At 34.9% G+C, this 72,089-nt stretch overlaps 4 protein-coding genes across 4 annotated transcripts; 1 reads left to right on the forward strand and 3 right to left on the reverse strand.

Annotated features, from left to right (window-relative positions):
• The first annotated feature begins 22,270 nt into the window (after positions 1-22,270).
• On the forward strand, positions 22,271-28,127 carry LOC104902608 (protein IWS1 homolog 1). The gene is made up of 11 exons (XM_010690438.4): positions 22,271-22,430; positions 22,556-23,078; positions 24,089-24,205; positions 24,426-24,646; positions 24,747-24,876; positions 24,964-25,026; positions 25,117-25,194; positions 26,522-26,610; positions 26,727-26,783; positions 26,903-27,056; positions 27,576-28,127. The coding sequence occupies exons 1-11, from the start codon at positions 22,414-22,416 to the stop codon at positions 27,672-27,674; spliced, it is 1,548 nt and encodes a 515-aa protein (XP_010688740.2). The 5' UTR covers positions 22,271-22,413; the 3' UTR covers positions 27,675-28,127.
• Positions 28,128-29,467: 1,340 nt separating this feature from the next.
• On the reverse strand, positions 29,468-32,683 carry LOC104902609 (hypothetical protein). The gene is made up of 3 exons (XM_010690439.4): positions 32,500-32,683; positions 30,160-30,883; positions 29,468-30,014 (listed from the first exon to the last, which is right to left on the reverse strand). The coding sequence occupies exons 2-3, from the start codon at positions 30,717-30,719 to the stop codon at positions 29,597-29,599; spliced, it is 978 nt and encodes a 325-aa protein (XP_010688741.2). The 5' UTR covers positions 30,720-30,883; positions 32,500-32,683; the 3' UTR covers positions 29,468-29,596.
• A 1,265-nt stretch (positions 32,684-33,948) lies between these two features.
• LOC104902610 (delta(24)-sterol reductase) lies at positions 33,949-39,346 on the reverse strand. Its single transcript, XM_010690440.3, has 3 exons — positions 39,201-39,346; positions 35,004-36,276; positions 33,949-34,661 (listed from the first exon to the last, which is right to left on the reverse strand). Exons 2-3 carry the CDS (start codon positions 36,249-36,251, stop codon positions 34,212-34,214), a joined length of 1,698 nt encoding a protein of 565 aa, XP_010688742.1. The 5' UTR covers positions 36,252-36,276; positions 39,201-39,346; the 3' UTR covers positions 33,949-34,211.
• Positions 39,347-48,973: 9,627 nt separating this feature from the next.
• LOC104902611 (tricalbin-3) lies at positions 48,974-59,237 on the reverse strand. Its single transcript, XM_010690443.4, has 9 exons — positions 58,907-59,237; positions 57,867-58,752; positions 56,642-56,883; positions 56,202-56,220; positions 54,546-54,751; positions 54,157-54,365; positions 51,491-51,941; positions 51,286-51,415; positions 48,974-49,269 (listed from the first exon to the last, which is right to left on the reverse strand). The coding sequence occupies exons 2-8, from the start codon at positions 58,727-58,729 to the stop codon at positions 51,327-51,329; spliced, it is 2,079 nt and encodes a 692-aa protein (XP_010688745.1). The 5' UTR covers positions 58,730-58,752; positions 58,907-59,237; the 3' UTR covers positions 48,974-49,269; positions 51,286-51,326.
• Positions 59,238-72,089: the final 12,852 nt, after the last annotated feature.

Below are 72,089 nucleotides of genomic sequence, written 5' to 3' on the forward strand. Positions count from 1 at the left end.
CAAGTCTTCGTCGTTCACCTCCCAAGCACTCACAACGTCGTCGTCGTCTTCACCTCTCACCGACGACGTCTCCTTCAAACCCTCTCACCAGCGTCGTCTTCGTCGTCATTCACCAACCGTCGGTCGTCTGTCGTCGTTCGTGGTCGTCGGTCCTCTTGCGGTTGTTCGTGGGAGATCCTCTCGCGGTCGTCAACGTTCGTCTTTTGTCAACGTCGTTATTTTTTTAGAATTTTCTTCTTTTTTTTCGTTTTTATTTTCATTGTTTTTTCGTTTCTTTAAGTTTGGTTTGTAGTTTCACTTTAGTTTCAAGATCTGTTCACTTCTGTCGACGTCGTTTTTTGTTTTAGAATTTTCTTTTATTTTTTTGTTTTTATTTTCATTGTTTTTTCGTTTCTTAAGTGTGGTTTGTAATTAGATTTTTTATTTATTTACAGTTTTTTATTTTTTAGTATTAGTTGTTCTTATTAGTCATTTACAGGTAATTGTTTTTTTAGTTTTGCTTTTCTATTTACATTTTATTCTTTTTTAATATTGATGTAATTAGATTTTACATCTTTATATATTAATAAATATTTTATCTTCAGTTTATGTGCAAATTTAATGGATAGTGAATATGTTAACTGTTTGGTTTTAATATTTCAACTTTAATTGGCAAATGCAAAAAAAAAAAAAAAAAAAAAAAAATTGTACCAGGCCATATTGCTGCGGTTTGGCCAGAAAACCACAGCAATATACTGGATTTTTTCTGATATAAAATGATAATATTGTTGCGGTTTTGTGCTAGAAACAGCAGCAATATATTGAGATATTGCTGCGGTTTAAAACCGCAGCAATATTATTAATACCTATTGCTGCGCCCTTAATTGCTGCGCTCCCAAAACGACAGCAATAGGGCACTTTTTAACCGCAGCAAGTAGCATTTATTCTACTAGTGCAGTTTTCCTTCGGTGGTGCCCTGTTGCTTCTGCGTGAATGCGTGAATGCGATTCTGTTTCTTTGTTTTTTTTTAGAACAGAAAAGTAAATCGACTATTTGGTTAGGTCGGTTCAGGTTTTGGGTTTTGTGTTTTTGACATGTTCGGCAAAACTAGTTGTTGTTAACTTGTTATTTGTTATGTTATGAACACAATAGTGTTTTAGTCTTTAGCGGTTGAAGTAGTGACGATAAGATTGGTAATTGTAATTTGGGACCATGGAATCAATAATTATTAAAAAGGATTAAATGGCTGACTAGAAATATATAGTATACAGCTTTTTTATTCTTGTGTAAAGTATCACCTTCTGTGTTAATGTAGGTCCTTTTATTGGGTTAAAGAAATTGTTAGAGGTTAGTGATCAGAGTAGTTGTTTAAGGGATAAGTGTTTAGTACAACAAGTGGACAAAATTGGCAAAATTTATGTAGCTATGGTGCGTGCATAGTTCTACTGTTCCATAATTCTTACAACACTGGCATTTTCACAGTCTTCAATACGCTATCTCTATTGTAAAAATTATGATACGTTGTATATATTTTGAAGCTATACATTGAAATAAATCTCACAAAATCTCAAGTGACTTTTATTTTCCCTATATAATGACGAAAATTTGTGGTCAAATTAAAGTTTATAAACTTTGACATTAAATTACAATTGTTGCATGTATTATTGAACGAAGCAAGCATTTATTTAATGAAACTAACTACAACAATTCGATTAAATAATTTAATGTATGAATTCGATGTTGACTAAAAGAAAGGATCTATACACATGAAACTATACAACTCTTTAAATAACTATAGGCATATCTTCAACGGGAACTCTGATTGAACGATCCGTCAATTGAATCACTCTCTTTGTAAGTTTAATCTCCAAATTGAGCTTCTTTGCTATTGAGAATGACATAATGCTAACATTGCTCCCAGTTATTTAGTTCTACCTTGGGTTCTAAATCTCCAATCTTCATTGGTACCCAGTTTGTCAAAATTTTTGGGGGCTTGTGTAATAGCCTGATTTTTTTAAGCTAAGATTACTTCGATAAATAGAGTTTATTAGCATTTTAATTAGTACGTAATCTGTAATTTGTTTTTTAGAAATCACATTTTATGATTAACTCTTATGTGAACTATCTGCAATATGAATGTTGTGTGTTATTAGATGAAAAGTAATATAATATGAGTGATGTGATAACTGAAAAGTTATTTGTAGATTACGTCGGGAATGTTGAGTATCGTTCTGGAGTTTGGAGGTTTGGGGTTATTATCAGTATTGCACTTTGGTTACTTTGGAGATTAAGATTAAGGGCTAATTAAGCCAAAATACTTTCATTAAGGTACAATATATATTATGGAACTCAAAATCATTCTATTATGGATTATAACTTTAACAACATATCTATACTAATATATTAAAAAGTGTTCCTCGGCATGGAACTATGCCACGTGGTGCTATATCTTAGTGTGTTTACTTTATATAAACACGCATATAATAAAAATAGAAAATGCATCTTATAAATTTTGATCCCATAACCTCACGATTATACACTAAAGCTTTAACCACCAAACCAAGTAATATTTGGCATTATATTTATGAAGTAAAATGTTAATAAATGAAAATTATAATTACCTGGACATGCCTAAAAACTAGTTATTACTCCCTCCGTTTCCTAAAGATCTTCACACTTACTGTTCCTACAGATACCAAGGAAAATCAAGTTGTGTGGGGGCATGATGTGAGTAAAGTAGGAGAGAGAAAGGGGTTAAAATAAATAAACAAATAAAAAGGGGTTAAAGTAGGAGAGAGAAAGGGAGTAAAATTGAATTAATAATGTAATGGTGGACCATATGATAGTGACATGAGAGGGTAAATAGGGAAATTTGTTTTGCCAAATAAGGAATAAAGCAAAAGAGGAAAGATCTTTTGGAAACACCCTTAAACGGAAAGAGGGAAGATCTTTAGGAAACGGAGGGAGTAAATAGTAGTTCATGTTCACCAACTAAAGCCCGTTTAATAGTAGTCGTAAAGGACCTCTGTAACGCTTGGGACGGCCTTGAATAATGGATAGATTTCTACCAACCGATCAACTCCGAGTAGTCGAACCTTACCTTATCTGTGAGTTGAGGATTGCGTGGGAATTGGTTACAATTAATTCTTTGTGAGTGGAACCAATTGAATGTCTTATGGACAATTCAAAGGGTTAGAGATATGAGGCTCAGATTTCGATGTTATAAATTTACCCACTTAACAAAAATCGCAAACGTTCCCTCCTTCGTGTATTGTTTATGCAAATTGAAAAAGCTAAACATGATTGCAATGTGGTTGTAAGGATTAATGAATACTTAAGGAGGGTGTTTTAGCAAATGAAACATTGTCAGAGTCGGAGTTGCAAATCGATAGTTGGGTCGATTATAGACATAGCTACGATGCTGATTGATAAGCACATTTGAAGAGGAAACATGAACTTGACATGGAATTATAGGGAGGTTGCTGAGGACATACTCTTCTATGCTAAGAAGAACATACTTGTTCACCGCTTTAGATGCGCTTTTGGTTTGATCGTAGACCAGCCAAACTCATCCAACATTTTAATTGTTATGCACGAAGATGCTCCTCCTACCACTTCTGAGTCCGACGACGACTATGATAGTGCTTTCCACTTTTCTGCTTCTGACTCCTCCAAATGCGATGATTAAAGTTTGTCTTTTTATGCCATATTGCTTATCTTGTTAATGAAACCTTGTAGTCTTGGGTTAGTCGATTAAATGCAGATTTCTTTATGTTGATTCTATGATTTTGTATGGTGTAATATGGAGATGTACGGTACAGACCCGTGGAGAACATTTTTAGTTGAGAAACTGTTTGTATCCTGATTTTCTTGTGGTCATGGTCCATATTGATATGTACGCATACTGCTTTGTTGTTGAAACTTCTTATTTGTCTACATAAAGCAAAAAAAAAAAATCCAGAGTAAGCCTCCTTTTCAATTTTATTTTAATTTTTTATTTTATTTTCTTGTTTTGTTGAATAAATTAGTATCTCTTTCTGAGATTTCTGGTATGGGGTTTTTAGTCTCTATTGTGGAGATCTCCTTCTCCCTTATGGGAGTTGTGAGTGTGGTTTTTTCATTTGTAGGTATGAGAAATTGTTCTCATTGGTTGAAATTCAAGACTCAACATGAAAGTATTGGAATCTCAAATGTGGTTAACATGGCTCGATCAAGAATGCTCTTCCTAACTATGTCAGAATGATAGACTTCCTCATCAATAGCTGTTTGATTCAGCAAATACAATGGGGTTGCATTGTATTGCTCGATCTGGTTCATTATAGTTTATTCGAAGACAAATTTGATTTAACATTATTTAATTGTATCTTGTTTTTCTTTAATATCTATTGTAGATGTCGTTTGGCCTTCAATTAATGAAATTTCTCTTTAAAAAAAAATCCATAGTACATGCTTAAATATCACTCCTTCCATAGTATAATAGTTATGTACACTAATTTGGTTTGGCTGTAAAAAGTTTTCAACATTCCAGAACAAAACGTTTTCAAACATGATACTCATCTCATAATTAAATATCATATTTAACATGTTCGCACACAGGCATAAATCATGTAAAACTCAATCATTATAAAGATCATATATGAACTCACAAAGTTCCTATACATGATACTACATAACTTTTCCTTCCTAAAATCATGATACTACATACATCAAACCACACATAGGTATGTACATACCTTGTGTAGACAAATTGATAGACCACCTTTAACACTTTAAAAATCGCCTACAGAGTAATCTCCGCCTAAAACAACTAATTGAATTTATAATCAATACTCCAAATAAATTCCAAAAACTTTAAAATATTTTAATTCCCCTTTAAAAATATTTAAAAATTGTTTTTATCATTAAAATCTCAATTACTCATATTTTCTAGCATAGTACTACTATACTAGTCATTAAAATCCATAAAACTCCATTAATAACAACCTTTCTAAAATTCAAGCAACTAATAAATTATTAAAACTCCCTTTAAACATACTTAAATTTGTTTAAATCTATAAGTTAAATCAATTTCATAGTTTATAATATGCTACTATGATTTTCCAATCTTTAACACCGTAAAAATTCATGTTTTGATAACTAAAAATCCAATTTAAATATAATAATCAAATCTGAATTTTTATTCTCTCAATACATAATTTATATAATCATAGATTTATCATTCAAACAGTAGTTTAAAGCTTCTAATCATAATTAGTACTAAAACAAAAAATAAAAACATAATCTTTAATCAAAACTTGAGGAGAAAGAAAAGAATTAACCCAACACAACAAAGAGAACAAGGAAGGAGAGGGCATCGGCGAGGACAGTAGCAGTGGCAGCACCGTCTGGTCGGCGACGGTGGTGGTTGTGGTGGTGTGGTGAAGTTTTTTGGTGGAGAAGGAAATGTTTCTTGAAGAAGAATAAAGAAGAACAAAGAAAATAACGTTGGAGGGGAGGGAGTGATTCCGCCAGTTTTGGTGAGTGTGAGGAGAGAGAAAGTTTTTGTGTGGATAAAATTTGGGTTCAAGGTATTTATATGTATATTTTTCTTTTTGGCTTAGGAAAAGACAATTGGATTTCAATAGAGTTTAATGATGAATAGGATTGATGATTTAAAACTCCTAATATCAATAGAAATCTTTATCCTGGTCCACTTAAAATTTGGATTCCTCAAGCCCATTTAAACTTCTTTTTCAAATCCAAATAGTATTTCAAATATTTTTCAAAGCATGCCTTAACAAAATATTTTAACTTCCTTAAATTCTTAAAATAATAATTCCTTTGACTTTCAAAATAGTCAACCTTTTTACATAAATAAGTCATTTAAATTAAATTATGTTTAAATATAAATATATATATACTAAAATACATTTATAAAATCCATAAATTTACGGAGGATTACAACAGAACAAATCCAAATAGGAAAATAGAAATATGCGTCAATATAAGACTGAGTACGAAAAGTACTAACTAAGTAACAAATTTGTTAGTTCGTAGCAATTTACTTTTTCGAAATTCCATCACCAATAATTCAAGAATAACTTTTTAAGAATAAACTTTTTCTAACACTTTAATAATAATTTAAGAATAACCTTTGAGAACAAACTCTTTCCAAATAACTTGGATTAAAAATAATCTTGAAAACAATTTTTTTTCTTATCTCTCCTTCCTTTTCCTAAGTACTCCCTATGTTTCCTAAAGATCTTCCATCTTTTCGTTTAAGTGCGTTTTCAAAAGATTTTCCCTCTTTTACTTTATTCCTTATTTGGAATTTATTTTCCCCTTTTTACCTTTCATGTCCCTATCATATGGTCCACCATTACATTATTAATTCAATTTACTCTCTATAATCTCTCCTATTTTAACCCCTTTTTATTTGTTTATTTATCTTAGCCCCCTTTCTCTCTCCAACTTTACCCACCCCACATTCCACACCCCACACAAACGGATCCTCCTTGGTATCTGTAGGAACAATAACAAGGAAGATCTTTAGGTAACAGAGTGCGTATGCACAACCCCCAAGCTAGTCATCCCATCACGTATCTATAACAAGAGGTATCAATAATTGCCAACAAGTGGTGACGCTAAGAAGTTAATCAAGCGGTAAATAATAATAATATGACTTGTAAGTCATGAATAAAACCTTCTTGATGTAAATCAAACGGTAATAATAATAATAATAATAATAATAATAATAATAATATAATAATAATAATAATAATAAATAATAATAATTAATAATAATAATTAATAATAATAATAATAATAATAATAATAATAATAATAATAATAATGAGAAGAAGAAGAAGAAGAAGAAGAAGACGACTTGTAAGTCATGAATAAACCTCCTTTTCTCATAAACAACTTTTTGAACATTCAATGTTCCTAAAAACCAACCAACATTTCCTTGTAAAAGTAATTTAATTTTCCAAAGAGGATAACAAAACTTTTATATAAAAATGATTTATAAAATAATTCCTCCTTTTCACATCCAATAGTGAATAATAAAATATTATAACCATTTTAAACCAAAATTTCCAAATTCATTCAACCATTAAATCAATAAACAACTTAATCACATAAAACCACATTTCAAAAGATCTAGCTACATAACGTACCTTGATCTTGCACAAAGAGTATATTAGTATTTTCACCTATTTTTATGCTTGAACTTTCTTCTAACCAACCAATAAATAACTTATCACATGAACTTAATCATGAATTTAAACATGAATAACTTATCATGAGCATAATATTTTTGAGTAAGGAATATGAAAATCTCTTAAACCAACGAAATTTGAAACTTGAATAAGAAATATAAACTAGAATAGATAAAAAGAAAAGGAAGAGAGTATGGATTCTTCAAAGTTTTTGTGTGGAAAAGATGGCTTAAGGTATGGGGCATTTATAGGAGCAGAATAGCTAGTACTTAATTTATGAAATTAAATATATAGTTTGTAACCTTCAACATAATTAGGAGATTAAACCAAGATTTGTAACCTCCATCATAAATTTGAAAGTTTTAAGAAACAAACCCCCTCCTCATTTACTATAGAATCCCGTCCAAAAAAAAATGGCTAAATTTTTTTCTAAAACTTATTTAATAAAATATTGACTAAGATTTAAAACCAAAAGCTTAATAAATCCAATTTTGGCGCCATCTCCTACAAAATAAATTAAAACGAGTGTAGTTACTAAAATAACATTTGCTTAAAATATTTATTTTAGAAAATAAATATTTTAATTACTTAATAAATACTCAAAAATATGATTTTCCAATTTTTTTAAATTCTTCTTCAATGAGTTTTATTTCTTAATATGTTCGTCAAAATAGATGATTTATGAAATATGATTATGACTTACTACACATTTTTGTTCATTTCGTTCTTTTGATCCAAAGATTTTGTTCCTTATTTTTAAAAAAAAAGATATGATAAAAATTTGAAATGTCAAGGGATTCGCTGACTTGAAAAGGAAATAAAACGTCATGTTGAAGCATTGAGGGAATTTGATAGATTTGTACCAATCGATGAACTCTGACATGTTGAACCTTTTTTGACCCGTGAGTTGAGGACTGCTTGTGAATTGGTTGCCATAAGTGCAACTCTTTGTTAGTGCACCACTTGAATGTCTTATAGACAATTTAAAGGGTTAGAGCTATGACGGTCACGATTCGTTGTTACAAATTTTCTCCACTTAAACAAACATCGTAAACGCTTCCTCATTCATGTCTTGTCTATGCAAATTCAAAAAGCTAAACATGATTGCAATGCGGTTTATTAAGGGTTGATGATGAGTACTTAAAGAGGGTGTATTCCAATTTGATTAAGGTAGAGGATGAGACATTTTCGGAGTTGCAAATTGACAGTTGGGTCGATTATAATATAGGGATGTGCTAATTGATAAGCACGACTAGAGAGGTAATAACATGATCTTGACATGAGATTCTATGGAGGTGGCTGTGTAATCCCCCACATTTTTAAAGGATTTTCATAAATATATTAAGTTATTTATGTAATTATATTAAATCCAAATGAGTTTGGAAAATGATTTGACTTTTAAAAAGGGTTGACTATTTTAAAAGTCAACTAAAAATATTTTTCTAAGCTTAATAAAGTTTGTAATATTTTAATTAAGCGTGTTTTAAATAAGAGTTTAATTATTAAAAGTATATTTGAAAAGAAACTTAATGGAATCGAAAGCCCAAAAGAAATAAAAAGGGAAAGGATAATTTGATGACTAAAGTCCTAACAAGCCCATCTTGTTAGTCATCAAAGTTTTAATTATTGAATTCCTTTTCCTAAGCCCAATAGGATTAGCCTATTGTTTTAATTATTGAATTCTTTTTTTTCCTAAGCCCAATAGGATTAGCCTATTTAAATATCCTAAAACCCAATATTTTTGCCCTACACTTATTTTCTCTCTCCTCACTTGCACGTGACTTTGAGCCTCCTCTCCCACTCGACATTTTCTCTCTCTTCTTCCTCTTGAGCGTGACTTTCATCTTTTCTCTCAAAAATCGTTTCTTCTTCGCTAAGTAACGTTTCTTGTCGAACAAGAAACGTCACAAACCTTTTCTTGAAGCCGAAAACAGTGATTCCGCCGGTCCTTGCTGCTGTCCCAGCCTCGGCGCCCTCCTTCCTCCTCTTATTTTGGTTGTTTTCTTTACTTCTCCTTTAAGATTCCATTAAAGTTCTAATTTTTATTGTTATTTTATTATTATTTGCATGATTTCGATTTGAGTTATTATTTTTATTATGAAATATGTATTTTTCGGATCATATGTATAAAAGAAAAATTTCAGATTTATTATTTTTAGTTTTAATCATGAAAGATGTGATTTTTAGGGTTTTAAATCACTAGAAATCGTATATTTAGAGTATGAATATGAATTTTGATTGGAATACGATTTTTATATTCATTTAAAATATTTTCAGAAGGTTTAGAAAATTTTATAGTTGCTGGAAATTCAGAAAGTTAATATTTTAAGGTTTTTAATGGTTTTTAATCACTAGAATAGTTTATCTATACTAGGGATTAAAAATAATGAGAGTTTAAATTATAAAAACGATTTTTAAAGAAGTTTAAGGGTTTGGGACGTTTTAAAGTTGCTGTATTTTTTTAGTACAAGTATTTACTCGATTTCTTGGTTGTTTTAGGCGGAGAATTCACTGTAGGGGACTTTTAGTGCTTAAAAGTGGCCTACCGTTACGTTTATACGAGGTACGTACATAGTCTACGTGCTAAATGGTTAGAAACATGCTCTAGGGATGTTTTTAATTTGTAGTATCATGTATAGGACCTTGTAGTTCATATATATGATTTACTGAGATGGCTTTACATGTTATTGCTTGTATGCTACATGTAAACTAAGAATATGTTTAAGTATGACTTGTTTGTATGGAAGTTTGATGCAACAATAATTTCAGTTTTGGTATTAATTCGTAGGTGATTAATTATAGTAAGTTGGAATCATGGATTCTTTGAGTTTATTAATTTATCTTATAAGAACCGAGGATCTTATTTGGTAATTTAGTTATACCTATAAAAGGTACAGTTTACTGTTGGCTAGGTTCAACAGGCAAGTTAGTAAAGAATAAAAGAAGTTAAAAGAGTCTTGGATGCTAAGTTGTGAACACTTATTAATTCTAAGATTAAAAAGGAGTTTTGTGATGTTATGTGATTAGTAGTTGTGAGTATTATGTGCTTGGTTGGTGTCAACACAAGTATAAAATGAATGCAACGTAAAGTGAAACGAGAATAGGTTATAGACTTTAGACTGGTGCACGTCTAGAGTTGGACACTAAGGGTTGGAGTACATAGTCCGCGTGATATGTATTCTCGAGGTTGGATTGATCACCATTCCTCTTTAGTTTAAAGGTTCCTCGATATCGTAGGTCATTCTGGTTTACGGAGTCATGACCGTATTTCCTATTTCAGAAGTCAACTCGTCCCAATAACTATTCCATTTAAAGAAGAAATAAAAGTTAGAGTCTAGTTCAGTAAGAGTCATCTGCAGTTGTTATGTTATTATTATTTTATTCTACAAGTTGTGTGTAGTATCATGTTTAGGATTATTTTGTCTGATATGTAGTACTCAGCTTTGCTGATTACGTGCTTGTCTGTGTTTGTGATCATGGCTTTGCCTATTGATCCTGTGGTGATCCTTCGGGGGAGCAGAGTCAAGAAAGCATTGACATTACAGGTTCGAAGATGCATACCATTGGGGAATCTGGAATGGAGAGGCTTTTGTGACATAGTAGTATTTAAGTTGTTTCTAGGATTTATATTTTCAGACTTTAGCTTTAAGTTGGTGTGTTTCAGTTCAAACATTGTTTGACTCTTATTTCATAAGTTTAATAAAGTTGGTTTTGTTTTAGTAAGTTTTCCGCTGCAAAATTCTGAGTAAGCCGAAACGTTATCACACGGGCGATAATGCCTGGGTAATTCTCTAAGTTTTATATTATAAAGTATTTTCTAGAAAGAGAGAATTATCGGGGTGTTACAAAGTGGTATCGGAGCTTTAGGTTAGTTTAAGACTTATAGGCGCCTAACTAACTAGCTTATTAAGTGACTTTAGCTTCTTAAGTTACCTAGCTTATTGATTATTTGAAGGAAACCTTAGTATTGCTCCTACGTTTCATTTCAAAATGAACACAAATATTTTGAGGATCAAATTTTTTTTTAAGAACCGAAATTTTTCGGAAATTGGGTTCGAAATTCGTTTTCCGAAAGTCGAGGAGTTCGAAATTTCTTTTTGTCGTTTTCGTTTTTCGGAATTTTTTTTTAGGAGCCGAATAAAAAAAAAAAAAAAAAAATTGTGTCGAGTAAAATTTTTTTTTCGAATGTCTTGAGTTCAAAATTTTTTTTAGAAAATTTATTTAGGCACAAAAGTAATGTTATTATAAAAAGTGCCTGCATTATTTTCATACCTTTAAGGGTTTACCATGACATTGTGAGAATGGGTAGTATAGGAAGGGCATATAGGATAAAAATATTATATGCCTGCATTGAAAATTTAGTTCAGCATCATTATAAATTTTCTTCCCTGCAAATAAGTGCATTATTATTTTTCTTCCCTACTAACGATGCATGAATGTTTTCTTTCCTGCTAATTGTTATATCCTTTTGCCTATTAAAGTGTTATATTTACATGCCTTTGTTTTCTTATCCTTTGATTCTTGGTGGGAATACGTTAAGGAAGAGTGCTAAACCTTTTGGGTTATTGTGATGTAGCTCTACTATTATGGCTGCAAATTTAGGAAACTACTTTAACCCTATCGTCCTGACTGACGATGAAGACGACGACCATCATCCACCCATTGACCATAGAGAATATGAAGAACTGCATTGGATAATGCGTCGCATCTTGAGGAGACACTATGCTAGGGATGATGAAGTCATCATAGAAATGGATCATGCTAGAGGAACTACCAGGGAAGACATATATGATGCATGTATGAGGGTGGAATCTGAACCTGAGGAAGATTGGACACCATACCTACTAGGCAGTCTAAGATCAAGAGGAAATTCGTTGACTACTATGAGACTGACGAAGAGGACGAAGTTAGTGATGAAGACTTTGTACCTCAACAATATAAGGAAGATAAGGACAAGGATGGCAGTGTAGTGCCATAGGTTATAAACTATAGATATTTATTTTATATATATATATATATATATAGAGGTACATAAGGTTTTAGTTAAAAGAATAATGTTGGGTATGTACCAACAAGACAAAGGTGTTTTATAGGATTAGCATTTTAGGAAATATATATATATATACTAGTGTGTTATTTTATTTCACATTTTTCTTTTCCCTTCTATGGAAGAATAAATTTAGTTTGTTTATTCAAGGAGTAAAAATTTATTTTGGACACGTAATGGGGAATATTTTTTTTTATTTTCATTATGTGATTTCAATTTTTCTTGCCTAAATTCATGTGACTATGAATTTACTTACGTGAACAACTGTATGAATATTAGTGAACATTCCATGTTGAAACTTAGTGAAATTGTATGTGATGCGATCCTTAGTGATCAAATCAAGTATTGTCTTGCTTAGATGCTATACTAGTTTTCTGGAGCCTGAGTAGAGTTATATTACTTTCAGGTCCCGAAGTAGAATGGCTAACAACACTGAACTAGCTGACGCTATTCGCCTCTTGGCGGAGAAACTGAACCAGGACAAGGTTGAACGTCCAGAGACTGCTGGAGAAATGTTTGAAAGACTGTCCAAAGTGAAACCACCTTACTTTAAGGGACAAGCTGACCCTACTTTCCTAGAAAACTGGATTAGGGAATTTGAAAAGTTGTTTGAGGTAGTGAATTGCCCTGCTGACATGAGAGTAGGACAAGCTGTTTTATACCTAAAAGATGAGGCTGACTTGTGGTGGAGAGAAAATGGGGCTAGATTGAGTGCTGCTGAGGGATTCAATTGGGAAGCCTTTGTGATTGTGCTGAGAGGAAAGTTTTACCCTGCCTTCATGAGGAAGCAGAAAGCCCAAGAGTTCATCAACCTTAGAATGGGTAGTATGACCATTTCTGAATACTATAGTAAGTTCATAGCCTTGTCTAGGTTTGCACCTGAGGTTGTAGCTACTGAGAGCTTAAGGCTCAGAGGTTCGAACAGGGTTGACTGATGAGATCCAGCTGGGATTAGGGGGTGAGACCTTTACATCCTTAGATGTAGTGTATGGGAGAGCTTCTCATATTTATGGGTTGCAATCGAGAAGAGATAAGAAGGCTGGAATAGTTGGTGAGAAGAGAAAGGAGGTTAGTACTGGAGGAAACCAAAGTAATTTAAGAAAAACCGGAATGGGAATGGGAACTTTCAAGGAAGGAACAACCAGGATAATCGTAGTCAGGGTAGACCTGAGAGGGTTCACATTGTAAGTTCTGTGACAAAAACCATCCTGGGAAAGACTGTAAAGGAGAGCAGTGACCTGTCATTACTGCCAGAAGAAGGGTCACAGAGAGTATGAGTGCTACCTAAGCACGGAAAGGTTTGAGAATTCAGGGAAACGGTAATCAGGCTAGACCAGGGTCTAATCAAATAGGGAACCAGGGTCCTAAGCCTGGAGGTCAAATAACCAAGGGAACCATAGAGGCCTGCTGCTAATGATAATTCTCCCAGAACAAACCTGCAGGAAAAGTGTTCGTGATGAGTCATAACGAGGCAGAGAGATCTGCGGATGTGGTAACTGGTAATTTCTCTATCAACTCAGTTTTCGTTAAAACGTTATTCGATTCGGGGGCTACTTATTCTTTTATTTCGCCTTCTGTTTTAAAGAGTCTGGGATTGGTGGAGTATGAGTCAATTGACTTGTCTGTTAGTATTCCTACTGGGGAAGTCGTTAAGTGTACTAAGTTATTAAGAACTTACCTTTGAAGATAGGAGGGAGTGTTTTCCATCCGATTTGATCGAGTTTAACTTAGGAGATTTAGATGTGATTCTTGGGATGAACTGGTTGAGTCATTACAAGGCCAGGATCGATTGTGAAGTCCAGAAAGTAGTGTTGAGAAACCCTTCGGGAAAATTTACCTCATATAGACGATTTGGGAAACCTAAAAACTTTGGATGATCTCTGCTCTACAAGTGCAGAAGTTGATGAGAAAGGGGTGTGAGCTGTTTTTCTGTAGTGTGCAAGATGAGTGAGTAAAGAAGCTGAGTTAAAACTTGAGGATGTTCCAATAGTGAATGAGTTTATGGACGTATTTCCGAGTGAAATTTCAGGCATGCCACCTGCAAGAGCGTTGAGTTTACCATAGACTTAGTTCCTGGAACTGCACCTATATCTAAGGCACCTTATAGAATGGCACCTCCTGAGATGAGTGAGTTAAAGACACAATTGCAAGAACTTTTGGATAAGGGTTATATCAGACCTAGTGCATCGCCTTGGGGAGCTCCTGTTTTGTTCGTGAAGAAAAAGGATGGGAGTATGAGATTATGTATAGACTATAGGGAGTTGAATAATGTTACCATCAAGAACAAGTACCCTTTGCCTAGAATAGATGACCTATTCGATCAACTAACGGAGCTAGTGTGTTCTCGAAGATTGACTTACGTTCAGGATATCACCAGTTGAGGGTAGCTGATAAGGATGTACCTAAGACTGCCTTTAGAACGCGTTATGGTCACTACGAGTTCACTGTAATGCCATTTGGGTTAACCAATGCTCCTGCTATATTTATGGATTTGATGAATAGAATCTTTCATGAGTTTTTAGATAAGTTCGTAGTGGTTTTCATCGATGACATTTTGATTTATTCGAGGAATGAAACCGAACACGATGAACATTTGAGGATTATCTTAGAAACCTTGAGGAAGAACCAATTATATGCCAAGTTCTCTAAGTGTGAGTTTCGTTTGGAGAAAGTAGCATTCTTGGGTCATTTTGTGTCTAAGGAAGGAGTATCTGTAGATCCTGCTAAGATTCAAGCTGTGAGTGAGTGGCCAACTCCAAAGAGTGTGACTGACATTAGAAGTTTCTTGGGTTTAGCTGGCTATTATAGGAGATTTGTGAGGGATTTCTCAAAGATAGCGAGACCTATGACGAATTTAATGAAAAAGGAGACCAAGTTTGAGTGGAATGAGAAGTGTGAGGAAGCCTTCCAGATCTTGAAAGATCGTTTAACCACTGCACCTGTCTTAACCCTACCTGATGGGAATGAGGGATTTGAGGTCTATAGTGATGCTTCGAAGAATGGTTTGGGTTGTGTATTGCAACAGAATGGGAAGGTAATAGCTTATGCATCGCGTCAACTGAAACCTATGAGGCTAATTACCCTACCCATGATCTAGAGTTAGCTGCCATAGTATTTGCATTGAAGATTTGGAGACATTATCTTTATGGGGCAACCTGCAAGATATTCACAGACCATAAGAGCTTGAAATACATATTTACCCAAAAAGACTTGAATATGAGACAAAGGAGATGGCTAGAGTTGATTAAGGATTACGATCTAGACATCCAGTATCTGAAGGGAAAGCCAATGTGGTGGCTGACGCCTTGAGTAGGAAATCGAGTCATAGCTGAGTCTTTGATATCCTGAGGAGTTGTGTAGAGATATGCAAAGGTTGAACCTAGAAATTTTAAATCCTGGGGAAAGTGAGGCTAGACTCAGTAATCTTTCTTTGGGAGTGTCAATTTTCGATGAGATCATTGAGGGTCAAGTTGGGGATGAGCATCTAGATAAATAAAAGAGAAAATGAAGCAAGGTAAGGAATAGACTTCAAGATTCATGAGGATGGGAGTCTAAGGTTTAAGGGACGGTGGTGTGTACCACAGAAGTGAACGACTAAAGAGACGTCTTATGGATGAGGGCATAATACTCCGTATTCTGTGCACCCTGGGGGTGACAAGTTGTATAAGGATCTTAAGGTGATTATTGGTGGCCGAACATGAAACGAGAGGTAGCCGAGTATGTGTCTAAGTGTCTAACCTGTCAGAAAGTGAAGATAGACCATAAGAGGCCCATGGGGACAGTCCAACCACTAGAGGTTCCTGGATGGAAGTGGGATTCGATTTCTATGGACTTTGTGACTGCCTTACCCAAGTCGAGGAGTGGAAATGATACCATTTGGGTTATAGTGGATAGACTGACCAAGTCCGCTGTTTTCATACCTATTAAGGAGACATGGAAGAAGAAGCAACTCGCTACAACCTATATCAAGCATGTAGTGAGATTGCACGGAGTCCCAAAGGACATTATTTCAGACCGTGACTCTAGATTTCTATCTAAGTTTTGGAAGAAGGTCAAGCAAACCTTGGGACAACATTAAAGATGAGTACCGCCTTTCACCCTGCGACCGATGGTCAGACTGAGCGGACTAACCAAACTATGGAAGACATGTTGCGAGCTTGTGCTATAGATTTTCAAGGAAGTTGGGAGGACCAATTAGATTTGATTGAGTTCTCTTACAATAATAGTTACCATGCGAGTATCAAGATGGCACCTTTTGAGGCGTTATATGGCGGAAGTGTAGAAGTCCCATTTGCTGGAACGACTATAGTGAGAATGTAGTTTTGGGGACAGAATTCATTGAGGAGACCGTCAAGAACGTTAGATTGATTCAGGCTAGAATTCAAGCTGCGCAAGATAGGCAGAAGAGTTACGCAGACTTAAAGCGGCGCGAAGATGAGTTCGCTGTAGGTGATAAAGTATTCCTGAAAGTATCACCCACCAAAGGCGTTATGCGATTTGGGAAAAAGGGCAAGCTGAGTGCTAAATATGTAGGCCCATATGAAATTTTGGAGCGCATTGGGAAAGTAGCTTATAGATTGGCATTGCCAATGGAGTTTGAAAAGATGCAGATGTGTTTCAATATCCCAATTGAAGCGCTATATCCCTGATGAGCGCCATGTGTTAGAGCCTGAACGAGTGCAGATAGATAGTAGCCTCACTTATGAGGAAAGACCTGTCAAGATTCTCGACAGGAAAGTGCGTAGTACGCGTAACAAGGATGTGCATATTGTCAAAGTTCTTTGGTCTAACCACGAGTCAGAAGAGGCAACGTGGGAAGCCGAAGAGGATATGAAGAAAAAGTATCCAGACCTATTCCTTGAGGTGAGTTACGAGGGCGTAACTCGTTTTCTTTAAGGGGGTAGAATGCGATAAATTTCGCGCTTTTTGTCTATTTTTATGACATTTTCATGTATATGTATGCCTATGTTGGGCAATTTGCACATGTTAGTGCAAAAGAAGTAGAGTCTCCGCATAAGAAAAGTGTTCGTAAGTAACACAAGTGTTTTAAAAATGGGAAAGTGCACGAGAGGCACTACCTTTTCCCAAAAATTTTCGAAATTTAGGTTAAACTTTGAAAGACGAGGGTTTTGTGTTAAGTTTCGGGACGAAACTTCTTTTAAGGGGGTAGACTGTAATCCCCCACATTTTTAAAGGTTTTCATAAATATATTAAGTTATTTATGTAATTATATTAAATCCAAATGAGTTTGGAAAATGATTTGACTTTTAAAAAGGGTTGACTATTTTAAAAGTCAACTAAAAATATTTTTCTAAGCTTAATAAAGTTTGTAATATTTTAATTAAGCGTGTTTAAATAAGAGTTTAATTATTAAAAGTATATTTGAAAAGAAACTTAATGGAATCGAAAGCCCAAAAGAAATAAAAAGGGAAAGGATAATTTGATGACTAAAGTCCTAACAAGCCCATCTTGTTAGTCATCAAAGTTTTAATTATTGAATTCCTTTTCCTAAGCCCAATAGGATTAGCCTATTGTTTTAATTATTGAATTCTTTTTTCCTAAGCCCAATAGGATTAGCCTATTTAAATATCCTAAAACCCAATATTTTTGCCCTACACTTATTTTCTCTCTCCTCACTTGCACGTGACTTTGAGCCTCCTCTCCTCACTCGACATTTTCTCTCTCTCTTCCTCTTGAGCGTGACTTTCATCTTTCTCTCAAAAATCGTTTCTTCTTCGCTAAGTAACGTTTCTTGTTGAACAAGAAACGTCACAAACCTTTTCTTGAAGCCGAAAAAGTGATCCGCCGGTCCTTGCTGCTGTCCAGTCCGGCGCCCTCTTCCTCCTCTTATTTTGGTTGTTTTCTTTACTTCTCCTTTAAGATTCCATTAAAGTTCTAATTTTTATTGTTATTTTATTATTATTTGCATGATTTCGATTTGAGTTATTATTTTATTATGAAATATGTATTTTTCGGATCATATGTATAAAAGAAAATTTCAGATTTATTATTTTTAGTTTTAATCATGAAAGATGTGATTTTTAGGGTTTTAAATCACTAGAAATCGTATATTTAGAGTATGAATATGAATTTTGATTGGAATACGATTTTTATATTCATTTAAAATATTTTCAGAAGGTTTAGAAAATTTTATAGTTGCTGGAAATTCAGAAAGTTAATATTTTAAGGTTTTTAATGGTTTTTAATCACTAGAATAGTTTATCTATACTAGGGATTAAAAATAATGAGAGTTTAAATTATAAAAACGATTTTTAAAGAAGTTTAGAAGGGTTTGGGACGTTTTAAAGTTGCTGTATTTTTTTAGTACAAGTATTTACTCGATTTCTTGGTTGTTTTAGGCGGAGAATTCACTGTAGGGGACTTTTAGTGCTTAAAAGTGGCCTACCGTTACGTTTATACGAGGTACGTACATAGTCTACGTGCTAAATGGTTAGAAACATGCTCTAGGGATGTTTTTAATTTGTAGTATCATGTATAGGACCTTGTAGTTCATATATATGATTTACTGAGATGGCTTTACATGTTATTGCTTGTATGCTACATGTAAACTAAGAATATGTTTAAGTATGACTTGTTTGTATGGAAGTTTGATGCAACAACTAATTTAGTTTGGTATTAATTCGTAGGTGAATTAATTTGAAGTAAATTGGAATCATGGATTCTTTGAGTTTATTATTTATCTTATAAGAACCGAGGATCTTATTTGGTAATTTTAGTTATACCTATATAAAGGTACAGTTTACTGTTGGCTAGGTTCAACAGGCAAGTTAGTAAAGAATAAAAGAAGTTAAAAGAGTCTTGGATGCTAAGTTGTGAACACTTATTAATTCTAAGATTAAAAAGGAGTTTTGTGATGTTATGTGATTAGTAGTTGTGAGTATTATGTGCTTGGTTGGTGTCAACACAAGTATAAAATGAATGCAACGTAAAGTGAAACGAGAATAGGTTATAGACTTTAGACTGGTGCACGTCTAGAGTTGGACACTAAGGGTTGGGTACATAGTCCGCGTGATATGTTTCTCGAGGTTGGATTGATCACCATTCCTCTTTAGTCTAAAGGTTCCTCGATATCGTAGGTCATTCTGGTTTACGGAGTCATGACCGTATTTCCTATTTCAGAAGTCAACTCGTCCCAATAACTATTCCATTTAAAGAAGAAATAAAAGTTAGAGTCTAGTTCAGTAAGAGTCATCTGCAGTTGTTATGTTATTATTATTTTATTCTACAAGTTGTGTTGTAGTATCATGTTTAGGATTATTTTGTCTGATATGTAGTACTCAGCTTTGCTGATTACGTGCTTGTCTGTGTTTGTGATCATGGCTTTGCCTATTGATCCTGTGGTGATCCTTCGGGGGAGCAGAGTCAAGAAAGCATTGACATTACAGGTTCGAAGATGCATACCATTGGGGAATCTGGAATGGAGAGGCTTTTGTGACATTAGTAGTATTTAAGTTGTTTCTAGGAATTTATATTTTCAGACTTTAGCTTTAAGTTGGTGTTTCAGTTCAAACATTGTTTGACTCTTATTTCATAAGTTTAATAAAGTTGGTTTTGTTTTAGTAAGTTTTCCGCTGCAAAATTCTGAGTAAGCCGAAACGTTATCACACGGGCGATAATGCCTGGGTAATTCTCTAAGTTTTATATTATAAGTATTTTCTAGAAAGAGAGAATTATCGGGGTGTTACAGGCTGAGGATATACTCTTCGATGCTAAGAAGAACAAAGTTGTACATCAGTTTAGTTGCGATTTTGGTACGATCACAGACGAACCAAATTCCTGTAACATTTCCATCGTTCCTAAGATGCAATAAGATGTTCCTATGAATTCTAAGTCCGTTGTAGACTCTGATGCTAATTTCCACTTTTTTGCATCTTCTGACTCCTCAAAAGCCAATTATGCAACCCCTATTGGAAATTTCCTAACTCTTCTGACTCTTCAGCCACTTGAGGGATTATTCATCTGAAGCAGTGAAATTTGTTTTTTCTGCTAGATTGCTTATTTTTTTAACTGAAACCTTATATGACCTTGATATATGGATTATGTCTTACTCGGTATGAAAGTTTAACTTCCTTTTGGTTTAGGGGCAAGGTGAGTTGTTCTTCAATAATTCCTATTATGTTACTCTAGTATGTACGAGTTATACAAAGTTTACTCATTTTCAACTAAGGGTTATATTGTAGTAAGGGATTTCCAGACAACCTTTTATGTTTAAGTTTTAGTCAATTCATACCAAGTACGCCTCGACAAATTTCCTCTTGTACCGCTTGAAGTGTGCTTCTACCTCGATAAAGAGGTATGTTAACCAATTATTATTTATGTCTAGTGATTATTATTTGTACGTCAGTGGATGTACTACCTTTTGAGATAAAATCCCACCAGAAGGGCCATGAGTATGGGGATTGCCTTACCTTTTCCCAAATCCCAAAGGGTCTTACCCCGTGTGACTTGGTTGGTTTGAGCTATGCAAAATTTTCATTCGATGGATACTTGTTCTCGTGCTAAAAGAACACTAATCTTGACCTTGATGTTGTTTATAAGCACGTGGAAATGAACGGTAGGCCAACTTCAATGCATATAAACATTTTTTATTTTTGTCTGTTATTTCTGGATGGGTGACTATCCAAGGAGCAACTCAAACGAAAGTTTAAACTGACAATTGTAGTTTAGGAAAAGTTTTATACTATATCCATGAGAAAATGCCAGTGATATGCATTATATAAAAATGGATAGCGAGTAGAATTTTTAATGCATTATACTTTTGCCAAATAAGGAATAAAGCATAGCGAGTAGAATTTTCAAAAATGGATGAAAAAGGAAAGCGAGTAGAACTTTAAAGAACATAGGGTTTCACAAAATCCCCAATTAATTTTTTTTTTTTTTTTTTTTTTTTGGTAATTAAAGTTTCAAATTAAGCCCAAACACATACAACCTACATTAAGAGAAATCCTCTTAATTCAATACTGCTACTGGACAGACCCAGAGTTTACAATTCCTCTAACCAACATTTATCAGCTTCCCTGACATTGCTTCCTAAGATCTGCTTTACTCTATTAAGATCCTCTTAATTAATTTTTTTTTGTCTAAATGGTAAAATACTAAGCTTATCATGTCATAACTTATAAAATATGGTCTTAAATGATAACTTTTGTAGAAATAGAAATACACATATAGAGTTCAGGATTTGAGAAATTAAAATGTGACTTACAATAAAATTATAGAGACAACAAGTAGTATAATTTCATCACAACTTTTTAATAGTAGACTTTGAAAAATTGTAATTTTGATATCATCGAAAACAATTAAAATATACTTCATAAAAATATCCTTTTATAACATATTTATTATTACTCTAAAAATATTTAAACTAATGAAATTTTAAATGAATATATTCTCTATTAACTACTAATAAAAAAAGACTCGATATATTAAAATGCATACTATTTAAATTAAGACTTCTTATAATACCTATTTATTATATATTTCAAATATAATTACAAGTACTGTTCTTATATATATATATAATTAATTTATTATAATATATAAACGATTTATGAAATATGATTATGACTTACTATACACTTTTATTCATTTTGTTCTTTTTTTATTTAAAGATATACTCCCTCCGTTTCCTAAAGATCTCCCCACTTACTATTCCTACAGATACCAAGGAAAATCAAGTTGTGTGGGGCATGGTGTGAGTAAAGTAGGAGAGAGAAAGGGGTTAAGATAAATAAACAAATAAAAAGGGGTTAAGATAAATAAACAAATAAAAAGGGGTTAAAGTAGGAGAGATTGGGAGTAAATTGAATTAATAATGTAATGGTGGACCACATGATAGTGACATGAGAGGGTAGATAGAGAAATTTGTTTTGCCAAATAAGGAATAAAGCAAAAGAGGGAAGATATTTTGGAAACACCCCTAAACGGAAAGAGGGAAGATCTTTAGGAAACGGAGGGAGTAGTATAAAAAAATTGAAAATATTAAGGGTTTTTGCTGACATAAAAAGGAAATAAAAAGGGTTTTGCTGCAATAAGGGAACATTACATTTTTTTTTCTTTTCTCCAAAAACTCCAATTTTCTTCCATCTGATTTTTTTTTTCTGCATCTTCAATCGAATCTCAATAATTTCAGCATAATCTTCAATCAATCAAGCAAGCAATTCATCAATGGCGCTCGATGATCCGTAAGTCTATCTTTCTCTCTCTTCTCTTTCCCCTAATTACTGCATCTTCCTTCGTAAGTATTTCGCAAGTTAGGGTTTCAAAAAAAATAATCCCCAATTTAATTTATTTTTCTCTCTCTTCTCAGGTACCGTGACGAGGATGGAGAGCCATTGATGGACTATGACGACATCCAATCAGACGACGATCAGGTGCAGTTGCCTCCAAACGACGACGTTCAAGACTTCAACGACGTGGATGATGATGATGAAGAAGGAGGAGGCAATGGGAATTGGAACCAGGAGCCGAAAGCGAAAACCCGAAAGCGGCTTATTAAGAAGAGTGATGATCATTCTTCTATGCCACCTGAATTTAATGATTTTGCTGATGAAGATGATGTTGGTGAACCTGAGTATGGTTCATTCCCTGAGGAGGAGGAGGAGGAACCGTCTCCGTCGATATCGAAGAAGAGGAAGGATAAAGGGATGATGAAGGAGGGAGGAGAGAAGAGGAGGAAAGAGAAGAAGTTGAGGAAAGATAAGTATAGTAGTTCTGCTGGTGGTAGTGATGGTGGGAAGGGGAAATTGAGCTTAAGGCGAAAGAAGGGCAACGATGAGGGCGATCCCGAGATGAAGGAGATGTGGGATACTATTGCTGGTGGTGATTCTGAGGTCTGCCTATTGTCTCTTTTGTTTATGTATTTTCATAAGTTTTACTGTTTTTGTTGGTGGGATTTTTTTAAAAGCATTGTCTTTGCTTCATTACTTTGTTTATTTTGTGGCGCTTAATTTGAGCTGCAATCTACCAATTATTGAAGATTTTGTAGCCCATATAGGATAATAGGAACATTGTTAGAGAAACATGAATTTTTTGTATGTTATGATGCTAAGAGTAGTTAGACAGATGTTACTCGGACTTGGGTACCCATGTCCGACAGGGGTACATGTAAGTGTACGATTCGGTTATTCTGTGGAACTTTTTCATTTTTTTTGGCCTAAATTGAAGTGTGTAGGTATTCTACCCATGTCCGAGTGTAAAGGTTATGATACTGGTACTTGAAGTGAAATAAAGAGTTCGAACAACATTTAGGCTGTGCATCTGGTATTTGTTGTAAGCTGTGAATTGATATAGAAACATGAGAACCTGGTAAATTCTGGGCTTAAGTTTACTCTTGCTTCTATAGGGGTGATAACTGATAAGTAGTTTTTTCTTGGCTATACTTGGGTGGTTTAGCTGATTGTGGGTTTGTGGATTAGAGTAAATTGATACCCTGCCTATAAATTATGCTTGAATGATGTGGTCATATTTGTTTATTATTGTTAGTCCCCAAATAAACTGTTCTCCTTGTTAGTGAGATTTCTTTCTTAATATAGATTTTTAGTTTACTTGTCAAATACCTGTTAATTAGCTGTACTCCATATTTTACTGCTTAAAGTTCATTTTTTGGTGTTTTATTGGTTTCATTTTGGACAAACCAATTTTTTTTAATAAAAATGCTTTGCCTAGAAGATGATATTAGGTTGCTTGGTGGCATTTGTGGTGCACTAGGCTTGTGCATGGATGTAATTTTCTCTTTTGATATAAAGTTCTTCACTTAAATTTGCTATCTCTTGTTGTGTTAAATGTTTTAAATATTGTTTTAGTTAAACATCTTTACTTATACATGTTGTGTATTTAACAGGATGATCAAGAGGGTATGAAGACATTAGATGATGACAATTTTATAGATGACACTGGGGTGGACCCTGCTGACATGTATAATGATCGCGAGGCAGCTTCTCCCAGCCGTTTTGACCAGGTACAAGTTTGATATTGTTGCATACTTTGATTTTATGTATGCTGTAAACATGACATATTAAAGACCGGGGTTTTGTGTGCTGCAATGGTTCTTACCAAAAAACTTCAATTTTTTTGATATCTATTTTTCTTTGTCAGATACTGCTTCCCTTGTTATGTTATCTTTTAAGACTATATGTAGCTACAAGGAATTATATTCTATGTTTCTAATTTTTGGGCAGGCAGAGGAGGGTGAGGAAGATGATGAAATGAGGGATCTTTTCAAAGGGGGCAAGAAGAAGAAGAAGAATGAGAAAAGTGCTGCAGAAATTGCAGAGTTGGTGGAGACCCTTATGGCTGAGCTTGAAGTTGTAGCTGAAGAAGATGCTGTATTAAATACACAGGGGAAACCAGCCATCAATAAGCTCAGGAAGTTGCCACTTCTTACACAGGCTCTTTCCAAGTATGACCATTTCTCCTCCTTGCCTGTGCACCAGTGTTTGTTTTCCACAGAAGTGAAATAATGCCGATCTTTCTTTCATGTTGCTGTTGCACTGATGCAGGAAACAACTTCAACATGAATTTCTGGATCACGGGGTCTTAACGTTGTTAAAAAATTGGCTGGAGCCACTTCCTGATGGAAGCCTACCCAATATCAATATACGTGAAGCTATATTAAGGATCTTAACTGATGTAATACATTGCTCAACTTTTATGCGTTTATCTGCGGTTCCTGGTTCACTTTGGTATAGGTTCTCACTTAACATTTCCGCAATGTAGTTTCCTATTGATTTGGACCAATATGATCGAAGAGAACAATTGAAGAAGAGTGGACTTGGAAAGGTTAAAAGCTCAAACTTGCTGTTGTGATACTGATATTTTTTTGGATAATGAAACCTTGCTAAAAGGATCCTATGCTTCAATTCTGTGCAGGTCATTATGTTTTTATCCAGGTCAGATGAAGAGACAACATCAAATAGGAAACTTGCCAAGGATTTGGTTGATAAATGGGTAGGTTGGCACTCTAAATTGCATGCAGTGAATGACTCCCTTCTCCTTTCTCTACTCCTTAAAGAAACCTATGCTTGCATATGTGGGTTAGCACGTAGTCTGTCTGCCGAAATAAATTGAGACTTCACAGGAAAACAACCTTAGGTCTTTTTGTTGAGACTGCAAAGATAAGATGAACATCTATGTACTTCCCTTGTTTTTTTAGTGCAATCAAGCGTCATTTGAGTAGGGCTTCATGTATCAAAACGTGGCAGTTTTTAATGGCTAATGCAGATGGGAGTCATATGAAACATAGAAATATAAAGTGAAGACTGTGGAATTCAAAACTTACCTATCCCTGCTCTGTGTAAGTGAAAGGGAAAAGGAGGCATATGGTCACACACTTGCAGCAGCACAAACACACCTATTTTTGGGGAGCTTTCTGCAATACTTTCACCCTTAGTTTCCCTTGTCAATTGTGCATTGTCATTCGTTTATATTGGAGTTGAATTTCGATAGTGCTTGTTAATTTGTGTTACTACCCACATCATGATGCCAACATAGTATTCTGAGTCGAGCTCTCTGATTGCTTTTAAGAATCAGCCATTGGCCTGGTACATAAGTGGGTGGAACACATCTTGTGTTACATGGTGGGAGAGGTGGTTTGAAGGCTTCAATAGGCTCTATGAAAAGTGAGAGGTAGCATATGGTCACACAGTTGCACAAGCACAAGTTCAGGCATAAGAACAAGCACAACTATTTTTGGAGACTTACTGCAATATCTTTAGTCTTAGTTCTTGCCAATTGTGCAGTGTCTTTCGTTTATATTGGCGTTGACCTGTGATAGTGCTTGTTAATTTGTGTTACTACCTAAGTCATGAGGCCAACCTAGTATTGTGAGCCAAACTCTCTAATCAATTTCAAGAATCAGCCATTAGCCTGATACATAAATGGGTGGAAAACATCATCTGTCGTATGGTCAGAGAGGTGATTTGAAGGCTTCAATAGGCTGTATGATAGTAGTTATTAATTTCTTTTGAGTTAATGCCATTTCTTCTCTGACGGATAGGCAGACACTTTCAAACTCCTTTTTACGATGTTTGCTACTTTAAAGAATCTCTAATAGACAGTCACCTACTGTTGAACTTCATTTAACATTACCAGAGTCCATCCAGTATTTATTCTTTGCCGCTGAGGGGAACTTTTTACTACTTTGTAACATCTATGAAGTGTGCTTCTGCATAGACAGACAAGTGCTAGTTAGTAAAATATTGACTTATTGGAGTCTGCTTTTCTGATTATATGATGGATTAAGATTTCTTCCTAATTACTCATGTAACTCATGCAGAGCCGTCCAATTTTCAATAAGAGCACTAGGTTTGAGGATATGAGAAATGTTGAGGAGGAAAGAGTTTACAGGCGACCACCAGTGAAAAAGTATGTGGAGAATTTTTTTCCATCAATAATCCCCTCTCCAATCTTTTTCCATCACCTCAAGCTTCTAGTATTCCTATTTGCTTACGTCTTCAATTTATTCCTGTAAATTTTTGCAGACCGGCAAATAAATCCTCAGGGCTGGAATCTAAAGACGATGATCTTGAGTTTTCATCGTAAGTTGTTCAACTTTTGAATTTCTTTTCTGTTATCCTTTACAGTGTCGTACCCTTTACTGCCTCAATGCCTTGTTCTTAATGCTCATTATTGTTATCTCTTAAAATCTGTTTTCAAGGGGACGGAAGGCTGGCCCATCTGCTTCTAGGCAACATGCGTCCAGGCCAGAAGCAACTCCCATGGATTTTCTGATTCGCCCTCAATCCAAGATTGACCCTGACGAGATACGAGCACGAGCTAAACAACAGCAACAGGATGAACGTCGTATGAAGGTAAATGGTTTGGATAGTTGAGATTTGTGAAAGTTTCTTTCGCTGATAGGAAGTCTTATGCGTAGATCTCCTGATTTAGTTCCTCTTCTGAGTATCTTGCTTGTTGAAGTGATTTATCTCGCAACTTATTGATTTCTCCTATGAATTATCACAATGGTTGAAAAATTATATGGAAATCAAATTGTTCTGGCAGAAAACGTACAGATCAAGACAAGGCTATTTTTTAAGATACTATTAGGTTTAGTTTTCAAGCCAACTTAGGCCTAAGTCATGTTATTCCTCTCATGAGTGTATATTTCTGCATACACGTGTAGGCATTATGGAAACTGCCATCTTCAGTTGTTTAGTTAGCCTTTTATTTTTGTCACTTTTATTTTTTCCCCAAAAAGTTCAGATGAAGTCTGAAAAGATCAGTAAAATCTCAGATAAGTTGATAAGTTTGTAAAAGTTCAGGTGAAGGGGCAGAGCATTCGGGTGGCTTTTATGTTAGTATTCACCAAAATAAATCATTTTATGCAGATGAACAAAAAGATGCAACAACTAAAGCAGATGAAAAAGAAGAAGCTTCAAGCTACAAGTGTCAGTGTGGAGGGTCGGGGCATGGTGAAATACTTATGATGCTGCGTATGCTAAATAACATGGTGTTTCGAACTTCCATGAAAGAATGGCAGTGCCGATGGAACTCAATAAGGTCAGGATGCTGCACACAAGTCACGAGTGGCGATCGGTGATTATAGATGTTATCCCTCTTCTAATGTATGTGCTGCGTCTGGGGATAACTTTCAATCTAAATCAACACTGGGATTGAAGCCATAGTGCTCTCTTAATTATGCTTTGTCTTATTGGTTCCATGTGCCAGATCTTTTTTCAGCCAAACCATCATAGGTTTTCTCCTCAATTGTAATTTCTTTCAAGTATAGCTTCCATTGTTATAGCACCTCCTGCTTCGTGCAAAGTGAAAAATGGAGAGAATCTGCCCTTCATGTATTTGAACATCGTTAGAATACCAGTTATTGTTGGCCTTCCGACAAAATTTGAGTGGTAAATCATAGTCTTCGGAATTGTTCTTTATTTTTACTGTATACTATTCACCTCTGTTCTACTTCCTCTGTTTCTTTTTACTTGCAACAGTTTGACTTTCACGCTTGCCAATGCATAATTTCAACCATCAATAAGTTTAATTACCGATAAATAAAAATTATAAAAAGTATATATTCGAAAAATATACATTCAGACGAATCTAACAAGATTCCACATGAATATGTTTTTCCTTAACTATAAATCACCAAACATAAACTAAGTAGAGTTGGTGAATAGTGTAAAAGTCAAACCGTTGCAAGTAAAAAGAAACGGAGGAAGTATATATATGGAAATGTTTATTGTGAACCTTTTTTTTTGTTTGACGGGAAATTCTTTCCCAGAGTTGGTGTCCAAAAATACTATCAACAAAATGTGAACCTAGGTATGTTAATGATACAAGTTGAGCTTGACCAAGTTGAGTTCAGTCGAGTCAAGTTTTGAAGTACATTTCAAGTAACTCGCAAGTTGTCTAGTCTCATAGTTTTCCTAGGATCAACGACATGTGGGACTTGTGAAAAATTTGTATAGGGTTTAGATTCTAATCCAGCAAATTTACATCCCTATGGCTATTAGTATCCACATATACTATTAGTTGCTAACTTGCTATAGACTTTTGGAACCTTTCTCAACATAGTATTGTTTATTCCTAGTAGCATAGTACCTCTGTTTTTTTTAGTTGACCCGTTTTTCTTGGACACACGTGACAATAAACTATTTTAAACTTTTATATCTCTAATTATCAATAAGCAAAAATTACAAAAAGTTGATATTATGAAAATATACATTGAGACGAATCTAAAAGGATCTCACATGACTGTATTTTTCAAACACAAATCACAAAATATATTAGTTACATATGTGAATAGTGTCAAAAGTCAAAATGAGTCATCTAAAAAAAGAGAAAGTAAAACTCTAGTCAACTGGAAAGATGCAATCTAAGCTACTACTCCTAAATCCTAATATCTGTAAACTTGGCCAAACACTCTACCTTCTCGAATAATAAATTTTAAAATCCTTTGCAAAAATCAAAGTAGGTTAAAAACAAGCATAACATCAGCAACTTCCAAGGTGAGTTCTGACTGAAGTGGCAAGGGTACATCAATTTTTTTCTCAGCTTATAACTAAAACTGGGTACCTGCAGCCTGTAACTAAGCATGTAATCACAGAGAAATCTAGTCAAAAACTCTTCTTAGCTAAATGTCCGTTGGCTAGAAAGGGAGGAGAATGCTCGGTCTCGCAGCAATTGAGATTACTTGAGAAAAACCCTTGTAAACTCACTATTAGCTGACTAACAGTTAGTTATCTACTTTTCTAGCACAACTCAAAACTCATTTCCAAGATCAAAACTAAAATTTTCATTTCTTGGAACAATATAGCCCTGACTTTCAGGTGTACAGCGAGATCACGATCTCATAATATTAGCTGCATTCCTATAATAAGCGAGGTACCTCATGATCTAATCATTTATGCTGCATTTGCTTTCTTAAATCCCCAAGTGGGCCGTAACCCAGATCATTTATCTCCTGTTTGCTACAATTGCACACACCAATGTTCAAATTTGTACCACATTTCAGACATAAGCCTTTGCATTTGGAATCACATACTGCGTTAATGGTGATCTCTAGATGTAGCATGTCTCGGAGATGCTTCGAAATGTCAATTTCTTTTATCTCGGGAGGGAAATGAAGCCTATCCTCTATATCAATTGATGCATCATCATCTTCTTCTTCCTCCTCGTTAGCAGTTCTTGCAGAACTCTTCAATTTGTCTTCACCAAATACGAGTCCCATATTAATGACGTCTGGCTCCTCTACAGGTTCTTCAGTTAACAGTAGAGTGAAGTTGGAAAATACACTCTCAACTGCTGGTTCACCACACCTTCAAAATCAACACAGAATAAACTTTGATTACAGCTAGTACAGCATTGATAATGCCTTATACTAATGGGAGTAACATGAGGCAGCGGTCTTTGGGGTATGCAGTTGAAACCATATATGATGAAAATCATAGATAAATCAAGTACCTGTTGCAAGAAAGAGAGATAACTGTTCTGATGATTCCATCTAGTCTTAATTTATGCTTCTTTCTGGTAACATCAACAGAGATAAGTACAGGTGTTCCATTTGTAAAATCCTTGACAGCTTTAGTCACACGTAACCCCATGGCTGATGCCTTGGATCTTGACAATTCTGATGAAATCTTGCCTAAACCGAGCCTTTCTAGAGTAGTACAGTACTCCAAGTGTGAGATTGAGGGGTTTCGTCTATAAACAATGGCCCCTTCCCATGGGGATCCCTCGTCTTCCTCATCAGCCCAATCGAAATCAATTGTGTCTTCATCTTCCTCAAATGATAATACCTCACCATCATCAATTTTCAAAGCCTTTGTTGCTAAGAAGACATTGGAGAAATTGTAAGGCTTTCCAAGGCAAGCACTAGTAGATATACCAGCAGGCATTCTGCATCTGCACTGTAAATAGGCAGACTCAGGGCGCCAGAGGAAAGTAGGGTTATTTGGCATTTGTGGCTTTGCCTGAACAACAGACTTTGGACTTACGCTCGATAAAGAGTACACAAGAGACATCGCAAACACTCTTCGTTTACAACACAGATGAATAGTAAGAAACCAGCCTGAATTTTCAGATGCTCAAATTATGAAAAATTGGTGTAAATCTGATAACCCAACTCCTAATATGATAACAGGAGCAATATTAATCAAGGACAGGCAAAATTGATGACGAGCATAATCTACAAAAGCAAAAGAAAGATGGTTAAATAAGACTTGGAAACAAAAAAAATGATTCCACAGGATAACAAGAAAAGCTCAACAAGGGAAGAGAAAATAGGTATGAAACCTTCAACTTATTCAAGGATGACAAAATTAAATGACAATTGATGAAGGCTTCACTTCAAGATATACCATGAACAAGCTTTCCTACCATCAAGGCAAATGTATCCTATACAACCGCCAACCCGTCGTATATCTACGTGGCGCAGCCAATTACTCATTAACTAATGGGATAGTTTTATTCCCTTTCTGATTTACATAAATTCCCCCAATATTTCCGGAATTGTGAGATGGTCGCATTGCCACGTATGCCTAACCATCAAGGTCCACACAAACAAACCCAACATCAAACAAGCAATGCTCACTAAAAGGCTGTAATTCTCAAGTTAAATAAAAAGAGGTGAAAGAGGGAGATTTGGTTAAAGCTCCAAGAATCAGGTTACAACCGCCAAATCAGTTAAAGCTCAACTAAGTAGGTTGTCGTTGCACTGTCTATCATAGCGCTAACCAGGAAAAAGTCACAACCGTTCAGAATTTATCAGGATGTCATTAAACTGGAGATTGAGCTAACTCTAATAAAAAAACATGAAAAAATTCAGCAAAATTTACAATAAGAAAATGTCGGGGGTTTTGGGCTAAAAAAAATTAATCATACTACCAAGGTAACCTTTTTAAGGGAGGAGAATAGTGCAAAAGATTGAGGATGGATAAAGAGTCCATAAGTTGTTCTACACCAAACAGCACTACCTTAGCGAGATGATGAGTGACATTATTGCCATCCCACATGTGACCGATTGACAAAATTATAACTTCTACTAAGCACAACTGCATCCTCTACAATAGAGCCTAAATCAGAATGGAAAATAGAACCAACAGCGTAGGCGGAAGATTATAGTTTGGCAATCAGATTCAAGGATTACATCACCAAGCCCATTTAGCATCTGTCCAATCTTAACACAAAGCACACAGCCTTGCCTTCAGCAAGTTCAGCCCAAAGAACATCACCATTAGTCCCTAGCAACCACCAACGCCCACCCACCCATCATCCTTAACAGAAATATCAAGTTTGCAAACTTGATGCACCCAGAGGCGGCGCCATAGTGTAACATAATTCGCTATATTATTCGCTATAAAATTCGCTTTTCCAATTCACAGTTTGCTCAAAATGTGCCAAAAATAGCCCAAAACCGACCATAATTCGCTTTTTTCAGTTCGCAATTCGCGGGGACATTAGGGAATTATGTTATACTAGGTGGCCGGCTCTGCTCACTATGTGAGCACCGACACCACCTTAAAATTTTCCGGCAATTCTCGCCGGAGTCAGCAATAACAAAGGTATAAACTATACATCATAATATTATACTAACACCTATTTTCAGGTAAGAATTTCAAGATGAATAATTATCCCAAGATGACATTTTTATTCTATCTAGTAATATACATACACACAATAACAAATTTCACCCAAATCCCAACAAATATACCCAAGAAAAATAAATTGAAGTTCAGATAAAATTGACAATCTTTTAGCAGAAAATAAGGATTGAGAAATAAAAGTAATGAGGGAAGAACTTACACTGGGGATATTCAAAACGAAATTTGGTGGGTGAGAACTGAGAAATTGAGTTTTATGGAGAAATGAGAAATTGAGAAAAATGTTCCAAATATTATTTCTCAATCTAGTATGTTGTAAGAAGAAAAATCAGACCAAGGAGAAAGATAAAGTGCACAACTGGCTTAAAAAGGCTAAAATGGGTGGAGAAATTTCTAATTTCAACCTAGTGGGAATTATATATAGTTATAATTATCACATTTTTGTACGTAAATTAAGTAATTTTGTTTTGATAGAAAGTAAATTTGATATTATTTGATGATATGCTGTATGATAAATCCTGTCAAAAAAATGTTGTATGATAAGTGACAAATGTTGTATCTAGGAGTGCCGTGAACGACTCACAAACAAGTTTAGTTAAAGCTCGTACAAGGATCGATGAATAAAAAACGATAGTTGAGACTATTTTTATCAGGGTGCTCATAGTTGGGAATGATTAAATCAGTTTTTTCCAAGTTAATAAACAACTTTGAATAAAAATCTAAAACTCGTTGATTAAACAAGCCAAGCTCGAACAACTTAGGTTTTGCTTGGTAATATTTGTGAGAAAGTTGTTGAAATTCGTTTCTAAACTTTTACATGACCAAATATAACTTGTTCAAACTCGAAAATTATGAATTTTTTATGTTTTTTTTCTTAAGCACCTACGCTCATATTTTACAAGAAATTAAAAAAACTTTTAAAAGCCCAACCTATTTTGTCAACTTATAAACTTACAAGTACAAAGTTAGAAATTGACTTTTTCAGTATAATAATGACAAAAACATTAGTTTGATTAAATAAAAGGATAAGATCCTTACATACATATCCATTTATATGATAACTCATACTTGATTACTAAATGAATCTCAATTTTAGCTCGTTCAAGTTCGAGACTGAACTGAAAATACAATGAGCAGGCTCACGAGTGAAGCTTAGACAAGCCAAATGTAACAGGTCAAGCTAGAATAAGAATATTTAAAAGCTCGTTTGGGCTCGCGCTAGCTCGAACAATAAATGCTTATCAAACTTTTCTCGAACTCAACTCGGCTCGGCTCATTTATAGCCCTACTTGTACAAGAAAGTACTAATGTTGTATTAAAACTACAAATGTCAAATGTTGTACAAAAAAGTGAATGTTAATTGGTTTTTCTATGGTAACATAATGTATGAATATGGATAAGATTGTAGTTGATTGGTAGATAAGTATCTTTCATCCATACATCCACCATTAGCTTAATGTAAAACCACGTTACGTTTAGGTAAAATAAGTCACTTTTTAAGCCAAAATGGATCACTTTGGAACAAAGTGTAACTATTTACGTAATATGGGTCATTTTAAAGTGACCTATTTCTGACAAAAAGTTGCCTCATTTTGATTGTAACTTTTCACCTTAGAGGAGTCATTTCTATGTAACCAAGAAACCATGAAGATTGAACTCCAACTAGAAATTTTACCATTAGTAAAAAGAAAAGGGAAAACCGATGGTTCAAAACACAAGTCTAACCAGTTAGGAGCACAGTTGAGCCAATATAGCCAAAAAGTGCAAGCTACAACAATCAAACAAAGGGGGACGAAATGGAACAAATGTTCGCGTCCGTCCGTCCATCTAGGAAGATAAAGCAAGAAATCCAGCTACAAAAGAGTCTGGGAATGAATTCAACTCATACCAATTCCAAACAATAAAAACTAATCACTAATCAGTCTCAGCATCAGGTGTTTCGACCTCAGCTCGCTCTTGCTCAGCCTCTGCTACCTCCTTCTCGCTCTTACGTCCCTTCTTGGACTTGTAGTATACACTCATGAAAGTTCCAACTGCACCATATTTCCTCCTTGTCTTCTCATACAGTGAGGCATCAAACATCCTCCAAAAGTCTTTTTCATTTAGCTCAGAGACAGCATATTGTGGCTGGAATCCATGGTTTTCAATCAACCACTTCTCCATCTTACGAACTGCTTCAGCACCATCAAATACCTCACCACGTAGAATAGGTCCCGGTGCATAGTACACTCCAACATCAGTGTACATCTGAGCATAACTCGTGTCACCCTGTCTCTTGTGCTGCTCAAAGCCCGGTTCAGGATATATCATGGTTTTGAGGGGCAGCTTGAACAGCCTGTGTGGGCAGAGCCAAAGTGGGTAGACCTACAAGAAAAATAAAACAGCAGCATGAGGAGTTCGAACTATTACAAACGAGTTCTGCAAAAAGAATAGATTGTACTCCTTCCGTTCTTTTTTTTTTCTACACACTCTACTTTTGCACTATTTACATAACACTCTGTGATTTACACACAAAGAAATAACAATTTTTATTTGGGATCGTGTTAAATTGAATACATTCAAGATATCAACTTTTTCTAATTTTTACATATCGTTGATTATAAAAGGTATTAATGTTCAAAATTCGGAGTTGGCAAGCGTGAAAGTGACTCTGCATTGATTATAAAGGAACAAAAATAGTCAAGGTGAAGGGCAAAGTGAGTTTACCTCCATTTCACGATGAACCCATTCAAGAGCATCCCCAACCTTGTAAAGAGGAACAAGCATGTCCTGAATCACATGATTCTCATGGTAATAGTTTCTAATGGCTTCACCTTGAGTTGCTTTAAGAAGGGAAACCTTTGGTGGCATCAACCAACCAAGAAGAAATCTGAACCACAACTGATCACCAAATGGAATGATAAGTTTTCCTTCCCAGTACAGAGATCTTGTATGCCTGTGATAATACTCCCTGGTAGGAATGTATTCCACAAACTCTCCTCTGTCGAGGGCTGTCTGAGCATGCTGATAGAACCACGGCTTGAACCACCATCCACAGCTATTGATCACATTACCCTTCTTCTTGGCCTCTTCTTTGGAAGCATATCTTCCGGTCATCATCACACCTTCAGATGCATTGTAAACCATGCCCTCCACAAATTCGGGGACCTTCTCAGGATTGTCTTGATCACCATCTTTGGGTGCAAAAGAATCAATATAACCCTGGGCAATGTCTTGCAAATTGCCTTTCACAGGAGTGTATGTCAACCTCATGTATTCCTTTATTGGGATAAGCTTAATTTCAGCTGAAACAAGAAATCCTAGAGTACCCTGAGACCATGGAACAGTATAGAAAAGGTCAGAATACTCATTATCCCTGGTGGCTCTGACAACCCGTCCATCAGCCAGAACTAACTCATAAGCGACAACTGTGTCAGCAAATAGGCCATAGATATGGGAGCTTCCTTCAATACCATAGCCATTAATAAGACCACCTACAGTGAGATCATCCAACTCAGCAACTACTGCTAGAGCGAGATTCAAAGGCACCGTTGCTCTTGTAATCTGTCCCATATTGACCAGAGGCTCAACCTTGGCTATCATGTTCTCTTTGTCAATATCAATAATATTCCTAAAGGCTGAGAGATCGATCTCGTAGTGGCGAACCCTCTTGTAATCCACATTTCTCATTCCCACAGCAATCCATGGCTTCCTAGCTGTGCAAACCAGGCCATCTTTGGCTGGATTCCTCGATTTGAGACGTTTAACAACTTTCTTCACATTTTCATCATGTTCTTTTTGGCGACTCTTGTAGGACTTCCACTCAGATCTAACATCACCAAGATATAGGAAGAAATAGATGGTAGCAGAGATTGGAAGGACTACAAATATAACAATAATCCATCGGAACTGGACAAAAAAGTCCACCAAGGTCTTCTTCCTCTTAGGACGCAAGGGAACATCCAAATCTGACATCTTCAATAAGATATACTCCTCTCAACTGCATATAGTAGAAGAAATGTTGGTTAGACATTAACTCTCCCAGAGTTTATGTAGTTTAAATCTCAATTCATACAGATAAATTTAATTATTGAACACGGATCACGAAGGCCTAAATAACCACTGGAGATGCTCCATAAAAAGACCACAAAGTTAATGCAAGAAGAAATTACAGGACAGGAATCACTAGTATTGTTGCATACATATTTTTTTAGAAACATCATATTTTCTTATCTGGCAGCATGTACAATTCCAAAATTAGTACATTATTCTTGCTGTTCACCAATCGTCTCATCCTATACTATATAAAAAAGGTCATCTTTTACCTAGAGGCTAAAAGAATAATGCACCTTAATAACAGAAAATTATAAACATTAAAATGTGTAAACAAATTGCACGAGGAACAACGAAATTTCTTTTTAACATGATTTCTAATGCTTACTCCTATTTCCATAACCAAAGGCGCCTCTACTTGGAAGAAATGTGCACATAAAGAAAAATGTCATCTTAAGACATGAAGATAAACAGAGGACCGTAAAGAAAAATGTCATCTTAAAGGGCCCTGATGTGTATAGCAAACCACACAACCTCCAATTGTTAGCTATGAAATCCCTCTCTAAAATATAAAAGTCAGTTCAAATCAACCCTGCTCAAGAAAATGCAAGTAACAGCAAATGGCAGGAATGTCGAACTGGAACAAGAATACAAAATGCCCAAGTCACACAGAAGGCAGCAGTACAATGCAAAAAGATGATTTACAAAATAAACAATTTACCCGCAACAAAGCAAAAAGGAAAAGGGAAAGATAAACTTATTTCTCCATTTTTGCACTATAAAAAGAAACAATAAACCAGTTTAACTCGCTCTAGAATAGATTCAGATCTGCTGACTGTATCTTACAAGTACAAAAACGGAGAGCGCCAGATAACAAAAACTCCAGAGCTAACCAGACTTTCCAAAGATCTACATTTATATCATATACTAATATCTATGCAGCAATGAGGCAAAAGAAGATACTTATTCGACCAGCAAAGATCGTGAAAATAAGTAACTACAATGGCAAAAACATCAAGTGATCAAAGAAAGCAAAAATACTCAGTGAGAAGGATTTTTAGACTGATCTAAACTTATCATACTTCAACCAAAGATCCCAAAAACACAGCCACACATTGAATGTGGTCAAGCTTCAAAAATGAGAAGATTCATAAAAACAGAACAAAAAAGGGCAAATAGAGACACTGATATCTACAATGTAAAGGTTATGATGAAACTCTACAAGAAATAAACAGTTCAGTGGTTATGAAAAACTTTGTCCATAGCAATATTAAGTGGTATGTTCAACAACAAAAAACAGTAATGTATGAAAACCAACATATGACTTAATATGACCCTCTCTACTAGTTTTATTAAGACAATGATATTTTTAGTTGTAGTTATACTTTTCTTATACAATGTACTCCCTCCTCTCTTTAGAGGTCTTCCAATTAACATTTTACGCGACCTCCAATGCAGTCTTTGACCAATAATATCTTTTATTATATAATTTTAGATATTATGAAACATTGATATTAAAAAAATACATATTGACACGAATCCAACAAAACCTCACACGATAATACATTTCACACATATAATTTACCACATATGGTCAACGTTTTTGAACTTTGACCATTTGAATAGTAAATAGGAAGATCTTTAACGAACGGATGGAATACGACTTTTTTGGTTCAGATCTTACCCTTTTGGCATGTCTCTATCCCCCCCCCCCTCCAACCTTATGGTATGGTCCCACATTCATCTCCCATAAGTCCATAACTACAAAGAGCTAGAATCCATTCAACCAATCAAATCCATAACACATATCATCTTATAAAAATACATATTGACACGAATCCAACAAAACCTCACATGATAATATATTTCACACATATAATTTACCACATATGGTCAACGTTTTTGAACTTTGACCATTTCAATAGTAAATAGGAAGATCTTACAAAAACGGATGGAACACAATTTTTTTGTTTGAGATCTTACCCTTTTGACATGTCTCTCAACCCCCCCCCCCCCACACACACACCTTATGGTATGGTCCCACATTCATCTCCCATAAATACAAAGAGCTAAAATCCATTCAACCAATCAAATCCATAACACATATCATATGAAGCTAACCATTTATGCAAGAATTGTACATTTAAGGAGTACAAGAAATTAAGACACATTTCAGATCTTAAGCTATCTTTAAGATTCAAAAATGCCTTTATACGTCAAAAGAAAAAACGTGACAAAACTTGAATAACTTTTTTTCAACACACTCACATCACTTCTTTTTTTTTTTTAGAAAAAAAAGGACAAGAAGATTGAAGTAATTAATACACAAAAAGGTAACCAAAAATGCAATAAAAAAATGGAAAAAAAAGCAGATGAATCATAATAATACGATTAAAAGTAGTAAAAAGATGTAGTTAAAGAATTAAATTCTACCAAACAAAGCAAAAGGTTTTGCATGCAAAAATAATCACAGATCCAAAACCTTTAACACCAAATGCAGCCATCATAATACTTAATAACTTCATCTAAAGCCTAATAACGTCAATAAAAACTCCAGATTTTCAAATTTAACCCTAAAAAACTCGCAAAAAATACCAAAAATCATCAAAAATTAACGACGCAGATAAAAAGAGAGCAGATCACATTGATATTCAGCAATTAAAACACAATTAACCATACATAAATCAAAACTATAATGTACATAAAAATGCATATAAATTCATCAACTAAACCAAAAAAATCATCAACTAAACCAAAAAATAAAGAGAAAAAGCAGTAGATCAGTAGTTTTGAAGAAGTAAATTAGTGAAAATAAAGAAGTAGAGAAAAATTAAAGGTTGATTAAAATGGATGATAAGAGAGAGAAAATACCAGAAGAGAGGAGAGCAAAAATGGAGAGAGAAAATGGAAAGATGATGAATGGAGAGGTAGTAGGGGAGACTGAGTGAGTTGAGATATAAACCCCCATTTTTTCTAACTTTTAGTGGTGGGTATCAAACTATACCATTATTATTATTATCATATACCCACTTATTATATTGTTGTTAATTGTTATTACCTTTTTTGAAAGATTCATATGAGAATCTCTATTATACTCCCTCCGTTCCAATTTATTTGTTATACTTCTCCGTTTCTTTTTACTCGCTACACTTTTTATTATGGGAAGTTTCACATTACTTGCTACACTTCTTTTTTGGGCAATAAACTCTCTCTATCTCTCTCCTCCCACATGGGTCCCTTTTCTTTTTACTCTCTACCTCTCTCTTCTCCAAAAATTGCCTAGGAGTCCGTGAAATGAGAAGTGTAGCGAGTAAAAAGAAACGGAGAAAGTATTTACTTTATCACAAAGACCAAGGAGGGAGTGGAGATCATTGCCATAACAAGAATTAATAAAAAAGCAAATAGGTAAATTGTGGGACCTATGTACTATATATGGAAATATTTACAAAAACAAGGACAGAGTGATTGCAAATTTGTAAATAAAGTGTGGTATCTATGTACTCCCTCTGTTTTTTTTATCTTTCTCACTTTCCATTTACACATCTTCCAATGCACATTTTTGAACTTAAATATCTTTCATCATATATTAGTAAAAATTATAACGATTGAATATTAATAATGTACTAATTGAGACGAATCAAACAAGATCACACATGACTATATTTTTCTTATAAATTGAAAAAAATTGAGAAGATTCTCTCTAAGTATGAATAGTGTCAAGATTCTAAGTGAGAACAATAAAAAAAAACAGAGGGAGTACTATATATGGAAATATTTGCAAATGTAGCAAATAAATTGGGACACACCTAAATGGCAAAATGTAGCAAATAAATTGAGACGGAGGGAGTATAAGGGAAGGAGGAGCAATAGTGTCCTCTTTTGAAATGTCTATTTTGCCCCCCTTTCCATTCTAAATTACAAATTCACTTACAAATTAAAGGGGGCTTCAAACAAAAATACCAAAAATATAATTATAACAATCACTCACAAGTCAACTAAAATCATAAAATTGTATAATTTACGTTATGCTTTTCACTAAAATGAGGAAACTTTATAAAAACTTAAAAATTCACTTACAAACTACAACCTATGAAAAAATTGACTTGCAATCAAAGTGTCCACTTTCTTTACAATTTATGAAGTACTGTACTTAATTCAAAAATCAACTAAAAAATTATAATATTAGAAATCATAAATAAATTCAATAAATTTCTATTTTGTTCATAGAATTTACTTTGAAAAGTAAAAACAAAAAAAAAAAGAATGGTGAGGGCTTAAGTGAAAACAAAAACTAAACCAATCAAATTTTACAAACTAAAAACAATTATACTTTGTATGTCTAATGTTCAAATTTTGACTCTTATGCCGAAGAAAATCGAGTTTCTGTTTCGAAAAAAAATTCAAGCACACATCGCATGCAAAAAATTCTAGTATCAGAATATGAGAGATCACCATGTTTTTTTTTCCAGAGATTATATGCGAAGCCTAGATGGTGCACAGACTAAAAATAGACACGCTAGTATATAAAGCATGGTACGTATATGTATATGGATAATAAGTCAAATAAACATATATACATCTGTGATGGTACATGTTTTAGATGTGGCCAACTTATGAAAGTGAAAGGTAAATGAACTTAATGATTTTGGAGGCAACATCGTAAAAAAAATAATAAAGTATATTGAATAGAGCTTAAGCAACATGAATATATTGATATACCACTGAAAAGTTGCAATTCTAGGTGCTGCAATGCACAAAATTTTACGCATTTATCACATATTTTTGCCAAATGAGTAAAATATATTGTTATAACGGTTGTGACAAAAGAACAAATAAAAGTATTATCTCTCTGTCTGTGGACGTAGCCAGCACTCCGTTGGTGAACCATGTTAAATCTATCCGTTCTTTATTGTTTTTTGTATTCATTATTTGTTCTTTCTCACACCCGTTATAAACTTATAACAAACTGGTATCAAGAGGTTTGGTTTTTCAATCTGAGTGATGTCTGGGATGAGTATGAAAATTGATAAATTCACTAGGAGAAACAGTTTCAGTCTGTGGCAAATCAAGATGCGGGCTTTACTAAAGAAACAAGGGTTGTAGATACTGTTGGCCAAAAAAAGTCTATGGATTCAATTACCACTGAGATGACTGTTCTAGAGGAGAAGGCACATTCAACGATTATATTGTGTCTGGGTGATGACATAATCACTGAAGTCGCGGAGGAGGAAACCGCATTTGGTCTGTGTTATTTGAAGTTGGAGAGTTTGTATATGACAAAATCTCTAACAAAGAAGTTGCTTCTGAAGCAACGTTTGTTCAGTTTTCGCATGAATGAAAGTACACCTCTTGAGGATCACTTAGATCAATTAAATACGATTTTGTTGGAATTGCGTAACATTGATGTTAAGGTGGAGGATGAGGATGTTGCTTTAATTCTGCTTGTGCATTCACCATTGTCATATGATGATCTTGTGTTGTCTTGTATTATTGGTAAAGAGATAGTGTCTCTAGAGGAGGTCAGGTCTGCTCTCCATACTAGAGAGTTGTGCCATAAGGCGTTTGGTATAGGTACAGTCGATCATGCTGCTAGATTAGTAGCTAGTGAAGGTAATGGACAGGGGAATTCAGGGAGAAAATCTAGGATTCCGTCTTTTAGAGGTCATAAACCTAGTGATATATGTACTTACTGTAAGAAAAAGGGACATTCGAAAAGGAAATATCCTAAAAAGAACAATCAAGAAAATAAATCTGAGTCTGGTTCCACTGCTGTTGCATCAGAAGATTTGAATTCTGATGATGATCTTGCCCTAATTGCTGATGAACATATGCATCTTCGGATGTGTGTGTTCTTGATTCGGGGGCAATTTGTCATATGTGTTCGCACAGGGAGTGGTTTATGAACTACAAACAGGCTGATGGAAGTGTTACTATGCATGGCGAATGGTGAAGTTTGCAAGACAGTTGGTATAGGGTCCATCAGAATTAGGACATGTGATGGCAAAGTATGTATTTTGAACAATGTTAGGCATGTTCCACAGGTTACGAAGAATTTGATTTCACTTAGTTTGTTAGACGACAAAGGGTTCAGTTTAAAAGGTGAAGGTGGAGTGTTGTACGTCTACAGGGGTTCAAAGATAATTCTGAGAGGTGTTAAACGGGAGACATTGTATATATTGCAGGGGTCTACGTTATCTGATTTTGGGGTTGCCACATTGGCTGTTTGTGGTAGTGTTGAGAAACATGTGGAGCACAGATACACTCTATATTGGAGTGGTGGTTCACGTCAGGGAGAAGTCAGTCAACACTCACAATCTGAATCTGAAATTTCGTGTTCTTCGTCGTTAAAGTCGGGTCAGCCAAATTTGGCTCTTGGTCGGCATGTAATCTTTGGAAACTCTCTCCAAAGGGACAGTTGTGAAGACACGGTGGTTTTGCACTATACTCCTATGTCGAAGGGATGGATATATATGAGCCGTCCAAAGAAGGTGTTGCTCGTGCTAGGAACGAGTATAAGCAAGCCATCTGTTCGAATTTGGTTCCATAGGGTAAGTTCCAAGGTTGCTTGGACTTTCAAACTATTTGAAGTTGTTAATTGCCCTTTAGGGGCAAGTCTAGGGCCCTTAGGGGCTAATCTGGTATCTTTCAAAGACAAGTCTGGTTCTGGTTGTCTTTTGAGGCAAATCTAGTTGCAGGGAGGATCTGGGCGTTGCGTTCAATGCATCTGTTATCTGGTTTTCTAGTTTGTTGTAAGAGGATTCAAGTCAAGGTGGAGATTTGTAAGATCGATGCCTTGAATCTCGTTAAAATGCGGCAAAAACGGATGAATCGGGTGCTTGCCCGGTCAACCAAGCAAGTCTCTCCCGACCGGGCAAGGTCACCTGCCCAGGTGGATTGTCCCGGGTAGAAAGTTCGTCAAAATAGCTTGCGCGTCACAGACAGTTTGGACGCAGGATGGTGATTCCGAGTCGGGTTATATAAATAGCCTTAACGTAATTCCTTATTATGTCGATTATAACATTAATCACATCTGTAATTCTGATTTTCCTTAAAATCAATAAAAGTATTCTCTCTTTGTACGTGGGCGTAGCCAACACTTCGTTGGTGAACCACGTTAAATCTGTGTGTTCTTTATTGTTTTTTGTATTCATTATTTGTTTATATAGGCAATTATAAAATGTATAGAGTATCTGAGAGGAGACACCTAGTTCTAGATGCTCTAGAAAGCATTATGGATAGGAGGCTTTGCTGAAAAGGGTATAATTTATACTTATAATGAATATCATTGCTGATTGTCTCTTGTGTCATCAATGTTGTGGTATCACTCTCTACCTAAGGCACTTGGGGTGCTTGGATCAAGTTGACATGCGAGAGATTCCGATCTAGTAATAAAACTTGTTTATATCATCTTTATTAAATAACAAAAAAAAAAATCAAGATGTTCGACATTTTATATGAATATTGATATAATAATGGAATGGGTTGGAAATTGGCATAAATATAATCAAAGGTATGTATGTTACTTGTTTTTATCATCAAAAAAATTCACTTTCCTTTTGAAATTTCAAAATAGAATCTCGAAAAACCAAAATATAATTTCTAGTTTCTTGTTGCCATTTATCGAAACAAATATAATTATTATTATATGAATACTTTTCAATTCATTATAAAAATAATATCATATGATTTTTAAACCTTAAATCCAAAATTCGAAAATTGACAATGATATTAAATAGGTCCATGTATTTTACATGTTGATACTTGATACATGATGATTTGAGTTTGCACTTATGCAAATTATCATTACTTCAAAAAGATTGGAACCATTACATATGACTTAACTTAGTTAATAATTTTGCAACTATTGCTCATAAAACCCTAAAAAGTGAAGTTGTTATATAATCATGATCTGCTTCCAGCATATATGATGCATACAAAGCAATAATTTAGAATCTGAGTAAGTAGTTCATAAATAATTGTACTTAAATTGAAGATGTTTCACTAGTTTTGCTTAATCAAGTAAAATATGCCTGGCTAACAATTATTATGGGACACAAGCCACGGCCCACAATAGATTAGTTTATGTATATGATAAGCTTTTATCTTCATTAAAAGGGTCATACACTAACTCATATTATTATTTTAGCAGAATCCAGATCACTAAAAAATAAAAGAAGTATTATAGTTTTTTAAATAAACAAAAAAAGGTTTGGAATTCTTTTATTATTTTTAGGAAAAAATTTCATAAAATTAGCTTTTATAATCAATTTTTTTTTTTCAAAAAACTACCTTTTAAAAATTTTATTTCGAAAAACTACCTTATATAACAAATTTGTTTCAATATACTACCATTAACTGTAAATGAGAATTAATCACTAATAATTGAGTCACCGTAAATTGCTATTCTTTCCTTCCCTATCGTTTCTCTCTTCTTTTCTCGCTACTCCATCGACAGCAACACCTAGAGCGATTGTCATTTATTGATTAGTATTAAATATAAACGTAACATGGTAGTATATTGAAAAGAATATGTTATATAAGGTAATTTTTGAAAGAATTTTTTTAAAAAAAGTTGGTTATAAAAGCTAGTTTTTTGAAATTTTTTCTTATTTTTATATGAGCATTTTTTTAGGGGATTTTTATAATAAGGATAGTCTATATGTTAACTTTGCAAAAATTGGCTTGTGCATGATTGTTCGATTTTAAATGTGAACTATAGAGCATATTTAAATACCTAAATCTAAAACTAGTTTCAAGAAAAATGTTATATATTAAAGTTTTAACATTAAATCAAATAATGTTTGCCGTTATACTTTGATAGTAAAATATTAATAAATGAAAATTATAATCAATAAGACATAACGTGAATCTAAAACTAATTTTAATAGAAAAGTGTTCGAATTATTTTAAAACAGACTAATATCACACGAATGGTATACTAATATATATATCATGATAGTTGGAGGTAATGAGATCATTAGTTGTTCGAATTCTATTTAAATCAGGTTATTCTCTCTCTTTCTTGATTCTTTGCACAAGTTGCTGCTCCATCCTCGTGCGCTGTCTGATCTTGATCTTGGACCCATTAGATTAGGCCATTATAAAACAAATAATTCAATACTAATATTTGTACATGTTGACGAGGTACCACATTTTAATATTAGTGACTAACTTTTAACTTTTCCATCATTGACAGCCTGACAGGTAACAACTAACCATTAACGACTAACAAGTACTCCCTCTGTTTCATTTTAATCTACACACTTTGACATTTTATATTATTCACAAATTGCACTTTGATCCTCGTTTGTGATTTATACGTGAATAAAAACATAGTCATGTGGGATCTTATTAGATTCGTCTTAGTATGTATTTTATTAATATATACTTTTTTTATAATTTTTACAAATACAAAACTAAAGATATATATCCCCAAAGTTTTGCATTAGCATGTGTGAAAAGTGTAAGTGTGTAGATTAAAATGAAACGGAGGGAGTAAGATAAAAAGGAGAGGTGGTAGCTCAACGAAGTATCATCACTTGAAATTTCACGACTTTATCCGTGATCTAAATTCTCATTCCAATAATAGGCTGAGAAATATTTTTAGCCTCTAATCTGACTTGCCTTGCAAAGTAAGAGTCTAGCAAAGTCTAGCAAAAATTGGTGTGTGGGGCAAGTGTCTCTTCTAATTTTTAAACAAACTAATAAGTAACATGAATGTATAATTGTATCTCTACACTAAAATATATACTTGACAAGTTTTGGCAATATTTGTTTGACTATTTATAATCCTTGACCATGTGTCACTTGGGCCTATCAAGTAGTATTTGATCTAGTGGTTTGGCTTGTATCTCACAATCTTGAGGTTGTGGGATTAAACCCCACTAGAGGCACTTTGGGAATGAGGATTTCCCCTTACAATTCCTTCTACTTCCAAGGGGTCTTGCTTGCCTGCAAACCCGAACCGGATTGATGTGAGCGAGATTCCAATCTGATTAGGGTGCCTTCTCCTTATCTTAAAAAGAATGTGTCACTTGGGCCTACTTTCGAATTGGTTTACTTCACTATATCACCTTTTTTGCATCAGCTTCGCTTAGTTTGCAAATTGTTAATTGTGTTAGAAAATTGAGGTATATATTAAGAGCTCGTTTGCTTCACTAGTTTTGGGCTCCAAGAATCCAATTCAATTAACGATTTTCTTTTTTCTTGTGTGGTTCAACTCCTTATCAATCCATTATCATTGTTTGATGGTAATGGATTCCCCTAATTTGTTTTCATCCCCTTCCCCTTAAGTAACAAAATTCATTATCTTGGTGGTAATGGTTACCATAAAATCAATTCACCAGCTTAGACCAAACACTTTATAAATGTAACCATTGTTGTTACCAAATATTCTCCTCCTTCAATTGTTTCCATTCCCTTTCCATTCTATGTCTTGAACTAAATGACCCCTAAGTAAATCACTAAGAACTTAAAACGAGATATGGTGTCTATTTTTTTGGATTTCTTCTCCTCAATTTTTTCCAAAACATTCTATAAATTTAAGTTATAGTCTAAATAGAATTTCATTCAATAAGAATCTATATTTATTCGACAAAAAAAAAAAAAACAATTTTGTCAGTAAATCTACTAATTTTGAAGTCATATATAGTAGTAGTATAGTTAAACTTGTTGGAGTTAGTACATGAAGTCTTAGTTTTCTTACTTCAAAAGTTGTTTGAAAAGAACAAAAAGTGCCTTATCCCACATTGGTAGTTTAAAGATTTTTCCCTTCTTATAGAGTTTCCTTCTGTATACATTTGTTGAAGGTTAAGTGGGAAGAAACTAGTAACCACGCGTGCGCCGGCCGGGCTTGAGTGCGTGGCGCGAGACATTTTAGTTCAGTTTCTTATTTTTTTGCGGAAATCAGTGAAATCAACATTCATATCTTCGATGATTTCGTAACCGTTATCATTGATTCTTGACGTTATTATATTAATGTTTCCTTTTTCCCTTAATTTCCGCCTAATTGATAGTATTATTGTTTTTGCTTCTTGCATTTCCTCTATAAAATGGAGGCTTCATCAGTTTTCAATAAACACAAAAAAATCATTCTTCTCTACAAAATTCTAAACATGTTATCTATATTCTCTCTGATATGGGCATTGTTCAAAGTGTTCTCAAACTGTGACTATGTACTGCACCGGAGGAGCAATGGTCATGTAATCCTGGAGGTTGGTTGCCAAGAGTCCGTGTGTATATGACGGGGTAAATTCAGCTTTAGGGTAGTGTTTATTCATGCCACGACTAGGGGGAGTTTTAGTTCATGTAATCCATGTACAATAAAAAAAAATAGAAATTGCATGGCATAGGTTTTGATCCCATGACCTTAAATTCATATACTTCCTCCGTTTTTTTTTACTTGCAACACTTTTTTCATCAACTCCAATGCAAAATTTGGGTAGGAGAGAGGTAGAGAGGAAAAAAGAGAGGGCCCCAGGTGATTGAGAGAGAGAAAAAGGAAAAGCAAAAGTAGAAACTGTTGCAAGTAATTAATTATTTACTTTTTAGGAAAGTGTTGCAAGTAAAAAACCGGAGGAAGTACTAAAGTTTTAACCACTATACCAAGTCGTATTTTGTATTATCATTTTAAAGTACACATTGATAAATGAAAATATTTCTTACACGGGACATAGCCCGGACCTAAAAACTAGTTTTTCCGTCAAAATGAAGGGACAACTATTTTCATTCCTTTTGTTTATCTCTCTTGCTCTAACTTTCCCTTTCATAATCCTTTCGTTTCATCATTTTTGTTATATGGAACCAAACAAAGGAAAAATAATTTTGAATTGTGCAACCCGTTGTAAATTATTTTTCATGAAAAATATTTTACACTGAAAATGTTCTATATCCAATCAAGCGAAACCTTAACAAGGAAAAGAAACGACAAATGAAAAATTTAAGGTAGCGTTTGGAAACTTGCATTTTAAAATTCAAATAAATGGGAATGAAATATAGACAAGAGAGAATCGTTGTCTATCACGTTTGGTACAGTTTGTTGACTTAGCTGTGGCATTATTAAGCTTAGCACGTGACAACGTGAACCCTACAATTCAGGTATTAATTCATTTTTAGTCAATTAAATTCAGTTCTTGGCTTTCAATTGTTTAATTTGGAGATCCAAAACATATTCTTACTTAGTGCTAATCATGATTTACCGATCCGTGAATTATGCTAGAAAATAGAAACAAAGGTGGTGCTACTTGTGAATTCTTAATATCATGTGTTTTTTCAGACATAGAATGATAGAATGTACATTAATTCTCACCTGTTGTTTGGATTTAATTTTGTTGGAATTACAAACCAAACCAATGTGTTTGTGTTTTTATGTTTTTTCTTTTTCAAGTATATAATTTCTTTTCTTGTAAATGATTTATATATACGGAGCAATTTCTTCCGAGGACGGGTGACCTCCTCGGAAGTCATCGAGTTGCATCCTTTGAGAATGAGAGATAGCTCGGTGGTTGAACATCTCTACTGATTCCAAGAATTCTTGGGATCGATTCCCATCCTGGACAAGTTAGATTCCCATTTACTCCTCCAATTTGTCAAGATTTCTTCTTATTCTAAAAAAACTGCAAAGTGTCCGTGAAATTGACAAATCATAATAAATCATATCCCATACGAGTCTCTCTATAAACTACCTGTGGTTTATATAAAAGAAGCCAAAGTTACATGAAAGAATGAAAAGAGATGTATAAAGTATTTACAATTTGGAAGCCTATCAAGGGGATAATGGGACACAAAAACTCCCCAACCAAAGGAATTATTAACTCTGCTGGGATTACATCGATCTGTATAACTTAAACACTTAAACAGTAGCCTGTCAAAGAAAAAGACGCTTCATAGCGGCCGAGATACGAGATGAATCACCTCCGGCTTGTCTGCAGAATAATGCAGCCTGCAAATATGAGTTCATTTCATTCAGAAACCTCAGTGATCTCAAAAGTGTGCAAAAACCAACCACAAACCCCCACCCTCCCATGCTTATGCAAGATGCAACACACACACACAAACACGCACACACACAAAAGGGCACACAGAAGTACAAATAAAAGGCAGCAATAACTCGTATCAGTCTCACTTCATTGGTTAAAAAATTTGCACTTAAAAATATGTAGAGATTCCTTTTCCTGTTTTTTTGGATTCGGAAATTAACTGCTCATAAATGGCACAACCCTGCAAGGTGGAGGGAGATAAGGGGATGAGAATCAAACTCCAAAGCTCTGCCGTTAAACTCCAGCTCCACTTGATTCTCTAAGTTAAGGTTCCCTAATGAATTTCTTCAAACTTTGAGATGATAGTAAAAACGATAAGAAGCTCAACTAAGCAGCTAATTCAGATTTCAAGATATAACTAGAAAGAAAAATGATACCACAACAGCAGCCCTTAGATATTTCTAGATGCAGTAAACGTTGTTAAGTGTCCAACCTCAATTAAGAAAAAGAGCTATTTGATGCCACAAAATCTCTCTAGAATTTAATGTTTACACAAATGGAGAGCAGAAACTATTCCTGCTTGAAGATTGAATTCAGTTCTTCAATTTACTGCTGGACATTGGACCCAGAACCTTGCAATCAACTCCGGAAAGAGAGTATTTCTCTCCATAATTGATAGATCTACATTTTTTTCATTATTGTTCCTTTTCTTTGTTGTTCGACTTATATTTAGATCAATTAGAGGAACTCCTATAACACAATGGGGAGCTGGGGGAGTTATCTTTACTTTTTCCAGATTTTGTTGTCGGCTTCAAAATAAACATTATCCTATTAACTTCAAAAACAAACACTATATTTATGTTCAATACACTATCCTATAAGTATATGAATTCAAAATATTTTAAAAATTATGGCAACTGGCAGTGATATCGCCGAGCTCCTAGGTTGCCACTTAGAAAATGGGAGCTCATATCCTCAGGAGAGAGGAAGGGGGAAGTAGGGGGTGTTCGCTATCATTTCTCTTTGTTGTCAGCTTCAAAATAAATCTGATTAGTCTAGAACACTATATTTTAGTTCGACTTCTATCCTATCACTTTCCTAATGTTTTCAAACAGTTCTAGAAAATGGCAGTGATACCACATAACTGCTAGTCGGCTAGCTTGCAGGTTAGAAGTTGGGAGCTTGAATCCCCCCTCCCTTTAATTTCTAATTCAAAGTCTTCGAAATCCTGAACAAAGAAATCTGTCACCAATGCTATCTCTGCTTATCTAATCATCATCTCTCTTCCTTTTCTCTCAGTTTAATCATATTCAAATGGCTGAGAATCGTGTTGGGTTCAAGGAAGAATTTCCATGGCTACACCAGCTCAAATTCTTCATGAGGCTTGTAGGCGGTTTTGATGAGGTTGTTGGATATTTTCAGAAAAAATATGGATTTCTAAGTTAGATTTACACATTCCACACATCCACAAACAACCCAACAATGACCCTACATTAGCAGTCTCTTTATTGAGCCCTTCCGATAAAATGACAACCCTGTTCAAAACCCTTTTGACGTGACCTAACCCTAGCGCCCCTTGGGCTGCCCTATTCAATAACAGCCCCTACAAATACAGGAGGAAATGCCTGTACTGAGAAGTTGACCAAGAATGAAGTGCATTTGCAATAGAAAGAACGGACTTATAGGGTTTGACATATGTTGAAATTTAAAGGGGATGTAAACATTTGTTACTCAGGCTGGACCATACAGGCTACAGCAGATTAAGGTGGTCAAAACAATGACAAAATGGCAGTAGACCAAGTGTATAGACATGCATGAACAATTGTTCCGATAATTACAAGGCAAAGTCCTTCAAAGAAGCATGTCAGACAGCAATGAAAAATAAACCATATGTACTTGCAGGCTGCAGCAGCAATCACATATGATGGGACTAAAGAGACATATAAAAAAGAAAAAGGAAAATAATTGTGGTCTTTTACCTTTATGAAAAAACAAAATATTTGCAGCTTCTGGAGAAAAATCAGGGATTAAAGATACTTGGCCCGCCAACATTCAGAGCAATAACAACCGCAATACTGGTAATCACAGCCAGCCAAAATAACGCCGATCCTACAATTTCGAAGTCCTTGGCTATTAGATGAGAGAACTAGACAAGTCATATTTATAAGAAGGTAACATTCTTACCTTTAGAACTTTCTGCACTGCCATCCACCATAGAAGAAACAGATTCATCTGCAACGTCTTGAGGCCCCGGAGTAGCAGTACCTGCACTAGTAACATCATCTCCGACCTCTGGATTCTCAGTTTCGGATTTAACTATACCTTGAAACTCCTCACTAACAATTAAAGCGGCAAGAACATCCATAAACGACTCTTTATCTTTATCTCTCATAGAACCCTCTGGCATCTGCTTGTAAAGAAGATCAGCTTCATCAGCATCCGAGCCATCATCCTCTGAAATGGTACCAGCTATTTGTGCTTTTGCCCCCTCCTCTTCTTCATCTTCCACATATGCTTTATATGTCAACCGGATAAGTAATTCACCAGAATTTCTCTTTCTCAACAAATTCCAACCTCCAGTCAAGAGAATGATCTTATCTGTTGGAACTGTGTCTTGGAGAGTACCTAAATCAACCTGACAACCAGCCATACCATCAGAAAAAAAAATCATAAAACAATCATATTCTAGGTCATAATGTCATTGAGTAAACCCCTACCACTTGAGCCACAAAGCAATTAAACCAGACAAAATGGATACAATCGGCCATACCATGACTACATGAGTATAATTTTTTTTTGCTGTAACATATATAACTTCAGAAATACACAGACCAAACCTTACGCCATGAAAATTGCAGATACAACACTAGAAAAATGATTGTTACAAGAGCCTTGTTTGGCACCTGGCATAGAACAAACACTTCCTCCTCTCTTTTTTCTATTGCGTCATTTGGAAATTTACGCTATTCACATACTCTCCCTGGACCATCTGTGCCATTAACGGCAAAGCAGCTGCCATGAATTCCAACCAGCAAGTCAAACCCGATTTGGCCAATGGACTTCAAGAGAATTCCATCACACCAACAACAGCTAAGGAGCAAGTGGTTTGTAAGGTGGTTTACAAGGTAGAGGCTGGTTTGTGAGTTTGTTCACAAGGAGGAGGATGGGTTTGCGAGGTAGTAGACTCAGGTTGCTTCGCTGGTTGTGTGGCTGTGCAGGGTCAAGGTTGGTCTTGCTAAGTAGGCTTGAGTACAGGACGGCTTCAGTATTACCCACGAATGGTGCCAAACTTATTTCCCAAAATTCAATAAAAAAAAGTTCAAAGAAAGTCACGTACAGGGCAATGAAATTAAAAAAAATGTTGAATTCAGGGCCCATAAAGTTCAAATTCAATCTGATAAGCTTAGGGCCGATAAGGGCTACTCAAGTTCAATTCATGAAAAGAAATTTTAAAATAAATCTTCTACTTTGTTTGAATAGGACAAATAAGTTCTAATAGGTTAATTTCGGGTAAAATAACGAAAAAATTCAAGCGAAGAGAGCACACCCTATGACAACCAAAATATACAATGTGTGAACAATTGTTGTTACCTATAATTTGAGGTTATTAGATGTAATGATACAATTTTGCTTTCTATCTAGTTTCACATGCATAGCATGCATATAAAACTAGTATTTAATTGCGAGAAGAAGTGTAGAATAAAAGAGGATCACTACATTGACATATTAAAATTAGTCAGTGACTCAGTGGAGAGCAAGAAAAGGCTCAAAAGAGGGGGGGAAGGGGGAATGATACTCTGTCACTGAAGAACAATCATCTGTAAGCCAGAGAGTCACTACGCTGACTATCATGGATCACATTCCCAGTCCTAAAAAGCACAGTATGAACTTCTAAAAGGATTATATAGCCTGAGGATCTTCCAAGCCTTATGCATCCAAAGCAACAAAGCTTGCCTGAAAATACTGGGAGGAAGCTGGACAACTTCAAATTTTCTTACTTACCTACAAAATCCTAGACCAAAATAGTTACAGTGCCATAATGCAGAAGCACATGCCCCTCGAGACCTTGACTCACACCTGAACATATTTTAAAGTATGCCCATGCACAAGCACATCCATACACGTGCTATCAAATGTGAAAAGTAATTCCAGTAACAAAGCAATATGTGTAATAATCAATAGACTCAAGTCACTCAACCCCTCATCTAATAACCAAGAGACTTAAAAAACAAAATAAAAAAAAAAAGTAAAGGGTGAAGACTAAAGCAAGTCATCCACAAGACCACAACTACCGATGTTGACTTGATATCCGAGTTGTCTTTTAATTATGCAACCCCTACTCATACTAGTGCAGAAGAGGTCTCTAGGAGCCTCGTGGAGAAAGAATTTTCACAAACGGAACACACTAAGTGCTTGTTTGGTTAACATGACATGAATAAACTTGGCAAATGGGAATTAATGAGAAGTGCAAAAGTCTAGAGTTGTTTGGTTAACATAAATACAAGAAGTGCCACTTCCTTGGACATAACTAACCAAGCCCCTGAGGTAGCAATACTTCCCATGGAAATTCCTATATCCTATACTCCAAAAAAAAAAAATTACACATTTCATGAAATGAAACTTCCTTGAGATTGATTGTCCATGACTGGCACTACCGTTATCCCGTAAGTCATAACATACTTCAATTATCAAGAAATAAGCACCTTGAATGAGACGGACAAATAAGGGTTCACAGTTCAGACTGTGAAAATTAGACTAAAAACTTCATAAACAAAACAAAGTAGCATCATGAAATAATGGCAGAAATAGGATTGACAATACAGAGACTCTAAAAGAGCAAAATATACTACCTCTCCAACACCCATTGTCATATCTGCAAAGCCAAGAGAGTCCACAACTTCAACGTACAATCTCTGTTTTTGAGGATCTGCGACAAGCATATGGAAATCCTGGTTCCAAATTGGTTCACCGGGTGGTCCTATGACAGTGGTTTGACTATTCTTTTTACTGCGTATTTTTTGATCTCCCAAACGTAAAACAACATATGGATCTGTCTTACCTGAATAGTTAGTAAAGAAAAGTCAATAAAGAAATCTTTTCCAAAGCAGATATAGTGCTCAGAACAAAATGTAAGTACTACACCATCCAATGAAATCAATGAGCTGTGAAATATCTGTAATTCATAAATTATGAGATAATACTTTTCTTCAAGTACAGAAAAGCAGAGAAGAAATCATACCATATAAAATATATGAGAGATTACGAGCATCAACAAGAGTAACTGATAGCTCTCCAACAGAATCTTTATTTTTTTCTTGAGCAACCCCAGATTTAAAATCGACAGGCACAGGGCCAACAGCTTTCCCTTTCTGAAAGTCTAAAACAATTTTCTTTGGGCGAACAAAGAGTCTTGGCAAATCTTCAGTCAGCAGTTTTGTCAAGAAGCTGTCAACAGAAAGTGGTCCAAACATTACAAACATGGAGAATACAAAACCCTAATTAAGGTAGAGAAACAGAAAAGAAACATAGCACATATATCATGAGGGAAAAACAAATTTGGCTAGGGCTGACAATCGGGTCGAGTTCGTGTTTGGGTCGATAATAAATGGGTCAAACATCCCTGAAACTAGACCTAACTCATTTAATAAAGAGGTCGAAAAACTCAACCCTAACCCACCTAATTCATAAACGGGTTTACCCATGTAACCCGTTTAACCCATTTGATCATAATAATTATTATATTGAATAATGATTATTTTCTTAAAAAACTAGATGATCAAGTTCACTATTGAAAGTATGCATGTTTAGAGTTTCTTAGAATAATTATGACCTGCTTAGCGATATTTCACTCTCTTTTTTTAACCAAAATTTTGATTTATCAATATACTTTTTCGAGAATCTTCTATATGGATAAGTAAATAATGTCAAAGGTGGTCATTTTTGGGTCGAAAATGTCAACTTGAACCTAGTCATTCTGATTAAATGGGTTAATCGTGTCAACCATTTACTTAAATGAGTCAAAATCCAATCCTAACCCGCTTATTTTGGGTTAGGTTCGGCCAGGTTTTCAAGATGGAACAATTTTTGCCAGCCTTAATTTTGGCTCATTTCATCAACGGCTTCTCAAGTAACTCTTAATGTTTGAGTTTGGACCTACAAGTAAAACAAAGTGTCCAATAAAGTTGTATTTTGAGGCAACTTTTAAGAGTGGAGGTAGTATTATTGAGAAGTTAGAAATTATAGCTTTTAGATGTAGAGGTACTTTTGAGGTAAAATATAGTGTCTAGTTTTGGGTCTCTTCCATTAATTCAATTACTAATTTCGGAAAAAAATAATTCTTTAAACAGCTACTCTGAATTTGACACTTAAACTCAACATTACAATTAGTACAACGACTAGCAGCTACTACAACAGTTACCATTACTCAACTCTCAAGACGGACTTACCAATTGATTACAATTAGTACAAGTTTGGAGTCTCGTTATCATGCTATAGTAAGAAACAAGCAACTGATTACTTGATCTGAGTTGACCTAGCAAATAAAATTGACTATCGAAGAAAAAAGACTAACTGAACTAAACTGAGAGCATAGAAGAGTAGAGACAGCGAAAGCAAGGACAATCGTCGAGTAGCTTTCATCTACAAAACACTAATAAAACCCCTGAATGGGGGAAGTAGGGGCGCAGAACCTTTTGATATGGCAGGCAAGAATGGAAAAGAAATGGGAAGATGCATTGAACTAAAACAAAAGTCAGACCATCCTATCTGCTTTAGTGCTATTTACAAGATATAAAATAACCCCAAAAAAAGGATCTCATACTTGCTGAGTTCAAGTATTAATATTTGACAAGCACACTGAACAAAAAATCATGCAGAAGCAATGCGTCATACTTACGTTGAAAGGACAGGTATTGCTGGTATTTCCCCATGCGCCCAGACAAGAGGAAAAAAAAAATATTAGTCAAAAAAAATATTAGTCAAAAAAGATGCACAAATTTTAACAGTCCTCACATCTTAAATATCAATAATGGCACACCATCTCCTGTTCTTCTTGTTCATATTTTCGCTTTTCTAGGTGAAATCATTGAACATTGATATTAAATCACAAAGATGATAGTATGGAAGTTTAACATGAACCTAAATATATAACTTTTGTGCATTTTTAATAATGTATTTGGAGAAAAAAAATTAGTCAAAAGTTAAAACCAAAATGCAACAAATAAAAAGAATGGAGGGGGTAATGGATTAAGCATCTCACTTAAATCATGTTCAACATTAGTCTAGCTGTCCATAAAGCATTCAATCTAATAAGGGACAGATGAAAAGATGACTTACCCATTAAATTGAACAAGCGAAATGGTGACAGCTTAAATGTTACTTTCGGAAGGTCAACAAAGGCCCATGAAACAGCTCCAACCCAAGGCTCTGTGGGTATCAGCCGTAGTTTCACCCAAAGTTCCCCATCAATATCAAAATCCCGAACACTAACTGGCACAACAATGGGAAGTATTCCAAACTTCAGTGAGAGCATTAAGAGCATACGAGCACCACCAGTGTAACGAAGGCCGATCTGGTACCTGAACAGAACCAAAGGAGATTGATATGCTGAGTGAACAGATACCAAGATCTTTAAGCTCAATATTTAACCATCTCACATGAGCCCATGAAAAGACCCTTCAAACAAATTCAAGTGAAAAACTCCAGCATTGAGGTTAATGAGTAGTGACTGCAGACAAAAACTATTAACATACTCTACCCTAGAATAAATCTTCTACAGAAACGAAACACCTTAAATCTCCCATATTATCTAGGGCAAGCTGTGTAATATAGCATGCCCGAGCGATTAGACTTAATTTACAAATTGCATATCGTAATAAATGGTGTATGAACTGATGCCATATCCCCAATCCTGACATATCCGCAAGCAGCCACCCTTTGGGGAGTAGAAGGACCTAAATAGCAAAGTTGGACTTGTAATTAACATAAGCTCAATAGTCAAACAGCCAACCAAAAGACTAATGAAACTACTCTAATCTCCAAACTACATAAATGACTATGAATGTCAATTGTACAAATGTACATGACACAACATATTCTTTATATTACTTACTATAGTATTCACATGGAGTCATGAACATATCAGTTACAAAGTTTCCTCTTAACTCTTCAGATGATGGGGCAAAAAAAAAGGCGTGATAACAGTCATCCATTCTCCTGAGTTCAAGGGGGAGTCAACTACAACATGATGCAATTAATAGCATATGGGAAAAAAAAAATCGCTTGCTGACACCAATATTATTAACACCAAGTACAAGCTTAGTATACATCAGCAAAACTAGATTAGACTCACAACGAAAGAAAAGAAGCTATATCAGGCATTCCAAAAAGAAAACATCATTTACAACGAAAAGCTCAAAAAACATTAATGCCAAATTTTCTCCCTTTGACTTCTTTCAGGATAACAAGTATAACAACCATAGAGACAGACATGATAGTGGAAAAAATACAGAAACTTTAAATAAAAAATTAAGAAGAAGTAGCAAAGACTAAGATCACTTACTGCAAGTCATTCACACGACGAGACGTTCTGCGTTCCACACTTCTAACAGACAGAGGTTCATCCCCCATCGAGAACTGCTTCACCTCCACTCTTTGTACATAATCTGGTTTTGGAATATTGTCAATCACAGGTTGGAGCAAACCGACTATCCAATTTTCAAGACCAGGTCTATAAACCATCCACAACTTCCCCAGCACCATGTTCACCCATTCTACTGACTCCTTCCTCTGCAAATCCTTCTCTAAAAACATTGAAAAGGTCAACGGTGTTTGCCGCCACAGAGCAAGCTGAGTTTCGGATTTTTTCCTCTTTAATCGTGTCCATACCTTGTCAAAGACAACCCCAACAAAGAAGAAGAACACAAACAAGCTGAAAACGGTCCGGTTTATAGGAGGTGAAGGAATAGGATGAATCACTCCTAGCTGAGTCCTCAGCTTATCCACAATCGGGTCTTGCTCAAAATTTGTAAACCTAGAACCTAATTGGGTAGATTCTTGCAACAAATCCTTACTAGCATCCTCATTGTCAAATTCATCCGAAAACCGCCTTAGAACAATACTTTTAGCTCCTCTCCTAGTAGAATTAGCTAGTTCTACATTAAAATTAGTGCCCTCACCATCACTAGAAATGGCATAAACCCGAAAACCGGATTTCCTACTCAAATTTCTATGCAAATTCTCCCCAAAACACCTCCTCCTCTTAATTCCACAAAACCCCAACAAGGAGAAACAACAACCCAAATTTCCATTCAAGTCAACCAACCCTTTTGGACTAATTTTATTCACTTTACATGGGCAAACAGGGAAATAAACCCGGGTAACTTGCAAAAAATCAGGGCTTGCACAAGCAGAGAGCAAAACCATTTATAAACTGCAAATGGGTTGCCCTAATTTTGAGATGGGCATATAAAGTAACATCAAATGCATAAGTAAACATGAATTCTAATCAAATTAATTTATGGGTAACAACCAATAAACCCCAAAAATTAAAAACCCAGCAAAAGATTACAACTTTAATACAATAAATACACCAAAACAAACCTCAATTGAAGAGCAGATTACAAGATGAGTGTGCCCATCAAACAATGAAATTACTACCTATTAAAGTGAAGAGAAAGAAGTTATCTTTTTTTGTGGGAAAAAAAAGATGGGAAAGTGGTAAGAAAAGGGTGGAAATCAGAGGAAGAAGTTGAAGCCTCAAATGTGGGAAAGAGGTGGATAATAAATTGTTGAAATTCCTGGTGAAGATTGAGTGACTTCTTTACTTTTTTTCCTATAATAATTTGAATATTTGATTGTGGGATTTTGGAAGGTTTTACACATGGGTCGGCGTTATGTGCTTTGCTTCTTTCTCTAGTTCATGGTCTATTACTCTCCAAGCACGTACGTCAACGTGGTCATTGTCTTTCCCCATCCACTCAAGAATGTTGTTCAATTAATGATCACATAGTTGACCCAAATTGCTTCTCTCACTTGTATATAAAATTGTGGATGGGATAAAATTTCGAGTTTTTTTGTGGGAATATACCGGGTCCGGATCTTTTAGAGTTTTATGAAAACTCTACAAAGTAGAGTTGAATCCTGACCATATATTATAAAATCAAGGACTCATGATTAGTGGGAAAGGAAAAGATATGGGCAGGATATTCGGGGGAAAATAAGGGGGATTTTTTGGAAAGAAAATACAAGCCTTTGATTTCTTAATCAACGACTGATATTTAACGAACTCTACCGTGTAGAGTTATTTTGAAACTCTAGAGGATCTCAACACGGGATATACCAGGGTAATAGAGTATTTTGTGGGATATATCTTATTAAAAAAAATTGTGCAGATATATCAACTTAAATTTAAGTTTCGTTAAAAGATACCAAAAACATATTATTTCCGACAAGAAAAACAGATTTTTATCCTTTGACTTGGTAGGAACTTGCGAGTGAGCTACAAAGTGACGGTGTATAAGTTGAATGAAAATGAATGTAATAGAAGCAATTGAATATGACGCATTAAAAAAAAAATTAATTAAGCAATTCAAAGGCCGAAAATTTGGCTTTCTCGCCAAAAATAGTGTTTTGGTACATTTTAACAAAACTTAAATTTAGGTTGGTATATCCTCACAAAAAAAAAGTAAGGTATATCGCCACAAAATAATCTATTACCCTAGTGTATCCCCGCAAAAAACTCTTCATTTGACGAATTTTATGGAGAGTCATGATAGGCGTCTATCTAATAGTATATGTTAATTTGGTGATTATTTGATAGATGACAATTTAGCACATAGTAAATAGATTAGTGTTTATATCTCTTTTCATTGGTATCATTAAAGGTGCATAATAGTACTAAAAATGATACTATTTGGAAGAGATTTGGACACTAGTTGGAAAAATGGTCTCAATTGCAAGAGTATTTGGTACCAATATATGTTTATTGGGTATTAAGGTCATATCACATAATTTTGTACCGAAAGTTTCCCTTTTGCGGATGGAGATCTTTTTATCCATCTCCCTCCTTCTAAGAGCATTGTCTAATAGCTTGGTCAAGTAACTCATGCAGAGTTTTATAGGCAATAGGAAATTTCAGCTTATTATAATAAAACTTGGTGATATAATGTTAATTGAATACTTTATGTAGGAATGGGGGAATCATAACGAGAAAATAAACTTTTATGTGTTTGAAAGTAGGAATATAACCCTTTAATATGATTTGATTTCGTTGAAAGGGAGAAATGTAGGTAGGTAAGTAGGTTAGGTTAACGAGCAGGATACGATCAAGTTTCAAGACATTAATTGAACTAAATGAATATAAGGATGAAAAGGTAAGAACATATTTTTTTACAGTGAGTAGTTAGAGTAAATAATAATGCTTTGGTGCAACAATGATGCAAATAATGTTAATATTTGTGAATCAGAGCAAATAGTAGCATTATTTTTCTCAAATTCATAACGTAAGCAAATGAGTATTCTCGAATTTGTTACTCATCTTGCCCACACAACGATTTCTCTCTCCTCGTGTCATAATATGCGTGCAAATAGTAACTTCAACCAACTTAAAAGAACATATAGCGAATATGTAATATATGCAACATAATAGTAAATCGAAGCAAATAAGTGTTCTCAAATACGTTACTCACCTACACACAACGATTTCTTTCTCCTCGTGTCATAATATGCGTGTAAATAGTAACTTCAACCAACATAAAAGAACACATAAAGCGTGTTAGATATGCAACATAATAGTAAATCGAAGCAAATAAGTGTCCTCAAATTCGTTACTCACCTTGCCTACACGACAATTTTCATCCACTCATGTCATAATATGCATGCAAATAGTAACTTTAACCAACTTAAAAGAACATAGAGAGTATGTTAGATATGCAACATAATAGTATGTACTTCTTCCGATCTTTTTTAGTTTACCCGTATTCCTTTTTGGGATGCCCCTTATTAGTGTACCTATTTCTTTTGTTTTTTTTGGAATGATACCACTAACTTTCCATCACACATACATTCAACTTTAATACAAAATAATAGTTTCTCTTTCTTTCTATGTCCAACAATATTGTTCTCCTAAAACTCTATGCAAAAGAAACGGATAAACTAGTAAGGACCAAAGGGAGTATAATATAAATCATACGAGGAATTCTTTAAACATTATAACCATAATTCATGGATTTGTGTCTTTTGACTAAGTGAATAATTCTCTTCATCTCCATCATTTATCATAACCCATTATTTATATTTCAAGATACACCATACTTTATAGTGTAACAACCTACAAATCACCGTTTTTTTAAAAAAAAAAAGAACTCAGTGACATTAAATAAATGATACAATGACATGGTGTAACATGTTACATCCAATACGTACTACTCAAAATAACCCTTTTAAAATTGAAATGTCTAACACAATTGTTATTTTCTAATGATTAATTATCCATAACTCAACACTTGATTAGGCGGCATGTACATGTCAGCTAGGGAATCCTCCTCCTCCTCCCCCGGGATGACCTCAGGGGTTTCTTCATCATCCTCGGCTTCTATAGTGGTCGATTCCCCATAAGACATCAGGACGCGGACCACACTATCTACCTCGTCTGAATCTACGGATGATACATTTTCTTCTCTACCGCCCATGTCGGCCTACAAGAGGAGGGCTCGCCGGGGGGATAGTAGGGGGATCATTCAGCAATCCCCACCATGGTCCCATATTGGCCATAAACATGCACCCCCATGACGTTCCTAAGCGTCGTTACAGCAGTGAGAGGGGAGGCATGTACTACTGACTCCTCATTGGTCCTACCGAAAGTTCTACAGTCATGATAACTCTTGGTCCTATGTTCTTTAGGGGTGTCCATGTTGTATAATATGAGCACTATAAGAGGGGGGGTGAATTATAGTGAGAGAATAAGCACTACTTTTTGCGGAATTAAAAGTAAACTTGGGAACAAACAATGGGAACACGAGAGATTTTACGAGGAAAAACTTCCTAGGCCTAGTAGGAAGAAACAACCTCGACAAGGAATTTTAAACAACTTTCCACTATAATAGGCCAAAACAACTCTTTACAACCTATTACTTTTCTCTCGATTCCCAACTTAAGTCACTCAACTCAAGTTCCCAACGACAGTTCCCAACAACTGACGTTTTCTCTCAAACTTCACTCGAAGTTCCTTTCTCTTCTTTCTCTCTTTCTCTTTCTCTTCTCTGCTTCACTCAAAGCTTTCTCACACTTACAAGAGTTCACTCAAACCCTTTTTCCCAAAAATACACTTTATAAAACAATGGAAGAGTAATGAAAACTCGATTAATGTAAGTATGAATTCTCTTAAGGAAAGGCACTGACACTTTAGATAACTTAAGACAAATTAACTAAGTCAGACACAATTTTTTCAAGTGAATTAGGCGTCTATTTATAGACTTTAAGACAAGACATGATTTCCACTAACTTAGACCATTATCACATGTTCTCCATGATTTCTAATTAATTAATTAAATCAAATTATTTATTCTAGTCATGTACATCATCCACTAATCCATTACTTCATTCCATAGAAGCAGTAACAAAGTACGTGGTTTTGCAAACTTGGAGAATAATTAATCTTATTTAATTTAATTAAATACTTGGAGGATAATTAACTTAGGCCACTAAATCCACTAACTCCATTAACTTGAAGCAGTAAATCATTTAGGCGTGTAAGCTAGAATTTAGGAAATAAATAAATAAAAATCATTTAGCTAGTTTTTAGGAAAAAATCTTTTTCAAAATCTTTTACAAAAACCGGAAAACAGATTTTTTATTTCGAAAAATCCGAAACATTTAAAAACCGGAAATAATATTTTTTCGAAAGTTAAAATATAAAATATAAAATACAAAAGATAAAATATATATTTTAAAAAGATAAGATTTGAAAATCAGTTATTTTAAAATCAGAAAATCTATTTAAAATCTTTTCCTAACAAACTTAAACTAACTTCCTAAAATTGTGGATCTTAGTCAAATTATCCCTAAAAACTCTAACAACTATATTGGGCACACAATTACCTTAGGCGCACAATATTAGTCACTTAGTAGTTTCTAAATTAGTTTTAAAGTCTTGTTCCCTAATTATTAAGTCTTGTTCCTAAGCCTTGTTCCTATAGTGCCAGGTCTGTTCCTTTCATGGGAACAGAACCAAGTTCCTTTGAGAATTCACCACGAACTTAATAAAGCTATTACTCAATCTTAACAAGAAGATTAATAAATATCCTAATGTATTCTAATCTTCATTCCATGCTTGATTCTTCATTTCTCGAACATCTTTACTTCGATCTTGATTAAATCTCCGCTTTAATCTTCAATCAAGTATTCTCTTAGCTCGAGCATGAATTACCTTGCAACAGCATAAATAAGATATACTATGTCTTTTGTGGTTAGGTCATCTTCAAAACTCAAGGGTCAACAATTTCCCCCTTTTTGAAGATGACAACAAAAGGCATATACTAAAAATAATACATATAAGTCATATAAAAAGAATTTTAACAAAGTATGTAACTAAGTTAAATTAACTATTATAGACTCGTTATTTTATTTTGTAAAGGCGAAATATGAGAACATAATTCATGACAAAAAAATTTACTCTGATTTTCCTTATCTTTCCCCCTTTGGCATCTTCCAAAACATAGTCCACGATTTCAAAAAGATGAACATTATTCACTAAACACATCACACCACCAAACTTGTAAGAAATAAGTTGGTTAGTATAAGCAAATAAAGCATTCAACTCTCAAAAACCGCAATCCAAGAATATTAGCCATTCATTTAGACGCACACATGCAAAAAGATCAAACTTAGAATTAAGCAAACCAAGAAGTTCCATTGTAGCATGATTAAAGGAGAAGGATAGAAAAGACAAATATTAAACAAAGTTCATGTTCCCACACAAAATAAAACAAGCTAAATGAGAAAAGTTTATGGTTTAGGAGAGGGAGGTTGTTCTACTTCTTCTACCACATCATGAAGCTTTGCCATCACTTCTTGATGATTTTCGGCCATTGTATCATTTCCCTTGAGCACAATTTCTTCCAACTTCAACAATCTTGAGTTCATAGCTTGAATCGAGGAAGAAAGTTCACCAAGCCGAGCCATAATTTCTTGTTGTCCATCCAAGGCTTTGTCAACTTTTCTCATAACCCCTTTTACCAACCCATTTAAATCCTTAGCTTCCGTAGCAAACTCCATCATTGCTTTCGAATGACTCATAACCAAGGAAAACAAAGAATCCAACCTTCTAGCATGAGCTAGAGTATATGTAGAACCAATGGTAGGATTTTGAGAATGAGGGAGCTTGAGAAGGCTTGGGGTTTGCGGTTTGTTCCTTAGGTTTGGGAACAGCAGGTTGTTCCTCTAGAATGGGAACACCACCTGTTTCCTTAGCTTTAGGAACAGAACAGGAGGGTTTTGAGGTAGAGGGAGGGATAATATCATCTTGTGGTGCTAGGGTAGAGGGTGAGGCAGATTTTTGTGGAGATGGAGGAAAAGGAGGATTGGTTTCCATGGGAACAGGAGTCGGTTCCCTAGAAGGAGGTAGGTTAGATTCATAATCTTCTATCAATCACCTTTACTTCATCTTCCTCACAACTTTCTTCACATCAAGAATAGGAAAATTAAGCACTTTCATATTTTGAACCCTTACTAGCTCTAGTGCTCTTCATAACCGGTTTCACCACCTCATCAACCACCTTCTTCCCTTTCTTTTAGTTTCTTCTTTTTCTTTTTCAATTTTCTTTTCTTTTTGATTTTTCTTTTCTTTTTCTTTTTCGATTTTCTTCTCTTCAACTTCTTTTTCTTCTTCTTCTTCTTCCACTTCATCATCCACATCATCATCATCCTCATCATCATCAAGATTAGCAAGGCCCTTAATAACTTCGCCATTCACAACACAAACATTTAAGTTATTCAAGGCACGCACATTCAACATATTTCCCGTGGACACCTTATGGACTGAGTTCCCGAAATTTTCACTTTAAACTTAAGTAGAATTTCGGTTACTAAGGCTCCATAGCCAACAACAAATCCATTTTCAATGCAATGACTCAAATGTTGAATCATTAACGAAGGAAAGTTTATGTGTTTGTGAGAAGCAAGACAATGAATGTAAATTAAATCCAACATGCTAACTTGAGCACGTTTGGAAAGCGAGGCAATAAAGCTTTCTTGAGGATGTGAAACAAAATTTTGTGATAAGGGAAAGAAGATTAGGTCAAGAAATGTTTTTCCTTTTGACCTCCATACTTAACAATCAATTGATCAAAGGAAATGTCCGAAAATGGATAGGAGCCACGTTGTTTTTGAAATACACATTTGTTCCTCTCATGAGAACACCAAGCAATTTACCCAAACTTTTAGCATTAAAATCAATTTGAGTTCCTTTCACCAAGGTGGAACAATTTCCTTCTTCATCCATGGAAAAGTTTTCACAAAATTCGTCCATCAATTTAGGAATCAAACTATTTCCATAACATTTCACAAAAAGATTTTCCCAACCTTGAAACTTAATCATATTAAGTAATTGACGAAAGTTTACTCTTTTGCACCAAGAAACATCAATAAAAAGTCCATGCACATACCTAGTTGCCGTGGAATTTTTTCGAACAACCCGAGTTGTTCCTCTCTCGGAACATCTGATTCCCCCTCACTAGTTGCATGAGCTTCTTCAACCTCCATTTCAACCGATTCTTCTTGTTTCTTCCTTTTCCTTAGAATTCTTGATGAAGAATTGGGAGAAATATCCATGGGTGTTGGTGATTCAATTTTAGAGGATGAAGGAGAGGGTTTTTCGGCTTTGTGGGAGGAGTGAGAGTGATGAGTGTTTTTGGTAGTCATATTTTGTGGAGAAACTTTCGGTTTTATGAGAAGGAAGGAAAAAAAATTTGTTTTGATTTAAGGAAAGAATAACATAAAACCGTGTATTTACACGTGTTTAAGAAAAAAAATCTTAAAAGAAATATCTTCAACTAACTTGAGAGATATAAGGAAAAATCAGATTTTTAGGAAATAAAATCTGAACAAAATATTTTTGGTTTTCGAATTTTGAAAGAAAAAAAATAACTCTAATATGCTGGGAATTGGGAACAGCGTTTGGGAACAGTGAATGGGAACAATGAAATTTTGCTACTTTGGAACTCCATTAATTCTTTTAATCCTTTGTTATCACTTAAGGCATAGAATTGTCCTATGAACAATAAGGGGAATATTATTGGACATTGGTGAGCAGTTTTCAGACATTTTTACTTATACATATGAAATAATCATATAAGAATTGTGATGTATTTAAGCAAATAAAATCATCAAAAATGCACATCAAGACATAATGCCAAAGAATTAACACAAAGGGGAATAATGTAGCAATCATTTCAATTTGATTAAGCCAAGTTCAAGTCTCAATTTCTCAAACCTATCTCTATTTAAGGGTTTTGTCAAGATATCTGCAATTTGACGTTCAGTCTCACAGAATTCCATTTTAATAAGACCCTTTTCAACATTGTCTTTCAGAAAGTGATGCCTAATATGGATATGTTTGACTCTTGAATGGTGTACGGGATCTTTAGAAATACTAATAGCACTAGTATTATCACAATAGATGGGAACACATTCAAATAGATTCCATAGTCACGTAGTTGTTGTTTTATCCATAGCATTTGGGAACAACATGCTGCTGCTGCAACATATTCAGCCTCTGCTGTAGATAAAGCAACTGTGTTTTGGTTCTTGGTGCTCCAAGAAATAAACTATGACTAAGGAACTGAACCATACCTGATGTACTCTTTCTATTGACCAGATCTCCTGCATAGTCAGCATCCGCAAATCCCTTCAATTCAAAGGTATCACTCCTCGAATAGAATAGGCTTAAATCACTGTTCCCTTGAGGTATCTTAGGATTCTCTTCACAGCTGTGAGATGAGATTCCTTTGGATTGGCTTGAAACCTTGCACATAATCCTACATTTTTTCAATAGTTCCTTTAGTACTTGTTGATGAATGTAGATTCCTTCTTCTGTTTGCTTGATTTGCAACCCCAAGAAGAAGTTGAGCTCACCCATCATACTCATTTCAAATTCTTTACTCATGAGATTAGCAAAGTCCTTGCACAAAGATTCATTAGTAGCACCAAATATAATATCATCAACATATATTTGAACAACTAATAAATGTTTTCCTTTTGATTTTAAAAACAAGGTTCGATCCAATTTTCCTCTTTTTAAACTCATTTTCAAGAAGGAACTTAGAAAGTCTTTCATACCATGCTCTTGGAGCTTGCTTTAACCCATAAAGAGCTTTGTCAAGCTTAAAGACATGATTAGGAAATTCTTTATTTTCAAAACCTGGAGGTTGTTCTACAAATACCTCCTCATTAAGATAACCATTTAGAAAAGCACATTTTACATCCATTTGATACAATTTGAAACCCATGAAGGCAGCAAAAGCTATGAAGATTCTAATTGCTTCCAATCTTGCAACTGGAGCAAAAGTTTCTTCATAATCAATGCCTTCCTGTTGATTGTATCCTTTCACAACTAACCTGGCCTTGTTTTTTATGATAGTTCCGAACTCATCTAATTTGTTTCGAAACACCCACTTTAAACCAATAACCTTGTTATGTTTAGGCTTAGGTTCAAGGTGCCAAACTTTGTTTCTTTCAAATTGATGAAGTTCATCCTGCATTGCTACGATCCAATCAGCATCAGTAAGAGCTTCTTCATGATTCCTAGGTTCCAACATAGAAAGAAAAGCATGAAAAGCACAAAAGTTTTTCAATTGAGATCTCGTTTGAGTTCCCTTATTTATGTCACTGATTATTAGTTCCACAGGATGGGAACGATGAGTTTTCCAAGGCTTTGGTTGGAAATCCTGGATGGAAACTTGGTTTCCTTGATCATCTTCATTTCCCTGTACTTGGGAACCAGGTTCAACATAGTGGATCATTCACTAGTGCATCATCACTTAGTTCCTCTTCTTCCTCATTGGGAACAGGAACAGGATGTTGTTCCCTTGGCTTTGTTCCCATGACTTCGTCTTCCAAAGTCTCATCAATAAGACTTAGGTCTTTTGTCAATCCTATTTCGAAGTCATCTTCAACCTGTGTGCTTGCATCAAATTTATCTGTTTCATCAAAAATAACATGCACACTTTCTTCTACACACATAGACCTTTTATTATACACTCTATAAGCCTTGCTACTAGAAGATATCCTAAGAATAAGCTTCTTCACTTCTAGCATCAAATTTTCCAATATTTTTGTTTCCCATTATTATGAACAAAACATTTACATCCAAATGTTCTGAAATATGTAATATTGGGCTTTTTACCAAAATACACTCATAGGGCGTTTTATTTAATAAAGGTCTTACCATGGCTCGATTTATAATGTGACAAGCAGTATTCACAGCTTCTGCCCAAAAGTTTTTAGGAAGTCCACTAGCTATCAACATAGTCCTAGCCATCTCTTCTAGTGTTCTATTCTTCCTTTCAACAACACCATTTTGTTGAGGTGTTCTAGGGGCTGAGAAATTGTGATCTAATCCATTGTCTCTGCTAAAGTCATCGAACTTATAATTTTCAAACTCTTTACCATGGTCGGATCTAAGGTGAAGTAATTATGACCACTCAAATTTTGTACTTTCTTTGCAAAGACAAGGAACTCATCATAAGTCTCGTCCTTGCTAGAAAGAAAAATAACCCAAGTAAATCTAGAGAAGTCATCTACAATTACTACACATATTTCTTTCCACTCTACTTTGTATCCTCATAGGTCCACATAAATCCATATGTATAACTCTAAAGGTCTTGTGGTACTCACCACATTTTGGACTTGAAAGAGGACCTAACATGCTTGCCTTTTGCGCATGCATCACACACATGATCTAAATGAAACTTAGTAGAGGGTAAACCTAAAACTAGTTCTTTAGAACGCAGTTTGTCAAGCAAGGAAAAGCTAGCATGACCTAGACGCTTGTGCCATAAGAATGAATCATCATCAATAACACTAAGGCATGTGAATTTGTTTTTGGGAACAAGGTTGAGATCCACAACATATGTGTTCCCTTTCCTTGTTCCTTCCAAAATGATATCCTTGGTGCTATTGTTGACTATCAAACATTTTTCACTATTAAACTTCACACAGTTCCCTCTATCACAGAATTGGGAACAAGTTATGCTTTAATCCATCAACTAGAAACACATTTTCTATGGAATGTGACGATGACTTACCAACTTTGCCCATGGCAACTATGTTACCTTTCGTTGTCACCAAAAGTCACACTTCCACCATTGTAGGCTGAGAGTGAGAGAAATCTTGATTTATCTCCAGTCATATGCTTAGAACAACCACTGTCTAGGTACCATGTGTTGTTCCCCCTCACTCCAACCTGCAAGAAAACTAATTGTTAGAGTTAGGAACCCAATCTTTCTTGGGTTCCTTTCCTTCAGGAACAATAGATTTCTTTTTCCAATTACTTTACTTGTTTCCAAGTTCTCATTGATCGCCAAGTCTTTTAGGACAAGAGTTCCTAAAATGACCAGTGTTCCCACAAAACATACAAACTTTATCACTTGGTAAACAACTCTCTTTTTAGGTTTTTCAAATTCTTTTTGTGATTAAAACCAAGACCTTCAGTTCGTTTTGTTTGAGGGTTCTTAATCCAGTTTGGAATAGGTAGCATTTTCTTTTCATTTCTCATTTGGTGCAGTTCCCCTACAAGTTCCTTATTTTCATTAAGAAACATGATTTTTCAATTCGTTTATTTCAGATTTGAAACTTTGCAAGGGAACTGACTTAATGTCAAATGAACTTACTTCAGGAACAAACTCTTTTAGTTGTGACAACTCAAGGCTCAACAAGTAGTTCTCATTTTTAAGATTTTCGAAATCCTCTTTTAATTTAAGATTTTTGTCAAACAATTCGAAAAACTTTTCTCAATATCAACTCGAACACTTTTAAGCCAAGAGGTATGTTCCTTTGCTACACTTAAAGCATTTGACATTGTTTTAGTTTAATGTTTCATCTTTGCAATCATTTACAGCGTCAACAATAAACTCAAATAATTTTTCTTTACTTAAAGAATTAAGACGAGTTTTGATGGTGTCTAGACTTGCCTCAAGAGATTCAATCTCTTCATCAGATTCGGAATTGTCAAGAGCCATAAGACAGAAGTTTGCAGTCTCCTCATTTGGTTGAGGATCATCTTCTTCAGAGTCAGAGTCTCCCCATGCAGCAACCATAGCTTTCTTCATGTCAGATCGAGTATAGGAGTTTTTGTATTCTTTGTTCCTATCTCTGCTCTGTTCCCTTCCTTTGCCTTTTTCTTGTTCCCATTGGGGACAATCCTTGATGAAGTGCTCAGAACTGCCACACTTATGACAAACAAGTTTGTTAGAATATTTCTTATTCTTACCTTTGTAATCACCTTTCTTCATGTTCCTAAACATTCTTTTGAATTTTCGGACCATGAGAGCAGATTCTTCTTCATCTGTTTCTGAGCCTTCACTTTCATCAGCTTTTAAGGCAATCGACTTTTGCTTGGACTATCTCCATTTCATTGTCCAATTGCAACTCATGAGTCATGAGGGAACCAGCAAGTTGTTCCAAATTGAACTTAGTAAAGTCCTTAGTTTCCTGAAGGCAGTTACCTTAGCCATCCAACGATCCCTAGGAAGGCTCCTTAGGACCTTTCGTACCTGTTCCTCAGATGTAATCACTTTACCAAGAGATGTTAGCTCATTAATATATTAGTAAAGCGTGTAAACATTCTTGGATAGACTCTTTTGATTTCATTTGAAAAAGTTCATATTGGTTCATCAAAAGATCTATTTTTGATCTCTTAACTTCACTCGTACCTTCATGAGTGACTTCAAGAAGATCCCAAATTTGTTTTGCGGTTTTACATCCCATGACACGATTGTGTTCATGAGGACCAAGACCACAATGAAGCAATTTTATAGCAAGAGCATTAATTTCCATCTTTTCGAAATCAGCTTTATCAAAATCAGATATAGATTTAGGAATTACCTCATTCTTGTCATTAGTGGTAGTGACTTCAAAATCACCTACCTCTATGACTCTCCATACCTGGTAATTGTCGGCTTTGATAAAGATCTCCATTCTGTTCTTCCAGTAAGTGTAAAACTTACCATTGAACATTGGTGGCCTCTGCGTAGAGTACCCTTCTTCCAGTTTCTCTCTAGTATTCATATTTTTCAAGATCTTGAACTCAACAGGGTTTCCTGAATATTAGAGTTCCCGCTCTAATACCAATTGTTGTATAATATGAGCACTATAAGAGGGGGGGTGAATTATAGTGAGAGAATAAGCACTACTTTTTGCGGAATTAAAAGTAAACTTGGGAACAAACAATGGGAACACGAGAGATTTTACGAGGAAAAACTTCCTAGGCCTAGTAGGAAGAAACAACCTCGACCACAAGGGATTTTAAACAACTTTCCACTATAATAGGCCAAAACAACTCTGATTACAACCTATTACTTTTCTCTCGATTCTCAACTTAAGTCACTCAACTCAAGTTCCCAAGATTCCCAACAACTGACGTTTTCTCTCAAACTTCACTCGAAGTTTCTCTTTCTCTTTCTCTTTCTCTTTCTCTTCTTGCTCACTCAAAGCTTTCTCACACTTACAAGAGTTCACTCAAACCCTTTTTCCAAAAATACACTTTAAAACAATGGAAGAGTAATAAAAC

The sequence above is a fragment of the Beta vulgaris genome, chromosome 9 (genome assembly GCF_026745355.1).
Source record: "Beta vulgaris subsp. vulgaris cultivar EL10 chromosome 9, EL10.2, whole genome shotgun sequence".
Taxonomy (NCBI): Eukaryota; Viridiplantae; Streptophyta; class Magnoliopsida; order Caryophyllales; family Amaranthaceae; genus Beta; species Beta vulgaris.

Excerpts from the sequence above, each read along its gene's own strand:
- LOC104902608 (XM_010690438.4), top strand. Across the intron at positions 26,784-26,902 it reads GATGATCTTGAGTTTTCATC|GGGACGGAAGGCTGGCCCAT; the intron begins GTAAGTTGTTCA and ends TCTGTTTTCAAG. Across the intron at positions 27,057-27,575 it reads AGGATGAACGTCGTATGAAG|ATGAACAAAAAGATGCAACA; the intron begins GTAAATGGTTTG and ends CATTTTATGCAG.
- LOC104902609 (XM_010690439.4), bottom strand. The coding sequence starts at position 30,719 with ATGTCTCTTGTGTACTCTTTATCGAGCGTAAGTCCAAAGTCTGTTGTT. Across the intron at positions 30,015-30,159 it reads ATCTCTCTTTCTTGCAACAG|GTGTGGTGAACCAGCAGTTG; the intron begins GTACTTGATTTA and ends TTGATTTTGAAG.
- LOC104902610 (XM_010690440.3), bottom strand. The coding sequence starts at position 36,251 with ATGTCAGATTTGGATGTTCCCTTGCGTCCTAAGAGGAAGAAGACCTTG. Across the intron at positions 34,662-35,003 it reads GGGTTCATCGTGAAATGGAG|GTCTACCCACTTTGGCTCTG; the intron begins GTAAACTCACTT and ends TTTTTCTTGTAG.
- LOC104902611 (XM_010690443.4), bottom strand. The coding sequence starts at position 58,729 with ATGGTTTTGCTCTCTGCTTGTGCAAGCCCTGATTTTTTGCAAGTTACC. Across the intron at positions 51,942-54,156 it reads TGACAATGGGTGTTGGAGAG|GTTGATTTAGGTACTCTCCA; the intron begins GTAGTATATTTT and ends GCTGGTTGTCAG. Across the intron at positions 51,416-51,490 it reads CAGTGCAGAAAGTTCTAAAG|GATCGGCGTTATTTTGGCTG; the intron begins GTAAGAATGTTA and ends TCGAAATTGTAG.